This window comes from Notolabrus celidotus, chromosome 19 (genome assembly GCF_009762535.1).
Source record: "Notolabrus celidotus isolate fNotCel1 chromosome 19, fNotCel1.pri, whole genome shotgun sequence".
Lineage (NCBI taxonomy): Eukaryota > Metazoa > Chordata > Actinopteri > Labriformes > Labridae > Notolabrus > Notolabrus celidotus.
Window position 1 is genome coordinate 6,445,930 of NC_048290.1, and position 72,089 is coordinate 6,518,018.

Consider the following 72,089-nt stretch of genomic DNA (forward strand, 5'->3'; position numbering starts at 1 on the left):
TTGAAGCCAACACCTGACACTGGAGTGACTGGAGTCAACACCAGGCATTGTGGTGATGTCAAAACCTGATGTTGGTTCTATGTGGACACCTTATACAACACCTTATACTTTACCGAATTTCCCTCCCTGGGATAAATAATGTATTTCTGATTCTGCTTCTGATACAAGGTTGAAGTAGACATAGGGTTTGACATCAAGATGTGTTGCTGGGATGACATTAAAGCCAGAAATCCATTTGACGTCCGTCAAAACTTGAGTTGATGTCGACAACATGCAACTGGTTGATGTCAAAACCTGACCTAGGCGATGTCAAGACCTGACCTTGAGTTGATGTCAATATCTGACGTTGGGTTGACCAATACTTGGAGCTGGTTTGGTTTAAAGTCACAACCTGATACTGAGCTGACGTGATAACCTGTTGTTGTTGTTGTTGGGGTGGCATCAAAACCTGATGTTTGTTTGATGTCATAATCTGAGGGTGGGTTGTGAGTCATTACTTAATACTGGGTAGACATCAAAACCTGATGATAGGCAGACTTCAACATTTGACAACGGGTTGACATCAAAATCGTTTTTGTCGTTTGGCTGAAGACTAAACCTGACATTGGAGTGACACCAACACCTGATATTGTGGTGAAATCAAAACCTAATGTGAGTTCACGCCAAAACTGGACATTGGATTGAGCTGAGGAGATGTCAACACCTGATATTGGGCTGACGTTAAAACCAGATATTGGTTTGATGTCAAACCTGATGTTGGGTTGATATCAAAACCAAGTGATAGGTTGATGTCAAAACTTAATATTGGACCTCGATTGGACGTCAAAATCTGAAATTAGTTTGACATCAACACATGATGTTTGGTGGACGTCAACGCAGGATGTTGGACATTAAAACCATACATTGTTTTGATGTCAAAACAGATATTTGGGGATATCATGGCTATAAATTTGGTGATGCCATAACCTGGTGCTGGTTGGATTATCTGATGAAGAGGGGATGTTAAACCAAATGTTGGACTGACGTCAAAACCAATGAGGGGATGACGCCATACCATCTATTTTTGTAGAAACAGAGTTTACTAAATTGTAGCAGAGGAAACATTCCTCCACCACTTTGGATGATTATATTTCCCTTTTTAGAGGCATAACTCACATGATCGATCCTGCTGTTGTATTTTAAATCTGTCTCTGCCTCCCTTATTGAAAAGAAGTGTTTGAGATTTTCCAACGAGTAATGGCATTTGTGTCAGAATGACACAAATCAAGCCGAGCTAGTCTTTAACTCCCCGGGGAGCCATGCTGCTGTCAGCTTCAGCTTCAGGATATAGATTCCTGAGTCAGGGGCCTGGAACGACATAATGATATATACACAAAGCAGCTGACAAACACGGAGCGATGGAGAGACAAGGTCATGTTTTCTATCGGGAAATAGGACGTCTCTGTCTCTTTACACAGAGAAAAGTAGTCCTTGATGTGGTCGATTATAGGGATGCTTGGTTCATCTGGGAGACTGTGGCTTTGAGCAGAGCAGAACAACATATATACACTTTATTTTACAGGGATAGTGAGTTATAAGAGTGAGGGTGAAGCTGAGGAAAGCTGGTGGACAGTGAAGCAATACCATAGAAAAAGATTTGATTCCATAAATCAGGAACCACAACAAAGTTAATCTTTCCAGGAACCCAGCTCATCCTTGTTGTTTTCACATTAAAAGTGAAAGCCCTGAAAACTTGGCTTGTATTATAAGCAATATACATTCACGTATACTCTCCAAATACATTAACCAAACATCCAAAAGACAGAGCAGACAGAGAGCATTTTCAATGAAGCTCAATGCATCAGCAGTCAAACGTAATTGTTCCTAAATTTGTCTTTGAGACGACAGCTGGTGTGTCGTTTGGTGCTTCATGAATCTATTCCGGGTTTGTGGCCCGGGGCAGTTATGGAAATTATGGTACATGACGTAGCATTCTTTAGCTTCAATCAAAGGTACTTTACTTTGTTTTCTAACTGTTGCGTCAAAAGGAAACTTCACCAACTGCATGTAAAGGTCTGGATAAGAGTCTCTGCAGTCATAAAATATGAAGTTAGGTAGAAAGTTATGGCTCACAGAGTTACACAAAGAATGATAAATTGCTGAAAAGATGTTACAAACTGCATCTAAAGACAAAGTTTGTCTATTTGAATTTTTGCCTGGATATCTGCTTCTGTCACAAGACTCACTCACATTTCACATTAGACCTGGGGCATTCAATTGGCAACCCTGGGCCAAATTTGACCCGCAGGCAACCTCCAAGTGGGCCCAACCTGACCCCCTATACATGCAGCCAATATATGAAAAAATAACTGAACAGTGTGCATGAAAGTAGCTTGAGAGTGAGCCATCTTGCTTCATACTTCTTTGTCGGGAGTAGCATATGTGCAGTACTGATCAAAAAGGAGGTTTCCAGACAAAGCTTTGTAGTCCAGCTTTCAAAAATGTTGCTGTTCACACTTATATAAACAAAAAAAGGGCAACATACTGATAGTTTGACCCTTCCCATTCTGCAAAGTGTTTATTTTACTTCCAACTACAAATGCAAAACCACCCTGCATTATTTGCATTGAGTGCATTGCAGTACTAGTAGAATTATGCTCTGAAGACTCTCCATACAGAATACATTTGACTTTTGAATTCAAAAAAGAGCAGGTAGAGATTTTTTCATTTCTCGCGCACAGGACACAGTCAGCATAAGGTTAGACGGCTTTGTCCACAGGGGGCGCCAAAATCAACACAAACCGGAAGTCGCCTATAACAGAAACTGTTTAACATGGGTGAGGTTTCCTGGCTGTACACTGATGCATGACAATTAATGTGCATGTCAAACTAAAGCAAGATTACATGAATAAAATAATTGTCCATCTTCTGGACGCATCTGAGAATCATCTGTCTTATTAGTTATCACACACTCCCTCCTTCTGTTCTTCTCTGTCTTCATCTCCTCCCCTCCGAGCTTTCAACATATCCAGTTATTAATCAGGCTGTGCGTTTTCTCCTAGAATAGCAAATTATGAGTTTGTCTTCTTTCCTTTCTCTCAGTACAACAGCTTATTCTTCACCCACCACACAACTGGGAGACGTTCAATTGAATATAAATGGAGTATGAATCTCCTTTCATACTACGCCTGCTTCAGAAGTCATATGTGATGGAAGATTAGAAAGTGAGGTGAACACACCCAGGCTCGTTTGTTTGTTCTGCTATTGTAAAGGAGGCACATTTCCAACCCACATCAGCAGGGATGTAGAAGAGAAGCAGCGGGAAGGAGAGGAGAGGGTGGGGGATGGGCATCTGATCGAAAGCAGGGTGTCTTATCGAGCACATGAAGCTGTTTTATCATCTCTGATCCTCTTCCGACACCTCATATGATGGAGTGTTTGCTTCTTGGGGGAGGTGTGTGTATGCGTGTGTGTATGTGTGTGTGTGTAAAATGACTGCTGGAAGGTTTGGATGATAATGCTGAGCTCATACAAATGTCAATTCCTTTCGTGATCTTTCGTGCCGTGGTTTCTGGGAGGCATTTCTGTCTCATAGCAGTGTGATGATTTGTTTCATATGACTGGAGTTTGTTCACCAGATTTCCTCTGGAAGATAACAGTATGCTAACCTGACGTGCCAGATGGTTGGTTGCAGAGAAGCATGTGAAAACTCAGCCTGGGAAACTGTTTGGAAAAGGGCAGGCACTTTCAAAGAGTTCTTGGCAGGTGAATGGATGAACCATCTGTCCTTTGCTGTCTGTCAGAGGCTCTCTTCAACCAATCAGATCAGCTGACTATATGACATCAGATAACATATTTTCCATGAAGAAAACCCATCAGTCCTGTTCTATGCTGTTTAATAAATTAAAAGTGAATCTAAAACTCACACAAAGGATGCTCTAGCATCATTTATGCCAACCTCTTTGGCAGCTTCCAGTGTTGTTGTGGTGCAAACATGAGTTTCAGTTGTCATCACATTGAAACCACCCGCGTGGCTGCAAGACCCCCTAGCCTTGACAAGAACAGGGGCGAGTCTAGGCTCTTTTTGACTGGGGTGGCCCAACTCCAACTGCGGCATTGACTTAGGCAGGGCTGGCATGTGCACATAAAAGTAACCATATTTGGACAAAAGGATTTAGAAGAATTTGTGCGCCTTTATCTTTAATGACAGGGTGCCATGTCATTTAAAGGCACAGTGAGGAACTTTGATCTTATGTTGATTCTGGTAACCCTTTGGGAAGAAGACTGCATTTCCCATGAGCACCATCACCCATTATTGCAAAGATCTGTCTCTTACCAAAGCATGCACTTAATGTTGAATACAGATATTCTAGTTCAGACTACTTCTTTGTTCAAGGTGACTTTTTGCAGGATGCAGAGTGATGAGGTAATGTTTGATTTGTAGCCACTTAAAATAATTAACTATAATGAAGCGACGACAAAACTTTTTAAACTCTGATTTATTATCGTTAGTGAGCTAACAAAAGGTGATTAGGAGACTATTTCAAAATCAGTTAAAAACTCCTCACAGTGTCTTTAATTTGCTATTTAAATGGTTCCAATCAGGATTGACAAAATGAACAAACAGCTTTATTTAGAGAGGCCTGGAAGCTAGTCACCTAGAGCATGAACTCATCGGGAAACTGTTTATTAAGCTTATAAATCAACTCATTAGAGGGGCCATTTTCTTCTGCATTAGCTCAAGTGCAAACCAAGAGGCTACATCCACTATTTGTATGAAGGCAAAAGGGATTCTGGATGCAATCTAGGTTAAAGTCTTTGACACAATTCAGTTAAAATTGAATTTGAAGTGTAATTGCTCAAACCCCAACTGGAATTCTAGGAGTCTTTTAAGGAGCATATACCTTTAAAATCTAGCTTTGAATTTGAATTGCAATCATTAATAACAGCCTCATTGATTTATAAAGACACCGCCAAAGCAAACCTAACATTTTCTACCATTACACCTTCTTATTATCAACTATTGAAACTCAAGTTGTTTCATTGTAAAGTAGACAAAAGTAAAGCGATGTGTTTGTCAGTAAGGTGAGCACTTATAGCCGTCAGTCATCACAAATGCATCTGCAAAACAGGATGATGGTATGTTTTGGCTCTTTCAACAGCAGATCATTTTGAAAGCCTGCTGGGAGAGATGGAACAAGAAGGAGCAGCCTTGGTGAGCTGTAGATGAAGAGCTGCAGGCGACAGGCTACACACCTCCAGCTTCTCAGCAAGCCAGCCAACCCCTTTCATGGTGCCCTGCTGTTGGCAGACTCAGGCCGTGTGCTGCATGGAAATAAGATCACAGTTGCCCGCAGAATGAGGGGGGAAAAAGGCCAAATGTTGCCTGAATTATTAAATCAACCTTAGTTTGTTTGCACTGCAATGCACGCAAATCTAGTAATTGCTCTTACACTGTTTCTCATACAAAGTAGCTGGTGAAAAAGTATCCTGCTGACAAAAGGGTTCTCAAATAGGCAGACCACGCTCGCTGTAACCAGCAGATCCATGGGCGTCACCATCAGTCTGCACTGAAATCACCACTAGAAGTGCAAAATGCTTTCAGTACATAACAATCAGACAGTTATGTTGTAATAAAAACAATGACTAACAGTGTTATTCAACATGCCTCCAAAATCTCACTATTTTAAATTCAACAAGAACACATTCCTGAAGTAACTGGCTTTATTATGAGTTTCATTTAGTTTGAGCTTAGCAGATGAAGTCAATACTGTCAGATTGAGTTTTAAATTATCAGTAAAGAGTGAAATAATTTTGTCCTTGTTGAGCCGCATTTTGTAATAACGGTGCATTTTGTAATAAACGTCCAAAATGTAATAACTTTTTCATTTCATTTTGTAATAAGCCGCATTTTGTAATAAACTGCCGCATTTTGTAATAAACTGCCCCAACGCATTTTGTAATAAATTTTGCCGCATTATGTAATAAGTTATTACATTTTGAGAAGATTATTACAAAATGCGATGGGGCAGTTTATTACAAAATGCGGCAGTTTATTACAAAATGCGGCAGTTTATTACAAAATGAAATGAAAAAGTTTTTACATTTTGGACGTTTATTACAAAATGCACCGTTATTACAAAATGCGGCTCAACAGTCCTGGAATAGACTGGGGCATTCGACTACAGGTTGAATACAAATTAACTGAACCGGGCAGCCTCAAAGGTGGATAAAAATTGGAACTTTGTTATGTGAATTTTTCAGGCGAATGAGACAGGAACCCTCCAAAGAGGCCAATTATCAGAGCACAAATTGCACATGCCTCTTTTACCTTTGCAGGACAGGAGCTTGCAGTGTACCTTAATTGTAAATGCAATTTGTTCTCTTTGTTAAATTTATCTTTTATGTGCCCAAAACTGCTGGTGTGGAGCTTCAGAGTACTGTTCAGTGATTAAAGTCAAATGCCTACACTGCAGCTTGTTTTGTTCAAGTGTTGTAAGTACTGTACACCGTTTTATTTTACCAAACGTCTCTCAAATCAATTGCAGGCCACTGGCCCTGTTTCTCTTTCAAAAAGCTGAAATGTGTAATTGAAGTCAAGTACTGTCAAAGGACGAGCCTGTTAAACTCACATTTTTAACACAACATGTTTGGGGGCGGCTGTGCCTCAGTGCTAGAGTTTGTCGACTCAATCAGAAGGTCAGGGGTTCGATCCAAGGTCCTGCATGCTTCACATGCTGAAGTGTTGTCAGGGCAAGGCACTTGACCCCAGACCATTTCCCAGTGGCTGTGCAATCGTTATGTGAATGGGATAAGTTAATACCAATGGGTGCTTTACATAGCAGCGTGTGCCATCATTGTGGGTGTGGTGGGAATGGGTGAATGTGACATATAAGGTAAAAGCACCTTGAACGGTCAGAAGATTAGTGAAAGAGCTGCATAAATACAGTCCTTTAAGCTGTAATGAAACAGAGGATCATATCCTATTCTAGCAGTACAATGTGGTTATTGGCTTTTAACAATTCAGCAGATGCCCTAAAGAGTGTCTTTCTGTACATGGTATCTGTGTAGTGTTCTGAAAGCATTAATAAGAAGCACAGTGAGTCATTTTCTTATAAAGTTCAGGCACATAAAAGACCTAAAATGCATCATCTCCCCCCTGTGCATGGAGCACGAATAAGCATTCTAACAAGTAGGTACATTTTCATTACATCTAGGTATCACAAACCTGGGAGTGGTTTTAGATCCAGATTTTAATTTTAATGCTCATTTTAACAAGGTCGTAAGTACTTCATTTTATCATCTTAGAAATATTGCAAAAGTCAGACCTTTTTTAACGCAGAAAGATGCCGAAATTTTAATTCATGCTTTGATTACAAGCCGCATCGATTACTGTAACTCCCTTTTTACGGGCCTGCCCAAAAAATCTCTCAGAAAGCTGCAGCTTGTTCAGAACACTGCAGCTAGGGTTTTAACGAGGAGAAAGAAAACTGACCACATAACTCCTCTTTCAAAAACTCTGCACTGGCTCCCTGTTTCTTTTAGAATTGATTTTAAAGTCCTTTTACTTGTTTTGAAAGCTCTTAACAGCTTTGCTCCTCCATACATTACTGATCTCCTGTCATTTTATGTTCCAGCCCGATCACTGAGGTCCTCCAATGCTTCCCTTTTAAATGTTCCTCGTGTGTCTCACACAGGCACCGGCCAGAGAGCTTTCTGTTTTTATGCCCCTAGGCTGTGGAACTCTTTGCCTCTGGACATCAGAACAGCGAGCTCTCTGTGTGTTTTTAAAAGTAAACTTAAGACTTACCTTTTTAATCTAGCTTTTAATTTGGAGTAATTTATTTTAGCCCTGGACTGCATTATCATTATCATTATTATTATTTAATTATTTATTATTATTTTATTTCTTATTATTATTTTTATCATTATTATCTAAAGCATTGTTTTAACATGTATTTATTTATCTTATTTATTTATTGTGTTCATCTGATCTCGTTAACTCCACCTTATTTCTAACTTTTATTTCCACTCTTAATTATTTTATTAATTTTACTGTGTTGAGTTTCTTTTCTTTTTTAAGTATTTCTTTTTTTTAAAATCATGCCTTCTATAATTTTACCATTGCTGTTGTTTTCTTACTGTCTGTTACTCTGTGAAGCACTTTGGGCTACATGTTTTTATGTATGAAAGGTGCTATATAAATAAAGTTGAGTTGAGTTGAGTTGAGTATGTCTAAAAATACTTTTGATAAATTGTAGCATTAGCAGCATGGAAAAGACATTAAATAAAATAGAATAGAATTGAAAAAAAAACACCCCAAAATAGTGCACTGCCTGCTTTTGTGATGCGTTTGTCAGATTACATCATTATGATAGGCTGCACCTGTATGCTTAGCTCAAACTGGCAACTCAGACTTGAAGTACTTTGGTGACATTTAATTCCTGTTAGACACAAAGTGCGGATTACGTTTAACTTGGTGAGTTTATTAAAGTGATATGTGCCATTTAACTTCACATAGGTGTAGTTACTTTCCATTAAAGCTGCAGCTGCTTAACTACGATGAGCTGAACAGGACAATTTTTTAAAAACATTTTAATTTCAGACCATAACTGCATCGCACATAATAATTTAATGCTGACTGCCTTAATTGTAACCCATATGGAGACAAACAACTTGTTTCTTAATAGCCAAACCCTGTTGCAAACAATGCTGATTGAAAACAATAGTTGTAAATGGGTTTAGTGCCATTTTGTATTTAAACAAATATCAGCTGTTCTTTATTTCTTATTATTGCTGTTTTAGGGCTAGGTGACACCTCTGTCACCAATATTCCTGCATTTTTGTGCTTTAACTCAAACTGCTCTTCACTGTTGCACTTCCATAAAGTACATGGACCTGCCGGAGACAGAGTTTAAAAATATATACGGTACAAATCGATGCAGTAGAGGGTAGAAATCCTGACTTTCCCTTTCTAGTATGAGTCAAGCTCCAAAAAACATGGATTCCTACAATTCCAGTGATGCAACACCATCTTTTATTTGCCTCCCCTGTTACTGTAGGCCCCCATGCTAGCAATGTGAGGGTACAGTTGCTTGGTGTGTAAACATACTGACATGTCTTCTGTTGTTCAAGCCAGCCATCATTCAAGGGATGTAATATTTTTTGAAGTGACGTTGTATGCAGTAGTGTCAAAAGTAAGTGTGTTATCCAGAAGCTAGTCATCTCACCCCCTTTGTTAAGAACCAGCTTCAGTACTGTCACAGGGGTTAGGCTAAACAATGCTGCAGAGGAGGCCATTTGTATCAGTTTGAAATGATTTTGAGCAACAATTACTTTATTCTATGGTCATCCTCTCACTCGCATCCCCTGTGGGTAACACACTTCCTAATTTATTGTTCTTCATTTAGTTAATTTTTGGCCTTTTATGCTGTTATTGAATGAAAAGGACTGTGGATGTCATGAGTTGCTTTGGTTTAGTTTTGTATTTGATTGTTGATTCTGGCTTTGATTTCCTGTTCTGTTTTGTAGATCTTGCTTGTGTTTCATGTCTTGTTTCTCTCCCTTTTCTAATATTAGTCAATATTGGTTTAGTTTTCCAGAGTTGTTATTCAGTTGTTATTACTGTCACGTGTGTTGTATTGTCATTCTTTACCCTGTGTTTTTGTAGTGTTCCCTGTTCTGAGTTTTCCCTCCTCTGTGATTGTGTGCCCCACCCTGATTAGTTTCACCTGTGTCTCCTGTGTTTGATTACCTTCTGTGTATTTAGACTCTGTGTTTCATCCAGTGTTTGTCGGATTGTTACGTCAACTCTTGTGTTTTCTGTTTTTTCCTTCGTTCAGTGTCCCCTGTGATTCCCTAGTGTTTTCTGTTAGACCTTTTTTAGATTTTGCTTTGTAGTAAGTTTTTATTTAACCTCTTGCACTTTGTTTTTACGTGTAATAAATATTTAAGTCTGCATGTGGGTCCTCCTTCCATTGTTTTTACCCAGCATGTCAATGGACTGGTAGAAAGAGTGGAGTTTGGCATATGGCAAAGGGCTGGAGGGTACAACCGCACCTGAGCCACTCACTGCAAGAACTTTAGCCTCTGTACATGAGGTGAACCATGCTAACTGCTTGGCCAAACTGGCGCCCCTAACACTCTTGCTATTGACAAGTTTAAAAAAGGAAGCATACTCTTTAAGCAAAACTCTGGTCTTTTTTATTAGAATTGATGAAAAGTTAAGATTCATCTAAGTGATTATGGTTCATCCTCAGGGGGGACATGGATGTCTGTACTGAATATATAGATAGTTAGTGCATCCAGTAGTTGTTGTTAGTTTCACCTTAAATGACGCAGTGGGCCCTAATGGGTAAGACCATAAAGAAACTTCAGGTTAATATCAAGTTGCCACATTAATGGGATTCATCCTCAGGAGATGTAATAACAATCCATCAAATGAATGCAGAAATATATACCGCTTAAAAACTGACACTGCTACAGCTACAGTATACTTTACCAAAACAAAGCAGCGGCAGATTAGAGTTTCATCATTGATAAGAGTGGAGGTTTCAGGGAAAGCATCTGCCAAGTACATAAATTATAGAGCACTTTGTGTGTCACTGGATGAATGATGTAAACATTATTTTGTCAGACTTTGAGAAAAATAACTCTGATGACATTATCAGAGTTGTTCCAGGGTTTAAGAAAGCTCCCTAAAGAGCCTCAGAAGACACAACATCTTTGTTTTTTCACAGACTGAGAGTCCCGAGTGACATTTAAACTGAAATTCAACTCTGATCAGGCAATTCTGATGTTGCTGAGACTTTTGTGCTTCTCATAAAGTTTGTCTTTGCTGCATGGTTTCCACTGTGACGTTTTCCAGCCTCATTATAAACAATTTAACATTTTCATTACTTTTTCAGTTTATATTGTGATAATATCTAAAAGGATATAGTTGATAGACTGAAAGATATCTAAAGACATGATCAAATTTCCAATAAAATCGATGGATGTGTCGACGGATGTCTAACAAAGATTAACAGGTAGCTGTTAATAAGCAGAAAGAGATATGAAGAAAGATATTTTTTATTGAAATTTAAATTGATTCAATCTAGATGGACCGACAGTACGGGTGCGTATCTCTCCTTTTCAAGACTATCTGATCCAATGTGGTCCTTGATGCCTACAACCCAATTCAGGGATGACTCATTCAAGAACAAGATTTACTGCAATTCAATTTGGTTTATTATAATTCTAATTTATTTAGTTCAAAGCAATGAGTTTTTTTACCTCATATAATAGAGAAAAATAAGGACATTGTGTCTTTTAAAAAGGATGTCCTTGAGTTTACTTTGTCAAGATTCAAAACGACCTTTCCGACTGAACAAACTGGATTAATAATAAATAAACTGAAGTCTTCATCACACACCCAAGCCGGGGTGTCTCACTGTGACAGGTAGCTGAGTGGAGAAGTATAAAAAGCTGTCATAGCCAGCACAGAAGTCTTGGATTTCCTCTACATCTACATTCATTGGCTTTGACAGAATTTATTTCCCTGAAGGTTCCAAAATTAAATCCAATTAAACCATCAAAGTAGATGCAAAAAAAACCCAACTCACTGTAGACAGAAGAGTGATGCTGTTTTGTAAAATATTTAAAAATGGAAACATTTCAAGAGATTTTTCTCCTCAAAGTGTCTCCCCACATATGAGATGAGCATAACATTTAGGCCTCTTGCTCTTCATTTGAAAGCTTGTGTAATCTTCATTCTTAATTTGAGAGACATTTCTGTCACACTGCTGTCTGCTTGTGATTCAGATTTAACATAAGAAGGAACCATGTCACCAGTGTTTTAACCCTCCTGTTATGTTCGTTTCTCTGGAACAGCAATAATGTTCCTGGGTCAATTTGACCTGGGGCATATTCAATTATCCAAAAAGTGTCAGAACCCCAAAAAATCCCAATACAAATTTTTTTAATCTAATTTTTAACCATTTAAATCCAGATTTGGTGTTCTTCAATGAGGATAACTCACGTGTTTTTCATTTAAATTAATGTTAAAACTTTTTTAAATGTACATCAGAAGGCCCTAAATATAAATACAATGGTTTTTTATGACGTAGATTTTTGTTTCTTTTATTTTACCTATAGAATTTTTATTTTTTTATGAAGTGATGTTTATAAATCAACACGACACCTCTTCTGTCACATGCTGCCAAAATTTGTATGCTACATTTAGCTGGTTTGGAAGGTATATATTGCCTAAATTAGACTTTTAAATGGGTCAATTTGACCCGCAACATAACAGAAGGGTTAAGTAACGCTATTTGAACTAGTAGAGTATGTAGTTGCCAAATTCAACAACACTGCTACAATTACAGAAATGTAGAAGGATTAGATGCTCCTTACTTTACGTCTGATAGCCAAAACCTACAGAAGATGAATAGTCTGACTCAATGGTGAGGTTATTAGGATATCTCATGCAGTAAACACACACAGGCTGATGATCACTCAGGCTTGAGCTTTCTGTCTTGAAAATACCAGCATTATTTTTCCCTCCTTGAGGTAAAGGGCAAGAATATAGTGGTGAGTTGTTGTCTTCTTGCAGGAAGGAAAACTTTTTCCACCACCAAGAAAAGTAATGCTAATCTCACCAAGCACCTAACCAAACAACTCACTCATACTAAACAAGTTATCTGAGAGCCTCACACTGCAAACACGTTGACCTGGCAGCAGCTCATGTTAGCTTAACAGACCAAAGAGGTAACATGGCTATCGATGGATTCGTAAGAAGCTTTTACCAATCCAAGGTTTCATGGACTAATGGGCTCTGATCTTAAACGCCAAGATCGGTAACTGACTCGCATCAGTGAATCTTTACACATGTAACTGACAGTAAGATAGAAGGACTCTGATCTAAGACATGAAAATAATCTTGAAGGATTAATACAATTATGGTTACACAGATATCAAGAAAGACTTATATCAAGTTAAATATCTACAGAGAGCTCTGGAAAGAAGATTGTATGTACACATGTCAAAACGTTGGGAGTCGTGTTTGCACGTTACATGATGCAGAACCATATCAGATTCTCACATTGCATGCTGACGTCAGCTAACGCAGTGTAACATGATGATAATTGCCCCAACACCCCATGATTTGGTGTTAATTCTGCCACTCACCTCTCCATCAGAGTGGAACAATGAGCAGCTCAATTTCTAATAGCTGTGAACGATTCACTCCCAACAGAAGAAAGTCTATTTTCGGAATAACAAGGGGGAGGGTGGGGGCCGGGAATCAGAGATTCTTCCCTCAGTTATTGAATAATTTACAGACCTTGCCAGTGTACTCATTAAGGCTCTACAGTAGGCAGACAACGGGGAGGGGGAGGGGGAGGAGAGGGGAAGAGCTGTCAAATGGAGAAGCAGAAGAGAAGAAGGAGCGGCTATTCAGTGAGACGGCCGTGAGAAGAGAAAAGAAGAGGGAGAGGGAATGCAAGGAGGATGTTAAATACATGAGAAGAAAGGGAAGGGGAACAGGAAATACTGGCATATCAAGGGAGATAGAAGGGGAAAAAATAGTTTCTGTCAGTGTCATGATTAAAAGATTTATGGGAGTTGAAGGGGAGGGGGTGCTGACTCTTCCCACAGCCACTCTTCCTTTTGTCTTCTTTGAACTCGGGATGTGTCGACAGGCTAAGGGAGTTTGGTTAAACCCGACTGATCGCGGATATGAGGTGCCGCTTGGTCTTTGAATTAACGGGTCCCAGAGCACGCTCGGAAAGGAGAGGGAGAGGCACAGGGAGGCAGAGAGCGATGGAATGAGGGAGGTGGGGGAGGGAGAGAAGGCACAGGGGGATTGGAGGGTGGATGAGGGAAATGGTGAGAAACACAAGGGTGGAGTCAGATGATGAAGACTGTGATTGTGGCGAGATAGATAGATCACTAGCTTTTTAAAGGATGCAATTCTCTGATGGTAAAAAAGGCATCTTTATCGTTACGCAGATGATATCTTCATATTTATGTTGATTAGATCTAGAAGGACATAAAAAAAAGATCCAAAGATATTTTTGCAATGAAGATGACCACTAGGCACTAAGATTAAGAGACAGTTCACATAATATTGATTGGTTGATATTTAAAATATCTTAATAAATAGATTTCTAGATATCTAAACATGGAGACTGAGAGATCTAGATCCTGAAATAGCAAAACATTCCCTTTAAATCCAGGTACACATCTATCTAGCAATCAAGATATCTACATAGGAGTGAAGGTAATTTACTACAAGACAAGATAGAAAGATGGCAAGAAGACTAGAGCGACAGATTTCCATAAGTCTTAACTGAAAGGTTTCTAGAAGTTTAAAATGAAGGGTTCCAGGAGTCCAGACTAAAAGGTTTCTAGAAGTCCAGATTGATGGGTTTCTAGAAGTCTAGACTTCAATAGTTCTAGAAGTCTGGATTGAAGGGGTATAGAAGTCTAGGTTGAAAGGTTTCTAGAAGTCTAGACTGACAGGTATCTAGAAGTCTGAACTTGAACGGTTCTAGAAGTGTGGATTGAAGGGTTTTGGAAGTCTAGATTTAAATGGTTCTAGAAGTCTTGACTGAAGGGGTTCTAGGAGTTTAGACTTAAATGTTTCTATAGGTCTGGACTGAAAAGGTTCTAGAAGTCTAGACTGACAGGTTTCTAGAAGTCTGAACTTGAATGGTTCTAGAAGTGTGGATTGAAGGCAACTAGAAGTCTAGACTGACAGGTTTCTAGAAGTGTGGATTGGAGGGGTCTAGAAGTCTTGACATAAAGGGTTCTATAGGACTGGCCTGAAAGGGTTTGAGAAGTCTAGGTTGAAAGGTTTCTAGAAGTCTAGACTGGTAGGTTTCTAGAAGTCTGAACTTGAATAGTTCTAGAAGTGTGGATTGAAGGGGTCTAGAATTCTAGATTTAAAGGGCTCTATAGGACAGGACTGAAAGGGTTCTAGAAGTCTAGGTTGAAAGGTTTCTAGAAGTCTAGACTGACAGGTTTTTAGAAGTCTGAAATTGAGTGGTTCTAGAAGTGTGGATTGAAGGGGTCTAGAAGTCTAGATTTAAATGGTTCTAGAAGTCTTGACTGAAGGGGTTCTAGGAGTTTAGACTTAAATGTTTCTATAGGTCTGGACTAAAAAGGGTCTCGAAGTCTAGACTGTTATTTTTCTAATGATCTTGATCCATAGGGGTTTACTAGATCTTAGATTTGTCATATTTTGACACAAGGCATGGGGAAGCAGGAGAAAAGGTAACTCTCAACAAACAACAGCTTAGACACATTTTATCCTGAAATACTTTGCTCCTTACATTTTACATTGATGCACATTGTTAGTAAATGTTGAAACAGGAGGCTGTTTATTTTTAAAATCTAATTTTCTTACATTTGAATTGCATCTTAGATTGAAGAGGCTGTTTGTAAATGCTTATGCTTGTATATGTGTGTGTGTGTGTGTAAAGATAGTGTGTTATTATTTTAATATTTGTTTGCTTGATAATGTTTTTGTGTTACACATATATAACCAGACAAAATTAAAAAATCCTTCTTTGATAGATAGATAGGAAGATACAGTACATAGAGAGTTCTTGGTGAAGGTGAAACTCGAACATCGTGACTCTCAATCTCATGATCCTTTCTTGGCTCTTGCAACATTTACAGGGATTGCAGGCGAGAGCACAACAGAGATATTGGGCTGTTTGTCAGTGTACTGGCTTTTCTGTTAGAGCACTGTCTCCAGCCAAGTTCACATTAAAGTGCAGATGAAATGCCAACACTCTTGGCCCTGATTACCTCTGAGGGTTTACTGTTAATGTTTCTGTTGCTGCTCTACTGTCACACAAGACATTCAGTGTGCCGTAAGAGGATTTTCCAAACCACCCCCTCTTCTTCTTCTTCTTCTTCTACTCCAGCAGCTCTGTAGTCATGCTCTGTTCCACAGCTCAGCACATATACTGTAAAATATGGAGCACCCAGATCATGACAAACCACCATGTATCTGCCTTTCTCCATGTGTATGCCTGAATATTTCATAAATGGCACAGCAGATGTTGTTGTAAAGTGCATCAATATTTCATGCGCTCTCCGTCTCCCTTTTCTGATATTTTGTATTCTGGTGACATTGGCAGTCATGTTGGCCTAACAGCCACTGTATTTGTGTCTATTATGACGCATTAGGTTTGAGCTATGTTTTGTACGCTGGTTAATAATGGAGGAAATGAGTCACAACACTGCTGGAACTATAGCACGGTGATCAGCGACTGTTTGCAGGTGGCTAATTAGCAAAGCTTACTCTTTTTAGGTCCCCTGATCCTTCATTCCAGAGTGTCATAACTCTCACTGCATTCCTTTTAACTACACCCTAACCACACTGATAAATTTCATCAGAAATTACATTTGGAGGTTGCGAGGAAAGAATTAGCATAATACACAAATTGTGGCGCGCTCTTTGAGTCACCTAGATGAATGGATTGAAGTTGGCAGAGCGACCTGCTATGAATGAACATGAGGTATGATTGAAACATATCTCCAAATGTCAAACTATTCACATTTTCTCAGCCTGTCTGGGCATGATTTGTAAACCTTGATTTGTCACTACTATCACACACACCCTTGCATGTTCTTACGCCACACATTGCTTGTTTTGGATTAATACAGATTAAGAAAGAGGGGGGGGGTTAAAAAATCCCAATATAATCTGGATTACTGGCAGCTTCATCCCCCCTTCTGGACACGGCAATTCCCTGGAGAGTCGAAAGCCTCTGTGCAATGGCATTTTCTTTGACCCATTTGCAGCAGTGGTGGTACTGCAGGAGGAAATATGGAATATGAATGAGTGCCTCCTCCCCTAAGAGCTTCCATTAGAGATCACTTAAGGGGCCCTGGTCCATTATTGAGAGGTTGCAGGGGGGTGTGAAGCCGCTCTCTTTGAAGTCTGAAGTGGCGGTGAAGCACGTGCATTAGCTAGAGAACAACATCTCATGATGATTCATGTGCATCAGGAAACATGACTTTACAATAACTGTTGTTTCTAATTAGATATTATCTGTAACTCATATTGACTTTGATACTGAGTGCAGTGCAAAGATGAAAGATAGGGGTGTCTTGCCTGTTTGTCAAGATAGCAATACCAGGGTGGTTAAAATTCAAGTGAGCAAGAAAGCTAGATAAATAACTTGTTTCCAAGAATAGCACAATACCTATAAATCTCACTGACACAGATATCTAGATAGCAGTAAAAAGCTACATTGACAGCTAGCTTCATTATAGTATGATAGATATCAAGAAAGCCAGATTTCAAGTAAGACATCTAGATGAATAGCCAGACACCTAGAAATTGTGACAGATGGGGAGAAAGCAACATGGATAGATATCAGGATAGTTGGATCGATACCTAGAAATCTCAATGACAGAGATATACAGATAGCAGTTAAACTATCAAGACCATTGACTGTAAATATAATGAAAAGCATCGCTCTGCCTTTTCCCATTGTACGGTTTTAAAGCCAAAATATCCCGTTCCAGAAAGCTGACATCTTGTATATTTTCTGCAGCCAGAGTCTGCGCAGTAGGGAATTTGTGTGTTTCCACTGTAACAAGCTTCACCCTACAGCGTACCGTCCCGAGGTACTACGGAGTTTCTCTCTACGGCAGCTGTCAATCAAAACAAACCCAGATGTAAAACCCATTTTTAACCTCTAATAACTAACAAAAATAAACTCTTCAGAAAAGAGTCCTTGAACACAAAACAGTCAGATAATAACTACATATCACCACAGCATACGGATGTGAGTTTGACCGTAGCCCCATTCAATTGAATGGGGGAGACAGAGTTTTTGACCTATACTGCAGCAAGCCACTAGGGGGAGCAGTTTTTGTGGCAGCCTCATTTCGAGCCGAGCGAGATGACGACCATAATCAATGACGTCTATGATCAAGACACTGATAGCTTGATAGATATCAAGACAGCTTGCTAGATAGCTAGTTAGATTGGCAGCAGGGGAGCTAGATAGGTTGTATTGAGTTAGTAAAATGTAGATATGCAGCTTTTAATTCAGCTAGCTAGCTAATAATAGCTAGATTAGAGTTGCCACCAGTCCTGTTTTTCCCAGAATTGTTCTCTTTTTTCACCAGCTGTCCCGTTTTTGGGGGAAAATGCAAAAACCTCATTTGATTTCCTTCGTTCTGTAGTCTAGAAAGGTCCCCCGTGCTTCTGCAGCCATTTAAAATTGTCTCTGTTTTCTTCCTGTCTATGAGTATGTCACACGAGCGCGCCCTAGCTCTCAAAGCGGCTCAAGCAGGGAGGGAAACTTGACCGAAGAGAGACAGCAAGCTGAATTGACAGACGTACTCCACGCTGAGGTGTTCGTTTCACCAACTTTTGGCGTCTCCATTTGAAATGGGAGGAGAGACGACTGTTGAATAAGGAGATGGAGCAAATACATGCAAGCCACCAGCACAAAAGAAACCGATACACTAGTTACAATCCTGGCACTAGACACTGTCCGAGTTTGAATGGGTACGGCCGACCCAGGGAGACAATTTTCCCGCTACATGCATTTTGTGTCCGAAAGGAAAAACGCATTGGAAATCCATTCAAAAACAACAAAGCATCAAGCTGTGGTATCAAACAAACAAAAACAGGCAGCCATTGCAACTTTTATGACCAAAAAAGGTTCACCAGAAGAAGACAAGTGTGTCCAAATTTTATGTTCATTTGGTCAGTCTGAACTGGTAATAGTGGCCGAGCCCCCCGCCCCAAACAATTGGTCCAGTGTCCCTTTTTTTCTCAAATCCAAAGTAGCAACCCTAAGCTAGATAGATAACCAACTAGCAGCTAGCTAGAAGGATAGATGGCTAGACAGATACAAGTCCTACATAGACTGACATCTTAATGACCTTGATAAACAGCAAGACGGATATCAAATAGATGTCAAGGATATCAAGAAGTTAAGGATGGATGTAAGGATATTAGGATGTCAAGATAGCTTGATAGCTTCGATAGATAGATCAAAAACACAGACAAGTTTAATATTCCCTGTGAAAAAGAAGTCAGTGTCTGCCTTACTGATGTGCACATCTCTGCTCTGAGCACATTCTCTGGCCTTCGTCTCTCCCCCCACCACACACACACACACACAAGTCGAACTGGCAGCCATTCCTCATGGGAGGAGCTGTTACATAGCATCTAAGAGGTTATTAAGGCTACTGTGTCTGGGGGAGGATGAGCTGAAGCTGCAAAGACGACCAGAAGGCAGCAGCAAAATGGCCTCTTTTGACAGGGCACTGTTCCTCTTAGAGGACAGCAAATCTAGCGTCAGGTGCGGGGTGGTCCATAATAGTTGTAAGCAATAGTAGTGTGAGATTTGTGTGTGTGTGTGTGTGTGTAAGTGAGATTTGCCTCAGGGGGAAAAGGGAGATTTCTGTTCTGTATTTGATTTCCATGCCTGTGATCATTACATTTTCTTGTTGGTAGGGATCAGCTTAATCCCTCCTCCTGGTGTGCATTTCATTCAGTCACAGTGAATCAAATCCATAAATTTTCCTTTATCTGACAATAGATGGCAGAGGCTATGTCTGAGAACATGTCTGATTACTGCGCTTCTCTCCATCACTGCCAAGTTAGCAGTACATTGTGACAGAAAGCATGAAATAAACCAAGGTGATTTTGCACAGGCTTCGTAGTGAATTAGCTTTGGTGGTACTGTGCTCTCAATGAGGAGGGATTTGAGTTTGAATGCCAATCTTGTGATAAATGTCAAACAAAGACTAATAGAGAAAAAGAAAAGTAATTCAGGAGAGCAGATGCCATATTTTGTCTACAATAGCTAACAGGTGTTATTCATTACACTGACAAAAGGATATTACTGTGCGTACAAGACAGCACTCATTACACTCTGCTCTAGTGCAGTACATTCAGAGGGATTGACACACATTTGCTTTTGAGTGACTGTGAACACAAGCAATAATAATATCTTTTGTTCCACGCTGAGTTTGGATCAGAGAGGAAAATGAATTTACAGTCAAATGAAAGATCAATTCTTAATACCCCTCAATGTCTCCGGTCTCATCACTCCTCCCCTCCAGCAGCTCATGTCCTTGATCTGTAACAAAGCTCACTTCAGCAGCACCTTCTGTGATCATAGCCCTCAGCAAAGTTCTTCAACACAGTCGAGGATTAGTCGTCATGTAATTGGTTTCTATGTCTCTAGTGCCGATAGATCGGTTGTTATTCAATCTCGAGACCCTGACCAACTATCTAGTTTCTGTTCTTCTTATCCCTTTTTAGAAAAGTTTCGCGTCTTACCTTGAAGAAGCTGCCTGAACTTCTGTAAATAAGAATAGTTTCACTTTGTTCAAAGTGTGTGAAAATCATTATCTTTTTCCTTTATTCTAAATATAAAGTAAGACTCAGATTAAGGCTGTACGTCCCAAACCTATACAGAAACCAGAGAGCTGCATCTTTTCGTCTGTATTTCTGCGTGTCTATTTTCATACATAAAGAAAGCACAAATTAGCCTTTAACGTTAGCATAACATTGAATGTCTGCATAGCATGTCTTGATGTCTACATCATTAGACATAGAGTTTCATCTCATTAGCAACACTGCTAGCCTCATGGTGACGACAACAATCCAGGAAGTCACCGCTCCCCGCAGAGAAAGTCCCACGCATAACCCTTGTTTAACATAACTTCTTGTTTTTGGTTGGATTATAAATAATTGGTTAGTCAGTAGGTTTAAAAGTTGCTAGTGGATTTATTTGATCACTTTCAGATTGAAGTATGCTAGCTGTTTGCGCCTGTGTTCTTTTTCTGTGATATGCTAAGCTAATCACCAGCTGGTTCTCGCTTGTACAGATAAAAGGGTAGCATTTATCTTAAATTGGGAGGTAGATACTGTATATTTCAAGAAATGTCAAATTATTCATTTTTTGATAGCTTGGTCAAACTCAGCTTCCTAAAATAACTGGAAAATTATTTTGTAAGTTGACATAAAAAGAAGCTAACAGAAGCTAGCTGTTTTGGGATGACTATACAAGAAACAGCTAAGTAATAAAAATACATTATAAATGCTAATTATGACACAGGATGGTGTCATCATTTCTGAACTTCAAATAGCTTCTGTTCTTTTTGAATAATTTCCCTCCCTCCAAAATGCAAGCTAGCCTCCAACAAGAGCCTCCACACATGGTAAATACATTACAGTCTGATTACTGATGCAAATTATGTAGACTGATACAAGAAGCTACGCCACAATGGGTGGTTGAAGGATGTTGTCAATTTCCATCTCATGTTCACACCCTAGTACAGTGTAAATGAACACATAATGAACAAAGCCTTATGAGAAAATATAGTTTTATAACAAAGCAGAACTATATTTAAACTCAAGCAGTGTGGAGATAATTATGTTGAGTATATTAAATGTAATGAACTTGTGTTTATGTATTATTCAGTATCATGTAGTCGTGATGACAAAGGAATTGGCTTATTAACTGTGAAAAAAAATACATATTATAATGACTGTCAGATGGATTTATTGTTCATCACAAGGTTGCTTTCACACATGTTCAAACATGGACTTAATCTTTAGAAGTGTTTCCAGTATTGATGCCCGATGTGAACGGACCGTGAAAATAACTCACTGCAAATGAACTGTACAAGATGTAGTATTGACTGTAGGTCCTCACATTTACTAATATTTGAAATCAATATTGTGTCAGTTTGTAAGCCACAGTCTGCTTCACAGCAGCAGGGCTGCTGCTTTACTTGAGGATGCAATTATTGGCCACTGAAACAGCGAGTGGGTTGGGGTCAAGGTAAGGGTTAAGAAGATCTCGCTCAGGCAGTAGAACCCTTGCTCTGAAAAGTTTGAATAGCTCTCACTGAGACGAAAGTTTTGGTGGCTGCAGAGGATAGTTCTCGTACTGTTGGCCCAAAGGCAAAACAGGGTAGAGTGGGTCTTCAGCCATGCTAGCAGCTCTCTGAGGCTGTTCCTTTGGTACAGTGGTGCTGACATTGACCCTGATTTAACATTTTGTACATGCATTCCTGCATAATTCTAAATCATTATCCTCAGAAAATAATAAATTAATTAACAACACTTCACAAAGGAAGCCCTTTGAAGCTCTCTCCTATCCTTGAGTCATGTTTTCAGATCACACTGATGTGGCAGTGCAGCATTTCTTTGAATAATACATCTAAAAGGTCAAAATTAAAAAGTACATTTTATTGCATTCATTTCATTCACAAATAGAGACACTGGTAAGACTTGCTAAATGTTGTGTTCTTGGACCTGAACCCTGTTCTTAGTGCCCCTCAATGTCTCCTGTCTCATCACCCTCCCCTCCTGCTGCTGACGTCCTTGATCTGTAACAAAGCTCACTTCAGCAGCACCTTCTGTGATCATAGCCTTCAGCAAAGTTCTTCAACACAGTGGAGGATTAGTCCTGATGTAATTGGTTTCTATGTCTCTAGTGCCGATAGATCTGTAGGTTGTTATTAAATCTCAAGACCCTGGCCAACTTACTTGTGTCTGTTCTCCCCTCTAAGAAAAAGTCTTGCAACCTTGAGATTACTGAAATGCAAATAATGGAATTTTAAACGTGATTAGAAGTGCAATTAATCGTGACTTACTTTTGAAACTCTGCAATATATCACCATTAAATACATTAACTCTTTGACAGCTTTGAAAGAAAAACAAATCTGCACGAGCAAGGAAAGACCATGTTGTGTTTTTAGCTTTAAGTGTTTTTTGCAACGTACTGGAGACAGAAAGTTGTCTTAAGGAAATTGACGGCTGGAAAGCGATTTAATTAGACCACTCACAGTTCCAGTTTGTCTCTCGTCTTATCACAGACAGTATAGAACAAACGTACTAACAAAGCCTGTGGACATGGCAGTGTGACACCTCCAGACGGCTCGGCATAATTGGAGCAAACACATTGTTGAATTGATTCCAGTACAGTCTTTGTTTTGTAACCTTTCATCAGTAGGAGACGTCGTCTCCATCGATATTCTGGGAGAAACCTTTTATAATTGATTATGCTCTGTGATAGTGTTTGTTGATGGCAGGTCTTTGTGCGTTTCAGTGTGTTTGTTTACCCGAAACATTCCTCAGAAACTGTGACACAAATAATTCATACTGTAGATACAGTATAACACATTAAAAAGTTTCCTGCTTTGAGAATATGGGTCAAATGAGACAAACACTCAAAATCTTTTATCACTCTCTTGCCGGCTTTTGTGTACACTTAAAACTGCTGCAATAAATACCACCTCTTTATTCCATGTCATTACAATATTAATTTTTCAAGCTTGTTCTCCCATTAGCTTGAATTGTGAGCAGTTTCTGAAACTTTTAAAATCTCAGTACAAAGGTTTATAATATATGTTTGTATAGTTTATCTATATTGCAACTGTCATCAACAGACTGTATATCTGTCAGTATCTCCATAAACAGCAGGCATGGCTCAGGGATATTTTAGAGCTCCTGTGTGGAGCTTCCAGTTGCGTTGATTTTGGCGCCCCCTGTGGATAAAAGTGGTGTTTCTTATCTCTTTGACAATTGTGTCCTGTGCATGTGCAAGTCTTGTTTTTTACCACATTGCATTAAAGCTTAAATGCATCACTCATCAGAAAACTCTGCAAAGGGTTACTTAAAAATAAAAGGCTGTTTTGGTAGCATGTAGTCAACTCATATGACACCTACCTCCATTAGCAGTTTTAGACATTTCAGCAAACTATTCAAAAATAATGAATCAGGTCCCTGATGATCTTGTTTGCTTTTGAAGCTCATAAAAAGTAATTAATATTATCAGTTTGTTTCTTAAGTAGATAAAAGTTGTCTCTTTCAGTATGTGAGAGGACCGAAATTCAACACACTAGTTAGAAGCAGCTGATCAGGTTGTGATTGGCACATGTGACCCTCTTTACATTTCATGATCACGCTTAAATTCTTCCTGACTTCTGAAGCAGTTGTGCAACAAAAATTGGGTCAGAGTCTGACTCAACTCGCACAGTGTATGCCAAGCTTACTGGGAATGCCATTATATATGGGATTATGGGATTTGTCATGTATTATAGAATTTGATAAAATGAAATATCAATCTGCTGGAAACAGAGAAAATACCAGAGCATCATTAAAGGTGTTAAGTACATCCTCTATGTGTACCAACTTTATTGGCTTTCCATCTAAAGCCTGGTTTATACTTCTGATGTCGTGTGCACTTCATACTTGTGCCTTAAAGTGTTGATGTTGCTCTATAATACTTTGCCCAAATGATAGTTGGCAGTGTGAATTTCACGCTAGCCAATAACCAATTCAGGTCCCACTAGGTTCTCTGTTTGTGCACAGGAAACTATGGTGACTCCGAGTGTGGCATGTATGGTGTGTTCGGCTGATGTACATTGATTCAAGAACCAGGGCTTGTGGTTTACATTGTTTAGATGCATGGTTACATATTTTTAAGATGGGCACACCAGGCTAGGTGTGTGGGCTTCTGCATGGGAACAGGGCAACGCAAACTACAGTATACATTTGAAACATTCTTAGATGAACAGTTAAGGGATCACCAACTTCTTTAGGATCCCTCCTCTTGGAACCAAATTCAAAATTCAATGGCAGGCCATTCAACACTGGTTCATGGATTAAATCCAAACCCCTGATGTCAACCTGCTCCTGTTACAAGATACAAGTGTGCTGTTGGGGGAATAACATTGCCATCAGGGTTCATCCTCTGAGGATGCTGCAGAAGTGGTTGAGATGTTTCAAGCTCTAGAAATGAGGCGCATAGTATAACCTACCATTTCAATAACAATGCAATACTTAATAGCCAAGGTACTAGCATTGCTTTTGGTGGAGGACACTTACAATGTGCATTGCAAGTTTTAGGTAACACAGTATGAAGCCGATTGGAGAAACAAACCCAGTAGCAAAGTATTGGATTGACTTCAGGCACAGTGTTTTCGGTGTATTCTTGCCCTCAGCACATCCCACAATGGAACATGTATGTGCACTGACATACATTCATAATAGATGTTAGCACACAGCTGGGTTTCTTCGTAGCATTTAGAATATAGTGTCAATATTGTGGTTTGTCTCTGAATTGCCCTCCGGCTGGTGTTGTTGACTTCACTGTGCAAGTCTCTCCCCTCAAGCCTCCACGACCCCCTTGAAGTACTTGTGCTCTTAACTGTGTCCACAAGGGCCAAAATGGCATGAAACTACTTTATGCCGCTACTTATTGTGAATTCAAAACAAGCTGTAATAATGAGTAGTCTGGCAACTGAGGAAGGGTATAATGAGCATCAAATCTTCAAAACTGCAGAAACTGGACTCAGCTGTAAATGAGCAGACTGAGCTTCTGTCTGTCTCCACCATGTTTTTAATCTCTGACTTTTATTGTCCTGCTTTTATTTCTCACCCAGTCCCTTCCTCTTCCACTGTCTATGAATTTCCAAATAAGAAAAATCTGATTTATTATTATAGTTTGCAATGCTTATAAACTTGTGTTAATAACTTTAAAGAGTCAGTTTGGCTCAGTGATGATTTTCCTTGAACTGGCCGTGCTTGCATGTCAACAAAATATATTACGGCATCCTATCACTGGAGAGTTTGCCAGCAATGCAATGTCTAGCTTGGTCATTTGTTTTTTGTTCTAGATAAAAAGGAGGAACATTGGTTTTGGGATTAATGGTTTGAATTTGGAGCCTATTTTCTTTGCTGGGTACAAACTGGTAGCTCCATGTAAGATACATGGTAAAACCCAAAGAATATAACTCTTGCTTTTGCCTGAGGATATATTATATTATATTATATTGCATAGTATTATTTAAATGTCTTATATCCATATATATTTATTTACATTGCATATTACACCTTAACTTTTGTCATTTTATATCACCATGTGGCCAAATGTCATAGTCACACCATGTCAACCTATCATTTCTTTACATTGTATTTAAACTGCCTGTTTAATTTTAACTATTAAAACCATGTGTGGCATTTATTTATACCTTTAAATGTGTTTGTTTTTTAATTCTGATTTTTTTGCTATTTTTTTTAAATTATTTATTTGTATTTTTAGAATTATTTGCATTTATTTATTTATTTAATTTTCTTCACTTGTACTCTATTTCTTCTGCCCCTATTCTTGTACCACTACCTGCGACTATATCTGTGTTGCTGCAACAACCAAATTGCCCCCAGTGATCAATGAAATATTATCTTATCTTACCTTTTATCACTGATGTACTGTAATCTTCTATGATTAACACCAGTTTAAAGGCACCATATGGAGTTTTCTTTATAAATAAACTTTTGATTAAACTAGCTTCCCACCAGATTTAGTTCCCTTGAAGGTGTGATAAAGCGTCTCCAAAGGCTTGTCCTGAATATTTTAAAACCTTCATTATTTACTCTTACTCGCCTCTTTTATTGGCGTATTGCTTCCTATAACTGCACATTTACAACAACAGCTCGGAGCTGAAATAGGTTTTACGCCCACCCTGTGTAATGTAAACATAATGGCCACCATGACATCACCCATTGGTTCCTTGTCTGCCTTTATGAAGCTTGATTTCTGTATTTTAGGGCGTTGCGATGTTGTTATTTGGACCCAGAGTTAATTAGGCAACAGAGAGTCACTGGAGGTCAGTGAGGGGTTGACAAATGTCAAATCATCAGAGAGACATACAGGCCAATTCATGAAGAGATTAGCTATATGTGGCTCACTTTCAGAGCCAGACCCAAGTGGTCTTTCCAGGAACTGCACTTTTTGGCACTTCCACCTCAGCTGCAGTTTCCAGTCCCAGAGGTTACTGCTTGGTGAGCCTCCAAGCTTCTGCCTCTTTGTGCTCATAACTGTAAAACACAGTAGAACACAATAAAGGCCCCAGCTCTTAAAAAAGCTCCTCTGCAGAGCAACTCGAGGTCAAAAACTCCACAGGGCGTCTTTAACAGAGCAGGGAAATTGAAAACGGTTGTCAAAACTAATGTGGGCCAATAGATCAGGAGGACAGCGGCTGTGTGTCTTGACTCTTGAATACTGTTAGCAATGCTTCTGCTCTGTAACATTTTCCACACACCTAGTTATGCATATGGAATATACACACTCTGATACAGGTTTGTCTTCCATATCTTCATTCCTTGATTACTGCTTGGCAACATCAACAACATCTAACATAACTCTATCTTTGAATCTAATGCTGTTGCTGTTTCACACATTTCCCATATCTTGATTTATGCTTTGGTAAAACAGTTTTTATGAAACTTCGCAGAGAAAAAAAGAGCCTTTGATGGCAGCAATTCATAGCTGGAGAGCAAAGCAAAGATAATTCGGTTGTGCCCTGCTCTCAGATACAAAAAAAGAGTATATAAAAGAATTTGCAGCATGCATAAAACAAAGACCTTTTCCTTTGTTTGTATGAAGCTGAGCCGATGTTTCATGGGATGCACAGCTGAGCACGAAGACTCAGTCGGCAGGGTTCTCCTCCCGGTGCTCCTCTCAGCCTCCTCGCCTTTCGTCTCTCCTCCCCACCAGACTGACACCTCAAGTGGCACTAATTGGCATGAGCTCTGACAGCTATCCAGTGTGCCTGCGAAACTTTTAATGACACGCCTTACACCCGGCAGCATCCACACTATCCTCCCTGTTACGGGGGAGCCTGTAAAAATACACTCAAGCTGTGTGTGCTCAGCGGCAGTATGTTCCCTCTTGCTCACCCCTTTTCTTATGCTCTCCTCTTTTTTTTTTTCCCCTCTTGCGCAAACACACACAGGCACACCAGCTTTCACTGACACACACTCACTAATGTAATGGTACCCACGGAAGCACAGATGGGTGCTATCTGGCAGAGATGACGCATAGACCTAATCATTTATTTCTCAAACTTCTGGAGTGAGTATGAATTATGCATGCAAAAAGAGGGCAAAAATAAAGCACATGCTTATGAAATGCAATAAAACTCTTATTTCCTGCGCTTGCAATATAATCTGTATTACCTCCTTTTCAGTTTGTGTATGCACCATAAAGCATAATCTGTCTTTATATTCCCTTTAAAGCCTTAATCCATATTTTAAGGGTTTTTTCTTGGGAGGATTTGTGCACAGTTGAAGATAATGCCTAATTTATCTTCTGGAATATTACATTTAAAAGAAGTTTTCCCCCCGTAAATGCAGATTGCATTTATCATTTATCATGTTCTGGCTCACTCAGGCATTCATGTGCATGTTAAGGCGCAGCAACACGAATGCATACTAAGTATAAATGTGTAAATACACGAGCACACAAATGAAAATGCAAAGGAGGCACTTGGCCTAATTATTTCTTGCTCTTTCTTCCTCTGTCAGTTTCTTTCTCGTCGCCTTTAATCTAGTTTTCATACTCCCACATTCTCCATATCACCCTCAAAGTGTTAGCACTCTGCAGCTCTCTCTCTCTGACACTTAAGCCTCTCACTGCTACTCTCACTTTTCTCTCCTCCGTCTCACACACACACAGAGTGAAACAGAAAGCAAAGTTTTTTGAAATAGAGATTAAACCCAGTCAGCAAAAGGCTAAGGATGTTATCTCAAACATTTCCTATTTCCCTCTTCTCCCCACGGGCAACAGCAGAAGATCTGTCTGCTGAGCTCTGTATCCTTTCTCCACACTGGGACTGAGTTTCTATTTACTTATGCTCTGATATAAACCAGGGTACACATCATTCGAGTTCATGAGATGGGGATTGTTGCAGCAGAGAGACAGGAATAACCTCTGTAGGGGAAATGGAGCTCTTTTCCTCTGTTCTAACACGAGGAGGAGGAAAGAGAGGATGATTGAAGAGACATGAGAGGTCTTCAATCCTCCACAGGTGCTTAAATTGCCTCCTTCCTCTCACAGCTTGCCTTGGTTCAATACCCAACAAATAAGAGCAGCTGGAAATTGTGAGGTAATGCCATCTCTCTCTCTCTGGTCTTTACATTAAGCCTGCCCGGTGGTATTACCTCCATGAATTCCCTGAAGACAGGATTGAGAAGTAAAGAGCAGCCTCAGCAGGGTCACCCTGTGGACGCTTTGAATCAGCTGGTGGGGAACATGCTGCATAGCTGTGTGTGAGAGTGAAGGGGTTTGGTGGTGGTGGACTAGTCTTTCAGTATGAGGTACAATAACACTGTAAATATGCTACATCCTGTATTTCAAGTCTGATACTTCAGTGCTGTGAGGCTGAAGCTACTTTGAGTTAAAGGTTGTCATAACCCGACTGGTTGGTCATGACAAAATACGAGTGGAGCACAAGTTTTCAAAGTAAATATACTAAATTACAAAAATGAACCAAAGGATAACAATGAATATGAGGTGTGTGACATCAGTAGTGTGCATGTGGGTGTGTGAACAAGGTGTAGTGAGAGGTGTTGAAGAGTGCACCGACACAAAAGTCTAACAAGCAAGGCAACAGGAAACCAGCTTTAAATCAGGTGAGGAGCACCAGGGCCCAGGTGCTCCAAATCTGAGGAGGTGTGACCAATCAGCACTCCCGACACCTCTAATGTCGCTTTCACACCAAACATGAACGATCATGGTTTAGGGTGAGAATTTTTTGTGTTCACTCGTTCAATTTGCACAAATAACTTGCTCAATTTGCGCGCCAAAATCATGTGTAGGGAGGGGGTGTTCCATTCAAATGCAGCACCAGTCTGTAGTTATCAAACAAGGTTGAGCTCGACTACATTTCATGGGGAAGCTGGTTATGCTAAAGGAAACAGTGCTAACTCGCTAGTACAACCAATAAAACCAGTTTCACAACCAGATAATCCGACCTCCTCACTCACTCTCTTCACAGTGAGCTCCTGTTTATTCCTGATCCCATCTTGTCGTATATATTCCAGATGAATGAATCTCCACTGGTACATAGGTCACATCATAAGTCACCAGAGGATCTGCACACTGATTGGCTATCATAACGTGAAAGATTAGCTGGAGTTCTGATTTTTCAACTCTTGCAAATGTAGCTCTAGCGAAAGTTCAGACAGGAAGACTATAAAAGCAATCACAGCAGTTGTTTAACTCTCCTCTCCCTCGTTCAATAGCTCACCCGCTTCTAGCTGCATGCTCCAGAGCTGTCATTGGTTAATCAGCGGCGGCTGTCATCCAATGGCTCAGTGGCACACCCTTGTCGTCAGCCTATCAACTTTCTGCTGTCTTTTTAAATGTGTCTCTCTCTCCAGCTAGTTCCTTCTTGCATTGATGGTGCGCACCCCTCCACCTCCCCATCTCCACAAAGTTTTCAATTCCTAGAATTCATCAACCACCACCACCACCAGTGTCTGGACTCTAGTGGGATTTCTTCTGCTGCTAAATATACACATCCTACGCTCATGAAATTATCCCCATAGAGTCCTTACGCCAAAGATTTCTGTCAAGTTTCATTATTCATTAAGTTGCAATAAATAACCTTTAATCTTCAAACTGTGTCTCTCCTGGTTGAAATGTATTTGTGCAGATATTTTGTGCCACCCAATTTTGCATCATTTGCACTGCCGGACAAGAACTCACATCTTTACACTGACTTTAGATGTAACTCAATCGCTTGAATTATTTAATTTTTAATGGTGTGATGAACGCCCCATAAGCAAACATATCAGTTAGTAAGGTCACCAGAATAGAAACACGTAAGCAGGGCGGTCACAAGATGCATCTTAATGAATTCAAATATCTTAGAAATATTCAAAAGAAACGTTATTGTCGATCACAAAGTGACAGAGTATTACATTTGGTAGTAAAAGCACATTAACTCTAGTGTCTATCTAGCCTTGTTTAAGATACATGCTGCAGTGGGTACTAAAGAGTTCTTGCAAGTTCTCTAGACCTGGATCTTTTTTGCATGGATCAAAAGCTTTTGTTATGCTGCTATAGGCCTAGACTACCGGGGGAACTGGCGCACTAACACACTGGGATCCTAGCTCACCCCCTTCCCCCCAACCCCTTCATCACTTACTTTAACTCTGCCTGTCCCATTAAATTTACTAACCACAGACCTTTCTGGAGTCCCTGAGCTCCATTGTCTCGTAGATTCCTCTGAGCTGCCGTAGACGTCCTCCTGCTGCGGACCATCTGGACTCCAGCTGATACGGACATGCTGGACTCCAGCGGCAACAGCTTCTACAACTCGTCTCATCACTATCACCTCTCTCTCTTTCTCCCCTCTATCTGTCTTTCCAGACCCAACTCAGTCGAGGCATGATGGCTGTTTAACATGAGTCTGGTTCTGCCTGAGGTTTCTGCCTGTTAAAAGGAAGTCTTTCCTCGCCACTGTAACTAGCTAAATACTGCGATGTGCATTGCTCATGGTGGATTAAGGTGGGGTCAGACTGAGTCTTACCCTGTCTTGAAGTTGGGTCTCTGTTCATAATTTAACATAGAGTGGTCTAGACCTCCTATGTTTGTGAAAGCGTCCTGAGATAACGTTTGTTGTGATTCGGTGCTATACAAATAAAGGTTGATTGATTGATTGATTGATTGATTGATTGATTGATTGATGGATGTTATTTGTTTTTAGCTTTTGTCTGTATCCTTGCAGCAGTAATGTTTCTTTATGGTCTGAGAACCAAAGAGAGACGGTGTTTGAGGACATACACTCGAGGTATATTTCCAAAGCATAGGTGTAGTGTCCTGTTGTAACGTACTGCCCCAGCTGTGGGAGCAGCATGGTGACATCACAGCTGTTGAGATCTCCAAGCAGACAGACCACCTGATTGTTATAGGTATCAGCATGCCTGCAGCCACCAGTACATTATCAGGGTCAGGGACATGGGAAAGAATCACTGTCAACTGTGTGACCTCGTGTGCTGGATAATGAGAACGGAAAGACACAGTCATAAGTTCACAGCACCTTGAACAGACGGTCTCCCGAACCGTGTGATTGGTTGCCCATCTGTCATTCACGGCCATGCAGAGCCCGCCCCCAATTAATTTCCCTTGTTTCCTAGTGTCCTTGTCAGAGAGTATGAATGTAAACCCAGGTAAGCTCACCGTAATGTCCTCAGACAGCTACATTTCAGTGAAACAACACATGCTCAGAGTCATATCTGATCAGTGCAGGGAGTTCATCCATTTCACTCTGCGGTGAGTGCACATTAGACAGGGTAAAAGCCAGTAATGGGAGCTTTCTTCCGTGTCTCCACAGTGCCTCATTCCTCCTCTTGATTCTCTTTTTCTACGAACACGTTTCTTTAGCAAACGCTCCAGGAGTAGATCCAAGAGATGCGATGCTGGTACTTTCCAGGAAGTGTGTCTTTGCTGCAGAAAGTGAGCTTGGGTGTAGGTGAGGCGTTCTAAGCCAATTGTAAAACACATAAAGTCCATTAAAACAGTTCCTGAAGCCTCATGTCTGGACACATAATGACACATTACACAGCACATCAAACTTTGAGTTCTGGCAGAGAACACATGCAATATCTTCCGTCAGTTATTTAGGTAACCTAACATTTTTCAAATAGTTTCCTATTTCAATTTAAATAATTACGGCCGACAGCTCCAAAACTTTGAAAAATTCATTTACAATTTGAGTTAATCGCATTCAGACTTCAGACAGTTGTCCAGAGGACGATCATCAAAACCCTCGACAAGGAGGGTAAGCCACACAGAGGGTCATCGCCGAAAAGGCTGGCTGGATCTATGTAGAGTTCACTGGAAGTGAAATGAGTGGTAGAAAAAGGTGCTCAAGCAACAAGGATGACCACAGCTTTGAGAGGATTCAAGACAAGTTGATTCAAGAACTTGGGAGAGCTTTATATTGAGTGGACTGGGGCTGGTGTCAGTGCATCAAGAGCAACCTAGGTGTTTTAAGTCCAGTGTGAAGTTTCTGTAGTCAGTGATGGTTTGGTGTGCCATGTCACCTGCTGGTTTTATAAAGTCCAAAGTCAACATAGCATCCACCAGGAGATTTCAGAGCACTTCATGCCTCCATTTTCAGAAATACTTTATGGAAATATTGATTCCTGATTCCATTTCCATCAAGACTGCACCTGCCCACAGCGCCAAAATTACTACATGGTTTGCTGACCATGACATTACTGCGCCCAGCCAACTGGCCTTACCTGACCTGAGCCCCATGAAGAATTTGTGGGTTATTTTTCATAACTAAGATGAGACACACCGGGAAAAAAAATCAATTAAAAACCTTTCATTTTGTGATTTCTTAGTCCTGAGCCCTGGAGCCAATGCCTAAAATTTGGATTTGGTTTTCTACAATTCAAATTTATTCTCAATATTTTATTTTGCTGCTTCAATTTTGCTAATGAAATTAAATCTTTCCCCTGTGATTTATTTGGACTCATGCTTGGATTTTACCCTGAAAGTTTCATAACAATCTCTTTAATTTAACTTTGTAACTTTTACTTGAAGTGCAGAATTAAAAAAACCTTCATTTTGTTTTGGTGCATTGCCGACAATGCTTTCAGGAAGTCATGCTTCCATCTCAAACTATCAAATTTGAACATCTGTATCTGTCTGAATGTGTTCCTCTGCTCCTGAGAAAGTGTGATAATGGGACTTGAATGGCACCACAACTGGTGTCTGAATGTGTTTGAATGGGTGAGCTTGACATGTACCGTCAAAGCACTTCTGGTGGTTTGGAAAAGGGATCTCTTTTGTCTGTTTCCGCTCTCCTTGGATGCTAAAAAGTACGAATTGAATTCTTGATAGACACAGGGTTCTCGGGGCCTTTGCATTTGGTTCAAAATGGCTTCAGATAAAGCTGCTGCTGAGCCTGCATGATTCACTCTCTGCCTCTGGTTATCATCGTGGTCCAACCTGCACATCTTTAGCTCCAGCTGAATCCTTCAAGTTTTGAATCAACAGCTGTTACATGTGTAGATTCTGTTTGTGTGAGTGTTTGTGCATGAATTAAAGGGGGTCCAGGGATACAGAGACCTTCATCCCTGCAGCCAACAGTGAAGCCCACAACCTTGGATTCAGATCAAACGCTTTCTGGAGGCAGACTGTGGAAACACGGCGGCAGCCCTGCAGCTCGGGAACACACAAAAAAACAACACGCATGCACGACTGCGAGCATAGCAACATTAAACCTCTGATGAAAGTTAATTTGATGCATCAGAAGATCATTCTCGGATACCCACACAGCGTGCACATTAAAGATCCTTACGAAGACAGACACATACTGTGAGTTTGTATGTATTTAGGAATGACTTGAGCTATGTTTCCTCCATCTGTAAGCTTTTGATCTGCCTCCAAGGTTCCAGCTGGCTTTGAGGATGGAGGTCTCCCTCTTCCTGGCCAACCTTTAAAGCCACATGCTCTGTAATTAACATGAAGCAACTTCTGCATCATTTCGCCCTAAAAAGTAAGGAATAAGCTATGCGACGGCGAAAGCTAGGAGTTGCATTAACATAACATAATTTTCCAGCGTGCTCTGCTCTGCAAAGCAAAAACAACCCCATGTAATGTGTATGTTAACAGCTGTGACCTGAATGTTAAACCTCTTAGATTTAACACCAGCATTATTTGTTAGCCGTGGTTATTGAGCGTTGTCCCTGTGTTCTGTGTCATTATGGCGGGATCAGAATTGCATTTTGTGTTTGAGATGGAACATAATGTGTTTATCTGAGATCGATCGGGAGGCAGAGGTTTAATATGTGGTCCCTGGAGTGTGGAAAAAAAGGAACGCCATCTGAGAGGAATAAAAACAGTGATTTTCTTTTGGAGGGGAGAGAAAGAGAGATGGGCCTGCGAAGGAGCAGCAGTAGAAGAGGAGGTGGGGGGGTAATGGAGAAGAAGGAGATGCTATAGATGTGGAGGTGTTAAGTTTGAATGAATGTTGAGGATTTGACAGCTCATAGAGGACTATTAAAGCGCTGATGGAGATATAATGTGCAAATATCCTGCGCTTCATATCCTCTGATGCTTTTCTTCTTCTGTGATTCAGCTTTTAACACTCACACAACAGCTATCTAGGTCTAATTCCAGACTTATCTGTGATTATGTTACGCCTTTTATATAAAGTGTTCAGATATCGGTGTTATTCACTTTAGAGATGGAACGTAAATTGCATTTAAGAGGCACTTTTCCCAAACAGCAGCTCCAAAGTGCTTCACAGTTAATAATAAATATGCATAACGCTCTGATACTCGCTGAAAGAAGCTCTTTATAAAAAGCAAAACAATTCATAAGAGTACACTGCATGACAAGGGCAGGTGGTAATACGTTTTCATCAAGCAGGAGACAGACGTAAACAGATATAAAAGTGATATAATGTGATCTGTTGGCACTGAAGAAAAAACGTGAGTTCATCAGGGGGATAAAAACAAGGCTCAAAACGAATGATAATAATGTCTCTCTTTGATTGTTGAGTATTTTAGGCAACTGTTTGAACACAAGTATGCCATAATAACTCTCATATTTATCTGTTAAATATGAATCGGATGCCAGGGACACACAGGGAGAGATGATAGATGAGCTTGGGAGACGAAAGCAAATCAAGCAGGGCCTGTTAGATGTCACTTCCATCTGGAGGTGCCAGCCTGTGACTGTTAGCTAGTCCTCAGTAGACCCCTCCATACCAGAAGACCACCTGCTGGCCGAGCAGACAACTCGTGTTAGGAGGCGGCACAGAACACAGCCGGGGTTTCAGACGCCAACTCTACATCTACTCAGTCTGTGTCTTTGAAACTCTATTCAACATTTGTGTCACTGAAGTGGGAAACTGTGTACAAGGACGGAGCAGACAGTACTTAGCCTTCATTCAAAATTAAGCAGGGGGAAAGAGTCGCTTTTATCTACAGCACAGAGCATCCTGTAGTATCCAGGCCATAGGAGCAGCAAATGATGACTCAGTCAACACTGTGGGGGTGGGAAAGAATTACTTAGTCAAACTAATGTTGTGAATTTATGTAGGGTAATCATACTTAGGCCTGGGCCAGGTAATGAGAAAATTGTTTTATACACAAAGTTTACTTCTTCCCTATCTTTTAGCTAGCAGGTATCCTGTTTGTTGCATTCATAGACTGTATAAATAATGGACGTAGTATCCGTGACGTCACCCATATGTTCCTGAACGCTGTTTTGAAGCCAATCGGCGGCAGCAGCCATATTGGTAATGCTGAAATCAACCAAACTTAGTGTGAGGTAAAGAGGCGGGGTTTGAGCCTCCTAGCCAACAGCTATGTGTTCCCGCCTGTCAGTCAACTCAGTCATGTCCTTATTTGGGCAAAACTCGTAATCTTAATATCTTCTGAACCGTCATGTTAGAAAAACAATTCACCCGCCGTACAGTGTATGCCGATAGAGGAATAAGCTACGTAGACCCAAGCCGATTTATGAAGCAGGCTGTAAACACGTTTATTAATGCTGCAAAGATCGTCTTCTTTGAATTGGTGTTTCTGCAGCCAGCCTCAAGTGGATGCTGGATGAACTGCAGTTTATAACACTTCCGCATGGGTTTCATTTTTTGAGACCGGAGGTTGCTGCTTGGTTGCATGACTTTCAAAGCAAGACAGTTAGCAGTTTAGGTCCTCCAAAGAGCACAAAGGGTTACTTTTCTTGACATTTATAGATTCATTTTGACATTTAAAAAATGAAATAAAGCACAGATTGGATACTGGAAAAAAAAAAATGCTGAGTCATACTGCGAGCAACTAGCTTACAGTTCTGCTCGCTACAAGTTGACTAATTCCATATGTTCTTAGGAAAACAAACTTAATTTTAATGTTCCTATGCCAAAAGGTGACACTCACTGACAAACAGTTTCCAAAGTAGCCATGTTGTAAGATAGTTATGCGTCAGGAGAAGCAGTTGAACTTTATACTCCACAAAACCCAGTTAGCTTCTCCAATGCTAATGCGGTGACATAACAGGAAGAGGCAAAGTCATCAAGAAAAACCTGTTTAAAATGTCTTCCAAAGGACAAAACATACGCCTTCCCAGTGTAGTCGAGTTATCAAACCTCAAGTCTGAGACAAGTCTTGAGTCCTCAATATTCAAGTCTGACTCAGCAAAGCAGAATCTGAGTCAAGCCCCCATCAAATCCTCATTATTGGTATTATTATAGTACTGCTATAATTGTAGTATTCATTTATCAACATTAAGTTCTGACTACTTCTGCTGGTGTGTCTAGAGGTTTAAATGAATATGAAGTGACGGCGTTGTGCATTGTTCATTGTTGTAGCATAATCTTGAACAAAACGAAGTCTGGCCTGATGGTCTGAGTCTCATTTATTGATACAGAGCACTCTGCTTTTAAACACTTCACAACAACGTGACAGTCTTGGCTACACGATGCTCTCCTTGGCCACCAGGTCAATATTAGGCAACGTCTTGGTCCATTGGCAACATCCATTGCTTACTGTCCTTATAGAGCCTCCTGTGGCTCCCTTCCCAGTTCCACACACACACACCAAAGTTTCCTCAGAGATTTGTTAATGTTACTAACCAAAAACATGTTTTTCATGTTGGAAAGTCCCAAATCCTTATCTACCCCCAACACGTGTCTGATTCCAGACCCAGCACTAATTTTGAAGTCATGGGAACTTCTAATAGTTCTAATTCTCATAACCTTATAACAGTTGCACAATGTTAACACAGTTGCACAATGCCTGAATGTTCCATCTCATGGCCTTATGCTGCACTGACACCAACAAAAACAATAAAAAGGCCAACACTTAGGACTGGACTTTGATAGACTCTGAGTCCTGGACTTAAGTACTACAACACTGCCCCCAGCATTCAAGAGTTACCTTTTTTCTCTAAAGGTGGAATGCCAGTGAATGCACAAGTAGGTCTAGATTTAATGAGGAGCTGTATGCTGTCAAAATGCTAAGCTAGCTGCTGCATGATGATCAGCATGTCCCTCCAAATTGTTGGGCTTACTGCTTGCTAAAACACCATGTGTAATTTTCTGTTTCAACATGTGTTCAAGTCTGTTATTTCAAATGATTTCTGTAGAATTGTCATTATATTTTGACAAATAACACACTAGTGATTGCATCCAAGACTCAGACAAAAGCTCTACATTTGTAGTGTTCTTTCAGTTTTACAAATTGTCAAGTAGGCATTCACGGGTAAAATCACAAGTGGCAGCCCTCACCTTTCAGTGGCTGGTTATCCAGAGAGAGCAGTGAGAGGAAGACAAAACTTCCAAAACAAGTTCAAATCCAAAGAAGAGAAACAACTCTGACATTTGGATGAAGAAACGGAGCCAAAACTGTCAGCTGGGACACCAGGATTCTGCTAAAGAGAGAAAAAGTGAGACTTTTGAGATAGCTACTTTAAAGGAAGGCAACTTTTCAGAAACCAGTGTCTATACTTTCAAAGAGTCCAACCAAAACGGACCCAAAGCAGCCCTCCATGACACATATGTATTCACTCGCTTATGATGCACACCGGCTGAACTTTGAGGTAATTGACGATGGAGTACAGCACACCATTGTCATTGCAAACTGTATCAAACTACCTTTCTCATCATGCATGTCCTTCTTGTTTGCTTGTGTAAGATGTAGATAAGATTTATTTTCTGTAAAGTTTTTTGTATATCCTTATTTTTCTAAGGTTGTTGAGATAGTAAGCACATTCTACCTTCAATGTAACTGACGGTGAAGACAGCAGACTGATATCATTTGCAACAGCGAAGTAACGTTGGTGTCGGGTTGTGCTAACGTCACATGCGTAGACTGTATTAAAATATGGACATAGGATCCGTGACATCACCCATCTGTTTCGAAAGCGCTGTTTTGAGGCCAATTGGCCAATTGGAAAAAAATTCACCCCATGTACAGTGTGTGCCGATCGAGAAATGAGCTATCCAGACTACACTTGTCTTTTGTACCAGGCTGTAAGCATGTTTATTTCTGCTGTAAAGATTGTCTTTTTTGAATTGGTGTGTATGTGGTTTCCGGTACTTCTGGAGCCAGTCTCAAGCGGATCCTCAATGAACTGCAGTTTTTAGCACTTCCGCATTAGACTTGGATTTTTAGACCGGAGGTTGCCGCTTGGTCACACGGCAGAAGCAGTGCTGATGCTAATGCTTCAACCACATCTTTAAGGTATGTTCAGTAACGTACATTGAGTTACTGGTCAATGCCAAGACAACACAGAGTTAGATTATCAACCAACAGCAAATAAATTACAGTGATACCTTGGCGGCAGCAAGTTCGTGGACTATTTATTTTTTTAGAGTTTGTCTGGGAATTTACAAGCTAGCTTCATTAACTCTGGCTGTTTCCGAAATTGCCTACTATACTAGCAGTACGTACTGATATGTCCAAAATTCAGTATGTAGTAAGTAGTATGTGAACAAGAGCAAAATCTGCAGTAAGCCAAAACTCCCCGGATGTCTACTGATTTGGGAAAATATCTCAGTGTGCATCGGACCAGTCTGCCTCGCGTACTGTTTCCCATAATGCACAGCGCTCGTTCTGCTTTTTCTTTTTCCTCATTTTTTGACGGGAGGAAATCCATTTTTGGGTGCTGTGAAAGTTATCAAATTACATATAAACCACTTCCTAACTTTTGAAATCATGAATGGATGCTAAATAAGCATTTTATTTATCGGCTTCGCCGTTGTTTACTTCCTCTTTCCGAAACCGGAAATCCAGCGAAGTCTGGCTCAGCATGCTGCATGACAGATCGGACAGAACAGTCATACTACATACTAAATTCAAACGCAGTATGTAGTAGGCAATACCTACTGCCTACTACATTAGTAAGTAGTATGTAGCAGGCCGTTTCGGAAACAGCCTCTGACTTTGTGTTGTATGTATGGCTGCACCTACTAGAAAACGCTAGGCTAAGGACTGACTTGATACTAACTGAATACAGTGAAATTTGTCAGGCTTTCTTCCCCTCACTAAAGTTACATCACAAGTGATGTACAGAGTGATGAAGCTGGCACAACTTTTTTGCGGTCTGCATGGATTTCCGTGGTATGGGACGAACACAAGCTGCATGTGAAGTTGAATTTGTGGGACTAGGTGTGGTAAATGTTTTTGTGCTTACTCTGAATACTTCATCTTCAAAGCGGACTAGCCTAGTTTACCAAAGCTAAAGGCGGGTACACGCTACAGGATAATCAGGCAGATTTTTGTCCCGATCTCCCCCTTATGATCAAAGCCAGCAAAGGCCCGATTGTCTGATGTTTGCAAACGACATCGGAATATTGAGCGTGAAGAACCTGATACTCTGCTGAAGAATCGGTTAGTGTGTGGTGTGCTCCGTAGTGCACAGCACACACTATAAGATCAACAGAGAGAGATCTTATGTGATCCGACTTTTGTTGTCATCATATAAGTGTGTGGTCTCTAAACGTGTTAAGGTTTGAAGAATCCTGTAATGTGTGCCAGCCTTAAGACAGATAAGTGAAGGCTGAAACTTCATGCACATTCTGAATGTGGTGTTTTACGAGATTTTGTTACCTGTTTAATATATGCAAGTATTTGTTATGAATGAAATTGTAGTACAGACAAACACGGTTACTTAGGAGCCACAGAAACCTAATATTAATATTATTTTTGAGTCAAGTATTTGATTTTTCTCAAATGATTTCAACACTAGCTAGCTGGCTAAGTTCAAAAACAGAAATGTGTGGAGGCATGAGAGAGATCTAGAGTTCCTTCATGGTGCCTTTGGAGGTATTTGGATTAAATTCAGTGGAAACGATCATTACTCACTGCTTCTGCTTCTTGGTTATTAAGATCATATTTTTATTGTATGGTGCCATAAGTAATGGATTTTAGGTTTGAAGCAACATGGGCAAGACCGGTCATCAGCATATTCAGCAACTCAATTTATTAACTGGATTTCACCTTCTGTTTGTCATTACTGTCACTGCAAACATTAATATTTGATTGACTCAGGATTTATGAACACACACAGACAGGAAAAGCCGTTCTCAGACATGACCCTGACCAGTGTGTATATACACACACCTAAACACACACACACACACACACACACTCAAAGCCTCAATTGGTTATTGATCTCTACCAGATCATTGTCCTTAGGAAGACAACTGCAGATGAAACGACGGCATGTTTTCACAGTCCCACAAACACATGCCGTGTGAGTGTGTAGGCATGCATTCACAAACACATCATTTTCTCAGCAGCGTCTAATCACATTTCATATTTAATCACACGGCAAAGTGTTTTGATTAGAAAATTGGCTGTTTAGACTCCGCGTGAGCAGGAGGGAGAGCGAGGTAGAAGGAAGGATCTGCTGAAGTAAGAGAAATCTGTTCCCAGTAATGCAATTTGCAGCCTTATTTCTCTCCCTTTTCTCCCTCTGTCTCGTGTGCTCGGAGTCTCGTGTGAGCCTTGGCCAAGAGCTGTATCAAGGCTCACGATGCTCACGCTTCCTTCTCCACACTGTGATATTTATATCTACCCAGAGAGGCTTTCCTTTATGGGCCTGGAAATCAAAACTGCTCATGCAACATCCTAAATTATTTCTCTTCTTGGGGGAGCTGAGATCTGCCAAAACTGCTCTTCAAACAAGTTTGGTTGGCCAGTGGAAATGCACAGAAACAATTGAAAATCAGTTCCCCCCCACCCTCCTCTCGGTTTGTGTGTTGGCAGGGTCCATTAGTAAATGTGCAGTTGACCATTAGTTTCCTCTAATTGGAAAATAATGGGTCTTCCTGGAATCTATGCTCAACTTTGTGACCAGTAACTGCCAGTACTCCATGTTATGTATCAGACCGATCTCACTCCCGATGCATAAAAGATGTCAGCTTTGGGAGTGTCCCAAAGCATCAAAATTTGAAGCTGTGCCCTTCTTATTAAATTTCTGTTCTCTCCTATGGTTTGTTGTTTTGATGTGGGACTGAAGTGACGCTACGGCGTGAAAAGGGTGCAAAGTATGGTTAGGGAAGTTGGTGGCGATGGATGAGTCGGAAAGAAGAGGCACTTATAATCACCTTAAAGCCAGGGCTCAATTACTTTGAAAAACAAAATGTCAATGTCGAGTTCTGTTTAGAAGTTAACTACCTTTTAAGTTGTAAAATGTTAGTTACATACAACAATGCATGCTAGGTTAGTACCATAGGTTATATCTATATGTATTTAGGTAGAATTTAAAGCCCAAGATGATCCCCAAATGGGACTAACAGCAAAATTGAATTAAGATTGTAACCACTGTGAGGGAACAGCCTGTCTTTTCAATAGTGAATTCAAAATGAGTGATGTATTTTACTCTTGAAATAAAGCAGGGTGAGAGGCGAGTCTTGAGTCCTCAGTGTTTTGTCAGAAAATAGTGCCTTGGCATGTACCGGACAAAATCAACAAAGACATGACGTGTTCATCTTTGTCCACAGGGGGCACCAAAATCCACCCAAACCAAAACTTTCTCATTGCAGCTTCAAACTTTAATCTTTAACTTATTCTGAAACCTTAACCAGCATGTCCCAAAGTACTCAAAGTATCAGTGAGGAACTTTCAGGTCGCCCGTTTAGTGGCCAAAGTTGAGCAAGTTATCTTTTTGCCGATCTGTTTGTAAATTTTGTTTTCTGACCAAAATATCACATCCTACTTTATTTTGAAAGTCTAACATGATTATCTGTTCTGACACCTTTCCCCTGGCAGCCATTACATGAATTCAAAATAAGAATTTAGAAATAATCAACCATGTTGCTTTTGGTATTATTTTCTTTGTGGAGCATGATTTGTATTGGTTCCAGCCTGTTTCATAATCAGTTACAAAAAAATTCCTTTCTAGGGCTTTTAACCCAAATCTTGATTATCATATTCTCTAGTCAACCCAGAAGACTATGTTTTATGGTTGTTGCATGATCAAAAGACATGTTTATCGGCAAGATTTATCTTGAAAAACTAACCAGATTTTGCTTAAATATAGTTTTCCATGAAAAACTAGTAAATGTTGATATCTTTTTAAGAAGTTAAGTAAGATACTTTTAAAGATTGGAGCAGGTAAGATATGTTACACGATAGCTTTGTTGTTCATGGGACAATGTTAGCATACAAACAAGTACGCTTTCCTAAACCTAAACAAATAGTTTAGTTACCTAATCTTAACTAAACTACAACCCTTTGGAAAAGTTAACTACGTGTCGAAAATCAAGCATTTGAAAAGCTTTTTCTTTACAGAATCAAACGGGATGATTCTTGGTTAATAGTTTCCAGCTTTATTTTTACAAATTCCAAAAGTACGTTGCAGATTAATTTCAGCTGCAGAGCCTTGAGAGAACTAAACTGTTGTGGAGTGTTACCTTGAAAGTTGTGTTCTGAAGCTTGTCTCATCTATTGTACCTGATGAGATGGAAGTAACGTGTTTTCATGCCATGACCCCCTTTTCTTTACTTTGCTCTTGGTGCAGCTCCAGAAAAGGTTTCAGTCATTTCTTTGATGTTTAAAAATTCACACTATTATTGAAGCCCTTCATGTCGCCTATTTTTATCTCATGATAATCTCTGCCGGCCACAAACCACTTCATTACATCAGCCTTTCCCTTTTTGTTCCCTTTTGAAGCGCCGCTTTGATTTATTTGTGTATGCTTGAAATCCTCTTTGTTCTTCTAACATCATTTTTGTGTTTTACATCTCTCTCTTACCAGCTTTCCTATTTTTTTCCCCCCCATTCCCTCTCTCCCTCTGGTTCTCTTGCTCTTTTTACCGCTCTGTCACCATCTGTAAACATCCCGAGCGAGCCCTGATTGAAAGCCCGCGACGAGGCGAGCAACAGTTCATGCATATCGGAGCAACGGAGATGGATGTGAAACATAGGCTTTCATAATGAACGTATAAATCAGGCGCTCGCAGTGGAACCGTATATTTGAATCTATTGGCCCTGTCATTTTATGCATCTTGTTGTTGTTTTACAATTTCCCAACATGTGTTCTGATGTTGTGGAGGTTTTGTTAATCCATCTCAATGTGGAGTTTGTTTCATATGTTTCTGTCCTTGTTAGTAACTTTCTTAACTGTTCAGGGGAGAGATTCATCTCCAAAAGAAGCTCAAAAACAAAACCATAAAGAGTGCATCCATTCATAGCTGCTGTAATATAATTTAGGAGACTATTGATGGAGTCAGGTAGGAGTTTTTTTCCTCTGTCTCACTTGCCAGGAGCATTCTTTTGAAAAGTTATTATAGCTGTTTTCTGATCGATGCAGAGAGCGCCTTAGGCAGTGTAATGATCCAGCTCTATCTTTTCAGGTCCCCCCCCCCCCCCCCCCCACTCCTGATCTGGATTTCGACTCCCCTCGGCCTGCAACCTCTCCTGCGTGTTCGGCAGGTCAGGAGGTTAAGAAAGGCTGTTATCCATAAATCTACAGCGGATTTTAAAGTCAAGAGGCGCTGTTATGATATGAGCGAAGGGACGTGATCGACATAAATCCTGGTGCTCAGGAGATCAGTGTGTGTGTGCGCGTGATTGTAGTTTCCTTTATTCGTATCGGTCCGGGAGAAAAAAAACGCTGATCCGACAAAACCTGTTCACAGCAAGGCCTCAATAGGCTGTAAATCCTACCTTTTACATTTGTGTTTTGTGCTACAGAGATGAAGTGCGTGAGGGATGTGGTGCCAGCTTCAGGGAATCGGAACTGGAACATGTGGAACTCCAGTTCTGACTGACTGAATATCCTCATTTTCAGAGAAGCGCAGACGTCGCGCATCAGCTACCTCTTGTTATTCCCCAAAAGACAAATTCTCCAGACATGTAGGTATGTAGGAAATCAGTCATTCAAAATCTGTAATGTGAGCTCTGCAGCTGGACCTGCAGCACTGCTATCAGCTGACACTTTCACAACTCTGCTGAGTCATCAATCGCTGCTTAGCCTTAAAATACGTCTCCCTAGGTACTAAATCATCAACAGTTTCAGCTTCATGGACCAGTTTGATAACTGATCTGCAAAATCTGGACTAGATTTCAAAGATTGAACACAACAGCAACAACTGCACCATATTCAGAACGATTCTTAAATGAAATCTGTTCGCATGGGATATGAGTTTTCATGTTGGAAGCTCTCTGGAACATGGCAAGAGCTATCCAGGAAATTGCATTGCAGGGGTGACGATGATGATATGATCTTGGGACCACTGAGAACCATGTAGAGACATGAAATAATACACGTGAGGTTAAAAAAGGAGACTTGTTTTCAAGATGATCGCAGTAAAGATGTCTCCACATCTCCTCAGTCTCTGTTGCTTCCTCTGCCATCATGTTGTAAACATTACACTGCGGCTTCCTCACCATGCTTTTGATGTCATGTCCTGCATCCTGAGACTCAACCCCTACCACCATCCCTCCTCTTCCAACAGACCTCATGTAGGGGTTTTTATAACTTCATACTTTATCATTTTAATGTCGCTTTATATTTGTTTTAATATTCTACTGTTTTCATTTTTAACTCTCAAGTTTTATTACCTAACTACAACTTTTTATCACTACTTTTAGTGCTTTTAATTATCTTACACTTTTATATTTACCTTTTTATTGTCTTAACTAGTCATGTTTTATCTTTTTAACTTATTCCTCAACTATTTCCCTTTGTTGTTTATTTATATACATTTAATGGCATTAGTCTCTACTTCTAAATCCATTTCTTTTTTATATTTAGTCATATATTTTATTTTTATTTTTTAAATCACTGTAAAGCACTTTGACTGCATTTGACTTGTATGAAAGGTGCTCTATAAACAAAGCTTGATTGATTGATTGATGATTCATGCTGTGAAGGATGTACAAACATGCAACTTAAGATCTTTCGTGGGGCAGAGCTCCTGAAAATCTCAGGAAAGAAAGATGCTTTCTATTCTTCTTTGGCCCCAGGCTGTACTTTTGTGGTGTTATACTATGTTGCCTACTTTTAAACTAAACAGAACAATAAGCTATGAACAGCATCTGGAGAGTGTACATTAGCATCTTATTTTGATGCTGCATTTGAGAACCTCAGCCAATCTCAGCACTCACACCCCTAACTCCCTCCGTCCTTTACAGACCCTAATGTGGGCGATGATAGCTAAAAATGTTCAGGGCTGCAGAGGACTGATGAGGTATCAGCCTGCTACAGCCACATTACTCCATTATAATTATGATAAATGCCCAATCCAAAGTACCTGCTTGTTTATGCAGCTGATGAATGAGTTGGCCTTAATTACTTATTGAAATGAAGTGTTGTTTTGGCGTGTCTTAATGCTGCAAAGAGCCGCTGCAGACATGAGAAAGCCGATAGCAAAGTTGATGCAATATGGCAGCCGAGATACGAGGCGGAGGGACTGCTTTCCATTTATATCACCTGTCCAAAAACACAATCCATGTTATAAATTTGATAAGTTGCAATTTTCCATATATTTCATTTTCAGGAAAAGGCACCGCATCTCTAACATATTTTTATTGACTGACAGTGTTTGGTGCTCTGATTTCGATTTGTTTCTCCATGAAAGTAAAGAGACAATTCCTGCAGGGCTTGGCTCCTGAGCAGAATGTGTTTACTCTTACTGCCAGAAAGTACAAAGGCCCAATCCAAACTCTTATTACCAACTGGGACCAACTAGATGTAAGGTCAGTTAGAATACATGAAAGTCAAACTGTGTTTTATTGTGTTGCAGAAAGCTATGGTTGGAATCATTGGATGGAAAATGAACAGGTGGATGAAATTCCAAAGAGGTAGAAAGTGGCAGCACATCTGTTTGTTTGGACACTTGGACACTTGAAATTGATTAATTTTAGTTTAAATTCAAAAGGACTCCTCTTCTTATAACATAGCTAAGAAATATCTCTCCGCTCTGCGTGACTGTTCCCTGGTTCCCTGGTTCCCTGGTTCCCCTCATTGGTTCCCTGAGGGGTCTGCAGAGCCCGGGAGTCACGGTAGATCCTTTCCCCAAGCTTCTCTTAAGCTAAAGTAACCATCCTGCTCCTCCACTCCTACACGACAGTCACTTCTTATACTTCTCAAAATCAATAAACAATTACATTTGCATTTCAAGGCTCTGCTAAAAATAAACACCTAGCTTCACAGAGCCAATGAGTTCACTGGAAGTTGGACACAAGAATGGAGGAGAACATGATGAATTTCCAATGGACCAATGGCCAAATAAAGAACATTTGGGCAATGAAATCAGGCAATAAGACTGAATATTTTACCCCTGCAAATATCTGTTGTTTGTAATGTGCTTTGCTTGATTTGTTAGCACTTTTTGCTTCTTGTGGCTAGTCAACTAGCTTACCAGATATGCTAACGGTTTAATCTTAAAGCAAGATTCATTATTCCTGCTTGTTAACTTCTGGGTAAATACTTGATTCTGATTGGTCTAAGATAAGATAAGATAAGATACTCCTTTATTCATCCCACAACGTGGAAATTCATGGAGTTACAGCTGCAAACAAGAAGGTGTACAGTACAAGAATTTCAACACAAATATATATTGGGGAAAAAAATCACCATCAGAGACTAAGCCCTATAACAACAGTGATTTATACTTAACAAAAGTCAGGCTAGGAAAAACCTGATCATCCTATCAAATCAATCCACTGGAAGGAGTTCCAGCATATTTAACCTCTGCCTGTTGACACTGTGACAAAAACATTAGTGTCCATATCAGGCTTGTCTTAAGAGTTGAGAAATAAAGGCAGTTATTGGACACAGATGTGAGAGCATCCTGAGGAGCTACTGGGCCCCAAGCACCTCTGATAGGGAAAAGGGGAGCAACATCCTGTCCTGCAGTCCAGATAACAGCAGCAGAGCTGTTAAGAACATCTCCTATTGCTGATTTCTAGAAGCTTAAACAATAAGCAGTAGTGATAATAGCAACAGTGTTAAAAGTTGTGAGAGTTGCCTCATGTATGTTTAAAGGTGTGTGGACTGCAAGGCTCAGAGAAGAAGGAGAGCTAAATGAGGAGAGAAATGTCAACATGAATATTCCTGCAGAAGGACTGTTCACCTTGTCTAATGTTACCTTCAATGGAAATGAAGGTAACATAAATCATATCAAATAAGCAGGCTTATTTTTACTTAAATTATTAACTTAAATGTTCAATTTAATGCAAATGTGTCCACAAGGAGACTGACCAACCATAGTATAGGAGGGATACTTTATCTTAACAGAACAGATAAGCCCTTTTTTTTTCAGATTAAATCAACATTATGTGTCAGGACACCCGACACTAACCTCGCCTTGTCAGAATACTAATTCTAATTTCTGCACAACCACTCAATCACTATACTTCACACCCAACAAAGTAATTTCTAATGTGTGTAGTGGGTTAAAGCCCACTGAGCCTCAGCCGCACACTGGGAACCCCAAATTGCTCCCTCTGTTGTTCAGAGGTGTGTGAATGTGTACGAATGAGATTAGCTAACACTGATGGTCCCTCACTACATAGCAGCCTCTACCATCAGTGAGTGAATGGGTATGAATGGGTGAATGTGACGAGTAGTGTAAAAGCGCTTTGAGTAGTCAGAAAGACATAAAAGCGCTATATAAGTACATGTCCATTTGCCAATCCATTTACACTGCAAAACCCGACTTTGTTTACATTTTCTGCAGCTAAGTTTCACATTGAGGAATACTGTTAAGCTAGCAGATTAAAAACAACACTATTGTATTAACAGGACACGAGCAGCAGAGGAATAGTAGGTTACACTTTCTCCTAGGGCTGAACGATTTTGGAAAATAATCTAATTGCGATTATTTTCCTTAATATTGCGATTGCGATTTAGTATACGATTATTTTTCCAAGGTCCTCTTCATGTATTTTTCAACAAACACAAGTAATAAATCAATCTGTATTATAATAAACAATATCAGATTTATTAAACACAAACTGTTCTTTCTCATAGGCTAGACTTCTGTTTAGATTAAGGCAAATGAAGCATGAATTAATATGAAAGACGGTTTATGTATCTACTTCAATTACAGTTGTAAACTTACTGAATCCTTTGACTTGCAGTCTTGTAAACGTTCACCACAACTAATTAACAAAATTCTGCCAAACAAGTGTTTTCAGTTTAAAGCATGTTTGGATGTGAACCAGCCGACTGAAGGTGTTGCTCAAAGCGGAGACGCTCAGCTGGGGGCTGCGGCTGAGTGACAGGTCTCTTTTTTCTCCGCTGCCGGACTGATTCTGACCCGGTTGCGCTCCTGACTGACACCTGGCCACGTAAACATGCTTATTTTTCTCAATAAGAACCAGTAGACAGAAAACTGGACACTGTGAGTCTTAAATATGATTCTGTTCAGTTGTCCTGTTGCAGTAAATCCACATGTTGTCTGGGTCTTCACTGATTCTGCATCTGCGGAGATTATTTATAAGCTTGCTCCACGTGTTGATATTCAGCGTGTTGATTACTTTGTACGTCCTGTGGATATGGGACTCCACACCTCACTCTTATATACTCACAATTGTCACTATTTACTCAATCACATTCATTTACTTAATCATATTATATCATATTAATTTTACTCCTATAGCCAAATATACTAATCATCACGAGTGTTTAGATACAAATATAGCGTGTACTGAAACCATGCAGCTTGGCACCACGGAGAACTGAGACCTGTACAGTATTGAGGCCTCGGTCACCCTGAACATCTGAGAGAGTGGAAAAGTACTGAGAACCAAAGAACGCCATGACTGCATGTCTGGATAGCGGAAAACCATAACAACAAGAAGGACCTGAAGGTCGTAGTCACAACGACATATTAAAAGTAAGACGTAATGTAGCCAAAAACAGGAACCAGGGCCTTGGGAGAATTCCATGCATCAGCAGACATAGGTTCAGTATCCCAGAAATTAAGGGGGGCAGGTGGCAGACCACACGTAGCTGATGTGCATTGGTGAATGATGAGAGAACGTTATCCTTGAGGGTAGACAGGAATGTGTGTGCGCTAACTTTCACGTTTCAGGACAACTTCTCAGGCCTGGAGGAGTATGATGGGAGTCAGAACGAGGATGACGTGGACGCGCCTCGGGCCAATGAGGGGGAGACAACGCCCTCAAATCATGCACAATTCAAATTCATCCTATGTGTTAATAAATACTGGGTCAGGGAAAAAGTAGTTGGTTCAGACTTCGCGAACTGAACAGCACTGTTGTTGATCAGGGACACGATAGTCAGACCCAGAGCTCTGTACACTTTGCAATTTCTACTGGTGTTTAGAATAAAGCTGATTTTTGAAACTTCAATACCTCCTCCTATTTTCTTCATCAAACGAACACGCGAGGACCAGGCATTCAGAGAGGTCCTCCAACAGTCCCAATATGATCGGTTCTTCTGCTGAGGCCATTTTTAACAAAACAACAAATCAAAACTTAGTGTGGCTTAAGTTGTTTTCTTCATCCTCCGCTCACACGTGTCTCGTTCTTCTGAGTTTTTTTGCCGTCGGCAAATCAGCTGAAAGGCGCATTACGGCCACCTACTGCATGCATGTCACGTAAGGCTGCGTCTGTGTACATGAAACTTTTTTTTTTTTTTTAATCGCAGCCTTTCCGATTTGATAATTGCATTCTATTACATTGCGATGTCGGTTTGAATTCGATTAATCGTTCAGCCCTACTTTCTCCACAGGGGGCGCCATATTCAACACAAACTGAAAATTCCTTACAGGAGCTTTAAATAAGAGCATTACAACATCTTCTTGTTTCTTATGCTTGTGCTGTTGTACTTTTGGTTTTGGAAGTCTAATAAAAAAAAAGTTACAACTCTAGAAAATCGTTAAATTCACTTCTTCTCCCTTTGAGTCTGACACAAACAAACACAGCTCTTCCTACAGGGAAATATACTGTGAAGCTTTTTCCGATTTTACTAGTTGAGGTTGTTAGTTTTGCCTCATCTTCACTAAGAAAGGGATGAATCTAAGTCTTACCTCTGAACATGTGATAACTCATCATATCAGAGTTGAAAACTTGTAAAACATTCATGTGATTTAGAGACGTTTACTTTTTGGCTGCACAGATGTTAGATTCCTCTTCCTCTGTTTTTCCCAGTCGGCTGCAGAATGCTTATTATGCAGGAGAGGAAAATAGGACTTTCAATTATTTCTACAAAGTGGTCTAAGAGGCATATAAACAAATCAATTTTTTAGAAATTCTATGACTTTAAATTTGTTTTTGGGATATTATGATCATTATCCTCCTGCTCTGTTCTACTGCAGCTGCATTTTAATCCACAGCTCATCATGCTGCGCTGGTGTTTGTTCACTCTCTATTTGACTCTGTTTGGCTTGACTGCACTTTCAAATGTATGCACATGAGGCTGGGGCGAGCTTTTCTTTTTAAATGGAAGACCTCCAACATGAATGATATCAAATAAATGACGCAGTGAAAATACATAATGAATACTCTTATGGTGATTTTGTGAAATGCATACCCTCTCTAAAAATTTCATGAGACAGAATCACTGAAGCCTGGCTCAGGCACTGTTGGCAGCTGTGGGAAATATATCACAAAAGTAAACAGTTGACTACTTTCAGAAATCATAAGTGTGGATATTGAGCCTGACCCGGTGTTGAGATGACTCTAAAAGAGCTGCATCAGCGCTGTCTCAGTGAAAACCCGCTGTTTACGCTCATTTGGATTCTGCCGCTGACCTAATGTCTTCTTCTGACAAGTGTGCTGAATCTTAATCATGCAGGCATAAAAACTTGGATTTCTCATGATGTATAAGACGAGCAGTAGAGGAGAAAGAGTGGTCTGTCTGAAGATGGAGCCCAATTTTTGAATTATTCAAGTATATGGTCTATGAAGTAAGGTCAATACAAATCAAGTCAATAAAAGTGGCCACAAGTAGGCTCAGATTGCTGCAAAAACTAGTTCACAACTTGACAGAAAGAATCCCTATAGACCTTAGACCAGTAACCAGTATCAGACTCCAATAACAGTTCATCATAAAGAACACAGGAGAACTTTGGACCAGTTAGTTGGTTTGTGTTGTTGTGTTGGATTTGAACGAGCCCTGAAGAACACCAAAGTCATACAAGACCAACAAACCAGTACCAGACAAGGCAGCTGTATACAATGAGGTTTAATGTCTGTTTTTGTGGATCTTGTCTGGTTGCTTTGGTTTGAAACTTTCACTGGCCAAAAAAGAAAAATCCTTTCCATTGGACATGCATCGATCAGGCACATTCGTCCTGAAAGATTGCTTTGTATCTTTTACAGCCTGTCTTTGGGCTGCCAGCTAAAGCAATCTACCTTCAAATCAAAAAGGCTTTCCTCCTGATCCTCATTCAGATTTCCCAATTTGAAAACAGGGCCCTGTTTTTAAAATACTGCAGTTACCTTTCAGGAAACTCAGAACCCATTGGCTACTGTCTGATGACGATACATGCCTCTGGAACGATTGGCCAATTTTGTGTACTTTACTGTGTAGTTAGTAGTTCGCTTTCAGTGGAGACTTCTTTTTTTTTTTTGCACTGTATCGTCTACAGTCCAATTACCAACTTCATCTACCATGTGTGAAGGTCAAAAGTGAAGTTTGAAAGTTAAAAAAATGAAGAACTTCTATAAACTTGCAAGATAAAGGGCATGACTTCCTGGTTCATTAGGCTGGAGCAGTGTTGCCAACTTAGTGACTTTGACGCTATATTTAGGGAGTTTTCAGACCCCTCTAGTGACTCTTTTTTTTTAAAATCGACTAGCGACAAATCTAGTGACTTTTTCTGGTGTTAAACAGAGACTTTTGGAGACTGACGTGAAAGCATGTATCATTCTTACTCTACTCAACGAGCAGTGGATGCTACTGTGAGTCCCTCCTAGCTGCATTCAGAGCAGGAGTCGTTCATCCCTCCGCATCCAGACTGCAAATGTATCACGCATGTACGAAGACACCGCTGGCTGATCCAACCTACTGTCTCTTTTTGGTCCATTTAGATTGTTAATGTAGATTGTATACAATAAACATCTTGAAAATGCTATGGTTGAAAAATGTAATGCTTTACTTTGATTTGTTGTAGACTCCTAAGTGTAGTTATAAACATATTTAGAGTGTTTTTTAACCTCTTTTTGTCTCTCCCTCAACGTTACACGTCTCTCCTTCAGCATCCATTACAACTCAAATCATGCAAATTAAATAATGAAGTAATTCTAGCGACTTTTAGAACAGCCAATAGTTCCTTTCCTCACTGAGGAGTTGGCAACACTGGGCTGGAGAGATACTCGCTATAAACTATACATTAGCAAATGCATGATGGCTGCCACGTGTCCACAGCATTGGTTTGATGCATCTTCTGTCCACATTGACGCATGGTGCAGTATGTATATAAACAGCAGGGGCAGTGTAGATGCAGAGCCAATGTGACAGAGTTAGCAGCACAAGCAACATTTACTCACTACTGTCCCACTGGGCATGATTAACTGGCCCCTACATACAAACTGTGTTACCGCCGCTGTTGCTTTTTCTGCCTTCATCTCACATTAACATAAAAATTACCTCCTCGAGTGTTACCATGTGTGTTGTTTACGTCCCCCACACATCATGTAATTATATACAGCCTGAGCTTTATGGCGTTCCCTCTGGAGGTATCCTCATTTAAGTCGAGTGTAGTTACAGTTACGCTCATGATACAGCCAGACGTGTATGGACACAAGGCTACACAGCAAGTAGAGTACATCTCCAGCCTTGTTCATCTGTTTCTGGTGGGTCTCAGTTTCACTGTAAATACTAAGTTAAACAAAGTCTTCACTCTGGCTTACTTTGGCAGTACAAAGCTGAAAATGGGAGCTATTTTCTCGAGATTGACTCGCAATTAGCAGGTCTAAAGTTTGCTAAATAACATCATGATGTAGATTTGTGCAAAGCGAAATGCAATCTTTATCAGTTCTGTCTTCAAGAGGAGAATTAAACAGCTTTAAATAGCTTGATTGTTAAATGGAGGTTGGATCGATTGCTTTGATTTATTCCAAAGAGTCGGCAAATCTAAACACTGATTGGCTTTCGCAACCCTGCAGATAGCAGATTTGTTGCATAAGTTGAAATGTTTGATCTAGACTGGATTGTTAGCTGCGCTTGCATGCAGAGATCTGTTTCCAGAGATCAATAAATCAGCATTAGGTTACAGCAGCTGAGGAGAGTTGGGTCGTCATTACAGTGGATTGCGATCTGCCAGCAAGGATTGTTTTTTCCTGCATATTCCACAGGCTGCAGATGCATGATCGGTCAATACTACTCCAACTACAAATGCACAACAAACGGACACCAGACCACTTCCCATGCTGAAATCCAGATCCAGTAAATAGGGATCACCTTTCAGGAAGTCCCCCAGGTTGCCGTGGGGTAGTTCAAAGTGGATTTACCCCAGCCTTTAGGGCAAAGCAGCAACTTGCTTATGAGTGAGGGCAGAGACAATCGGTAGCACCGATTAGACATTTCCACTTCTTACGAGCGTGCAGAGGAAGCAACAAAAGGGCCCCGCAGTGATTAAACATGGCTGATTGCACACAGACAACTGGCTATTGGAACGGATCGATCAAGTGCAGCTGGAACAAATCATACAGCCAGCCTGTCTCTAATCCTCCTCTGTCTTTCTCCTTCACACTCTCTTTGCACTGCATACATTTTCCACTTTTTTACATTGGCTATCAATTCTCTCCCTTTCTGAAACTGTGTCGTCTTCTTGTCAAGCCATGTTCTGCCTCCTCTGATACACAACACTCACCTGACATTATTTAACACCCTCTCCGTATTAGCATGCTCTTCCCCAGCTCAGGATTAATTCTCATTTCATTTTAATAGGACAGATTAAGTATGAATATATATGGAGGATGAGAGTAGGACAAATTAGTGTGATAATATGCGGTATCACACTCATACAGGGATACTTCCCATAATCGGACTTTGCATGCTAATGCAGCCATTGATGGACGTCCTCGCTAGCCCCACAGATGACCGGAGCGTATTAGACATTTGTCATTCCTTGTGATTTGTTTCTTTACATGACAGCTTCACAGATATTGAGTTGTGAGTTTTCTCATTACACATGCTGCAACCACCTCAGAACCTCCCTTGTCTCTCCCCTCACTCCCCTCCCTGTCTGCAGAAGACGTAATGAATATCCCAAATTGACAGCGTCTGGACAGTAATTAGTGTAGTAGTGTAGCCTCACCCTCTGTGAAGGTTATTTCTGATCGGGGTATGTGTTATGAAAGCACAAAACTCCCCCTGTCTGCACCTCGTGTCAACCTGCCAATTTGTAAGTAATCACGAATTGAGTTGGTATTTCTTTTCCTTCACAGACAAGAAAACGACTTTTTCTTCTGTAGCGTTAATTTATACAGTCAAGTGAAGACTAGCCGAGGGGAGAAATTATTTTGAGGTCACAATTAACAATTTTGGATACGGGAAAAGAGTGTCTGCTTTCGAGTTTGCCTCCAGCGAGTCTTGGATTCCAACCAAAACAATTCTTATCATTTCTTTGTTATTAGTAATTTCATGCTCTTTCTTCATGACTTTTTTTGTGGATTCATTTCGCAGAGGTTGGGCGAGTTAATTAATTTTTTTTTCTGATGTTTTGCTCGTGGTTAATATTCCTTATCAACCAAGTCCCGAACTGATTCCTGTGACATACTTGTTGCAGAGTCTTCCAGAAGTAAGTCAATGAATGTGTGTTTTATTTTGGGGGGAAATATGGAAACGAAGCTTTTTATGTGATGTAATATGGAGTAATGTTGTCAGTACTTTTTTGGAAAGAGGTTTAATTTGTTCCTCCTCCAGAGATAGAGGGGAAGATCAGTGCTAGGTAGTCAATACAGGAAAGATGCCTCAAGTGTTCAACATACAAAAGTACAGGGAAAAAAAATTAGAGATAAGAGGATCCTGCTTAGTCTACAGGGGGTGCCAAAATGGACATAAACCTCTTCTCTTAAAACAAACCCTAAGATGGTTGAGCTTTAGTAAACAAAATAGTCTGTACTTGAGATTTTTGCATTTGTTTTTGTTGTTTTGTGGGGCCTCTAAATGTTAACATTTGAATCATAGACTTGAGTGTCACAAAGCAGAGACCAAACACCATCAACAAAATGCTGTACAAACTGCAAAAAGGGCCTTTAAAGGCATTAAAAGGGAAAGCTCAGCAGAGCGACCGAATGGATGTCGACAGACAAAGAACCAGACTGACAAGGGGAACCTTGAACCAGATGCTGAGGAAGGAGAATGAGGAGAAGATGCAACTCCAACTAGAGCTAGAGGAGTTAAAAACTTGGCTAGCTAAGGAGAGAGCCCAAAAAGAATCAGGCAAGTCAAGGAGCATGATGCCAGTTGATGGAAATGCCAGGCAGGTGGTGGAGAACCTTCAGCATGAGCTCCACAAACAAATGCAGACTCATGCTGATAAAATCTCTCAGGACCCGTCATACATCCAGTCCATGACGGCAGAATATAACACCGTCTGTCAGAGAATGGCGCAGGAGATGTCCGTCCTGCAGCAAAGTGCCGGCCAGAGAGAGAGGATGCTGCTGACGGAGATGGAAAACCTCAACACCCAGCTTAATTTCCAACACGAGGTAATGCCCTGACATCATGACCATTCAATCATACAGTGAGGAACCGGGAAGTCTCAGAAATTTAAACTTTCTCTCATATATTCATTACTTTTTCATTTACTGAAGCACAAACTGTGCAATGAGCTTCTACCATCTGCAGATCACAACAAAACTACAAAAAAAAGATCAAAGTTTTGCAAACAAACTTAGATTTTAAGATGCAAGCTGAGTCCTGCAGCAGTGTCACCGAGTACAAATATACCAGATGCCTGATGTAATATAATGAGACTGTCTACTTGCATAAATTTGTAATAGTGTTTGTTTGTTGATAATGCATGATGTAGGATGCATGGGTGGGCATTCAGACATTCTATTGTTAGGATAGCTTGTTTCTGTGTCTTTGGACAAAACGCTAATGCTCCTACAGTCGCCTGAAGAAGCCCTATTGGTTCTATAAATCATTTTCCTGCATTGCAAACATAACTGAAAAATTCAGACCCTGTGTCTTTGTCGCTGCTGATTATTTCATATTAAGAGACATACTGGGCTCAATGCTATTAGCCTGAGCGCTGTCTCCCACAGTCGTGTCTGAAAAGCCAATTGTCCCAACCGAACCCTGTGTGCCCATTTCACCAGACAGCAGAGGACTCATCTTCGGCAGACAGCAGAGCACCGCTAAATGGCTTAAATTATAGTCAGACAGACAAGAGCATAGAGTTTCAAATGTAATAAAATGTTTCCACTGCTGACTTTTTACCATTCAGCCGTCTTAGCTTCTGTTTCAAGAGACGAGCCAGTTACCATGTGGGCTTAAAAGGCTTTAAATCCCAGCCTGTGTGCAATACTCCGGGTTTTCTTTCTTCCATTACTCGCGAGTGATAAATCAATACTAAAGCAATCAGCAAATAATGCATGGTGTCGCTTCTTCAAAGTGCTTTATTACCTATTACCTCCATCCCGCACATCATTTCATAGGTCGACCGCAAGGTGAAGTTATTTAGTCAGCCACTGACAGATGGAGCAGTGCATTAACAGCTTTGTTCTATTTGGATGTCTTCTGCCAATTAAGGCTGGATTCATTCATTCATCAAACCACGGGTGTTGCAGGTTTGGGGTTAATGACCTTCATTTCACTAAGTTGACGTCTCTATTGAACGGTTGTTTTTCTGATATGACTTGCTTACGCAGTTATTGACTGTTTTCTCATTTACCTCCTCCATCGCTCATAGGATGGGATCTATCGGCATGAAACTCATTGGTGTTAGTCCTTGAAATGAGTTAAGGATTGATAAGATCTGAATATACAATCATTATCCAGAGTCTCATCAATGCATTTCTTCATTATGCATTCATGTATTCTCAGCAAGTCGTAGTATACTCTCCTAATGAGGATTTCTGTTGAAGTGGTCAAATTGGCAAACACGATAATTTCCTTTAGACTGGTTAACTTGAGTCCAAACATTAAATATAGTGTAGGTACAGCATGCTATGTTGCAGTGGACTTCATTCCATGACTTTGACTTCCCAAGAAATCCAATTACATGCCCCTGTGATGTGGACCAAACCAGCTGGGATTGGGCCTTGTGTAGCTTGGGCGACACTTAAGAGGACACAATGTGTGATGCCACCAAAACTGATGGTGTTTGCCAGTGTCAAAATCAATATCTATTTATATTGATCCTATGGTGATCACTATTTTAGATAAGAGTATCTAACTTTTGTTTCTCTCACTTACAAAACAAATGACATTCCAAAAAGCCTCAGATGTTCTTTCCTTTAGTGACGATTGGCAGATGTTTGCTGTGCTAGCTAACTTCAGGAAGGTGGTTAACATGGTAAATGTAAAAATTAGCAAGTTAGCATTGTCAATTTAATAATGCTTGGTGACATTATGACTTACTATTAATATCTAAAATTAGCTGGTTAGCATTGTCAGTTTGAGCACATTAAGTGATAATATGACTGATAGTCAACATTTAGAATCTAGCTTGTCAGTTCTGTCAGTTTGAGCATGTTAGCTAACATTTTGACTAAATTCAGAGCACTGCTGTTTCAGGTTGACAGATCTGATAACATCAGTGTTCCTAGCAATGTAGGCTATATAAGAAACTGTAACATAAAATATTACACCTGTCCTTCGGTTTGAGCCTCTTGGAATTTAATGGCTGAAAAGGTAGGGAAAAGAAGACATTTCCACAAACTAGTTCTCAAAGAGTCATGTAATACTTTCTATCGATCAGCCAGTCCCAGATTTCCACCCAGTCATTCCTCAACCTTTGCAAAGCTACAGATCAATACCTCTGAGGAACCAGATAAAGATTGCCCCAACTATCACATTGCAGAACTGAGCACAATCTGAACATGTTGTGAGGAAATAGCAACAGGGCATTCCCCCATAGCTGAAATAAAGTGAGCAAAAAGAAACCTAATCCTCCACTGAGCCACAGAAAGATAACAGATTTTGAGCAGTCTATGGGAGAAGCTTTGGATCTTGTTTCTAAAAGATATGTCAGCATGTAGCGCAGGCTCCCTGTTTGATTTTATCCACTAATGAGCTTCATTTAAAAGGAAATTGAGCTTTTTATCTTTCCTTCTGTTACATTTTCCATAAGACATTCATTTAAGAAATATGAGCTGCTTTGAGTTGGCAGGAAATCCTTAAACAAAAATGTCTTTAGTACTGGAAACAATAATGACTCTCATTAGATATAAATCTTTTGCAGATGATATGATCCTTTTTCCACTCCATTTGCAAGCAACAATGAGAATTGAATAAAGGCATCTATGTTGATGAAAAAGCAACAACAAAAGCATAATCATTGCATAAGTTATGAAGACGCAGATGCTTTATTTTCCTGTTCCTGAATGCAAATGATATGCAGATGAGACCCAACTCTAAAAGTTGCAACATGCCCCCTCCAAACTAACAAACTTGAGGTATCCGTCAAATGTGCCTTCAAGCCATATGTTCATGTAATTAGACCCTGAGTCTGATTTGTGTTTGGAGGTACTAGCTGGTCCCTCTTCTTCCTTGGCTCGGGGACAGAGCATCAGGTTCACACCGGGTTACTTCCAGCTTTTCTCTGGTCTCCAAAGAGTTCCTCCCTGGGATCTGAACTGCTGAGTGATGAATAAAAGCGCATGCATGGTTCGCAGTCAGTGCTGTTTTCATGGCTCGGATGAAAACGATAAGGTAGAGCAAGCTTTGAGAGAAAATCTCATCATTAGTCCTCTCACAGGCCAGGATTTAATTATCTGCACATCCAAATCGTCCGCTTCCCCCTTCTCAGCAGATTACTCTGCTCCTGAAGGATAATAACCATGATGCCTTTCGCCTCTTTACCCTGCCTCCATGGTAAAACAGCAAAATACTGATGTCCTTTTCCTTTGTGTGTGTATGTGTGCGCTCGTCTTCTTTCATTTCATTTTCCTTGATAGGGGGATGGTCACATCGGTCGAGTGATGAATAGGTGTGTGTGTGCAGGTGGCGTGTCTGCGCTTGCGTGCCTGTTCGAGCGCGTTGGAAAGCCCTAGAAATAGGTTCATGAAAAATTAATCTTCAGACGGCAAATTGACCCAGATGTAGTGGATTCTCATAGTGCCTAACTACATCAAATGGATCTCATGACAAAGACAGAGTGTAACAGTGACAAGAGGAGCTAAACAAGGCCTGCTGATTAAGAGCTAACCAAAAAAAGGACAAAAAAAAACAGAGGGCGGGAGGAGGGAGCTGAAATGGGGAAAAAGAAGGAGAAAGTGAAGACAGAGAGGAGAGCTTATTCCTCCTCAGAGGGCACTTTAATGCAGCCGCCTTATGTCTTAATGGTGATCACACGGACTCTGGTGGGACCTCATTAGCTCAAGGCAAAGGAATACGTTCAACCATCTATTGCCTTGCAGGGAAATACACAAGTTATAGTGTAATAACGCGAGCTGATAGCTTCCACTACAAATCCTGCATCGCTAGAACCAGCAGGCATATCTACCCCTGCAGTCTTCGAAGTATTTATTTGAAGAGTGTCATACAACTTGGGTCTAATTTACTGGTTTGGCAATGGTTTCTTTATTCATGATAATAATATACTACACAGAATACAAACTAGGGTCTGGGAACGAGCCTGTATCCCTAATGATGAGCAGACACGATTCAAATGAAGCCTTTGTGGACCAACAACCAGCAACACATTTCAAAACAGCTGGGACAGGGACAACAAAACACTGAAAAACCTTAAAAAAAAAAAGCTGGAGGAACATCTCCTAACTAATGAGGTTAATTTACAACAGGTCTGTAACATGACTGGGTATAAAAAGGGTGTTTCAGAGAGGCAGAGTGTCTCAGAAGTAAAGATGGGGAGAGGTTTCACCACTTTGGGAAAGTCTGTGTGAAGAAATAGTTCAGCGATTTCAGAATAATGATCTTGAGTTGCAAAGAATTTGGGGATTTCATCATCTAGAAAGAAAGGTACTTTTATTGATCCCAAGGGGGGGAATTCAATTTTTTTCACTCATGCTATTTTTGGACATGCTACACATACAGTTTTTTTGGTATATACATACAAATGCACACACATGCAGTGAACATGCTTAGGGAGAGATGTCAGAGTGAGGATACTGCCGTCAACCAGCGCACCCCAAGCAGTTGGGGGTTCGGTGCCTTGATCAAGGGTACCTCGGTAGTGCCCAGGTAGTGAATCAGCACCTCTCCACCACCAGTCCACTTGCCAAACTCCGTCCATACAGGGACTTGAACCGGCGACCCTTCGGTTCCAAGCCAAGTCCCTATGGACTGAGCCACTGCCGCCCCAGACCGAGATACTGCCACCCCAATATCATTATTGTGGCGAAATCTCTGTGTAAAAGGGACAAGGGACAAAAACCTCAAAGCGCTTTTACACACTACTCGTTGCATTCACCCATTCATACCCATTCACTCACTGATGGTAGAGTCTGCTATTTAGTGAGGAACCATCAGTGTTAGCTAATCTCATTCATACACATTCACACACTGCTGAACAACAGAGGGAGCAATTTGGGGTTCAGTGTCTTGCTCACGGACACTTCGGCATGTGACCGCAGGAGCTGGGATCGCACCGCCAACCTTCCGATTGATAGATGACCGACTCTACCCACTGAGCCACAGCCTGCGGTAAAAGCTAGTTCGCTATCTTGCTAGCTGGTTACTGAGTCTTCTTCAGCTGCTGCTTCATCTTTGTCTTCCTCTCTGTTTTATGGTGGGTAGCAACTAGCATAAATAACTACTACCACCCACCCCACTGTAAAAGTACTTGTCAATACTGGTATGTTGTGACAGCCCTAGGTGTTACCTAATCAAATTACCTGTGAGATAAACATTGAGGTGACTCGATGAACTGATGGATTTCTGACACGTTCATCACTTTTTTCTTCATTGTCTTGCATTTTGAACAGCTACTAAAGGCTGTGTATTAGAAGTTACAGCACATTCAAGTTGTAAAAACAAAGCCAACATGCCTGCATTCTGTCTAATGGCCTACAAGAGAAGACTACCATTTGCAGAATGGTCTCAATCACTTATGTATCATGCCCGCAGCATGACAGCATGGTGTTCATTTTGTGGATTATCCGATTATAAGACACTTAAGAAGGGTGCGCTTTGGGGCGTTGCTACCTGTGGTTGAAAAGTACCAAAGCAGCCAACCAGGATAAAGATGATCCAATCTGTATCCAGTCTTTCATCCAAATATACTCACCCCTGGTCCCAAAACAATGTAATGTGGGGACAGCCGAAGGGACACATTCAGTGCTTCAGAATTGTTCACCAACCAACAGGCTTTGTTGTGTACAGTCTAACACCTTAGTTATCTTGTTTAAATCCATTTGAATTGGATTTTTGAATGATGTGTGCCTCTTTCAAATCTTGAATAAGATTGTGCTGGAATAGAAATAAAACTTTCCTCAGAGGGGACCATATTGTCTGCGTCTCCTCAGCCATCTGCAGGTCCCTGTTGTCTTTCTCATTCCCCTCACTTTTTGATTCCTGTTCAAAGTACACTTGCACCAAGTAACACTGCCTTTCCCTTTTGTGCCAATGCATTTTGAGGATGCAGCCATCTTGTTTGAACAAGACTATCCAAGGGGTTGTTTATTGTGATCACCCATGTTGATTAATTACTGATTTATCAAAGCGCAGTCTCTACCCAAAGGAAACATGGACCAATGGGGGATGAAGCACTTGTACAGTATAGGGATACAGAAAATGTAATGTTTGATAGGAAGGTAAAATATATGCAAGTGAATAACATGGGCCATCAAAAGCTCTTACATACAAGAACACCTACAGGAAACTACAGTTTGACAACCAGGAAGTCTTTCTGTAATCTTGATGGATGATTACAGGAAGAGCTATCATTTTACAGTAAGCAGTATGTTGGCCTTGGGGTTTGTTTGAAAGCCATGTTACTGTCTGACTGCTTGTGTTGGCTGTCTAATTAGCCTTCTTTTTAAAGCGATCCTATCATATTCTTGGCAGTTCACATGAAAAGCACAGAATAGTGCTGTTATTACTGATAGGAATGACTGCCAAAACTACACAGCATGACCCAAGCTGTAATGAATTTATCTATGGAGGTTTGTATTTCTTGAAATTCAGGATGTATTTATTCATTCACACACCTACACACACTGGAAATGAGACAACCATGTCCAATCTCAGCCTCATTGTCAGGAGAGACTGCAGAATCAAAGCCTGTCAGCGCATCCATTGCCTCAATGTGTCTGACATCAGTCATCTGACCCTGTTTTATTAGAAGCGGAGTAACATGATAGCCTGTCTCGCAGAACACACGGCCCTCCATCAGAGAAAACCGTGACGATCAGCGGAGTGACTGACGGTTGGATTGTGGTCGAAATGGAGATCAGTGATAAGCTGAAAGCAAGCTTGGGGCTACGAGCTGAATGGTTATGATTCACTTTATCACCTCAATGGCTATTATTCTCATGCAGAGGGAGTGCTTTTAAAGGGAATATGAATTTGACCTTGACATTTCCTTGCAAATGTTTAGTTTCTGTTCGATTTAATAGCTCACTATAACCCTATATGCAGACACTTGTGTCTGAAACACAATCCAGGTTTGACTTGAAGTTAGGAGTGAGATTTTAGTTTCAAATATCTGCCCAGCGGGTAAGTCATGGCACCTTTAAAGAAGACTTCAGCATTTTAGGAAATAAATTCTTGGCTATGAAGAGGGGGAATACTGATAACACCCTGAGCCTTTCCTGATTTTATGCTAGAGTAAGCGGGTGATTAGCTTAGCATAAAGACTGGAATCATGGGAAGCCCTTCCTCAAGGAACTGTCCAAACATACATTATGTAAATAAGGAAATCTTCAGGTGTCAGCTGGCAGATGTGTTTTAAAGCTTGATGTTCCCTTTGCTCCAAGCTATAATGTTTTAATAATTATATGCTTTCTTTAGAATGATCTTTAGAAGACAGATGTAGGCTAATATTACTATCTCCAAGCAAGCAAACACAGGCGAGCACTCCTGTGTGCGCAATAATGTCTTTTTCATGTTTAAGTCCTCATCCAGGGTGACTCTCTCGTCAGCTTGTTGCAGCTGCGCTAATGTGTCAATAAAAGCAACTTTGACCTGTTTTTGCATGGGATGAAATTTGAATATTACCCCCTTCACTCACATATACACACAAACACACTCACCAACAATCTCTGGACTGAACCACCACTGCACCACTAACTGCACTTTCCATCCTGTACATTCATTCATTCATTTATACCTCACACTGTGAAATGTACATACTGTAGAAATAATGTAAAAAAAAAACACATTTAAATCTTCTTTTATCACTTTGCACTACTGTACTATATAGTCTAATGTATACCAATAATCATAGTCATAGCCTGTTCATAACCTGTACATACCTGTAGCAATAGTCTATAGTCACTCATGTAGATACGTATTATATTATATTTATTCCTCTCATTACTCTGTATATTCTGTATTATTTATTGCCAAATGAGAATAAATTGAATCTAATCTAATCTAATATTGGAATAATAAGTTATAAAATATTCCCTTTATGGACTGATGAGGTTATCAGCCAGATATATATTGTACATCCCTAATTACAATGCTGCACAGCTGTATGGATAGCTAATTTAGAAATATTATCAAATTAAATTAATCATTAGATAAGTTAGATGGTTGTAATTTCATCTCTTTAAGAGTTTTCAGCAACTACAGACAGCAACTACAAACAATACAAATTTGCTGACTCATTGGGTACCAATAGCTAAGTCACACCAACTAGCATTCTACTAACTTCTAGATAGCACTACAGGCTAACATTATTTTTAGCTTGCTACTATAATCATTAGCTAGGCTTCTTTTTTTACAGTGTTGTGTAAAACTATATCTGTGTCCCAATCCAGAGGCTGAAGCCTTCCAAGGACCCAGCCTCCATAGCCTGCATAGACCGGTCAGGCTGTACTGAATTGAAACGATCTGGCTTACAGGTCCCGTTCTCACCCTGGCGTCACATGGCAGTGCCCCCTGTGGCCTAGCAAAGAGTTAGTAGCTGGCTAACTACAAAGCATAGCTAGCTAACTGAAACAACATCACCAACATTCTGTTTTGTTTGAACATTTTGCCATTTTTTTTTTAAATTGGCACGCAAAGAATCATGGGATATGTTGGGCTGTGAAGTAGGATACATTTGGAGGGGCAGCCTTCAACGCCCCATGTGACTGGAATAAATTTGGTCATTAAATGTGGCCTTCAAAGGCTGCTGCCCCTAAATTGGGACATAGCCAACTTATAAATAGTTTTAGCTAGGAGGTGGTTAAAGGCTAATGCAAATGAATGTTAGCTGTAGAGAAACCAAACGAAATATGTTAGTCAGAGCTTAGAATGTTGCCCTATGTCCCTCCAAATGTTCACTTTCACTTCACCAACCAGTCCAGAAACACTGAAATGAAGATAATTGTCAGTTTTGCAGACAATCTGTTCACCTGGAAAACAGCAGTGCAGCTTTAAAAATAGCATTTGAACTCCAGCAGTGTGAATATGGTGAAATGTCTCCTCTCTTTTCTCGCTACGTTAGCTCTCTTTCCTCTTTACCTCTCTCACTTTCTGTTTTCCCAGAGGTTTGGCCTTGTGGGTTCATGCAAGACTCTGTCAATTCCCCAGGGATGCTACTGCTGCGCACACAGATTTGCTGAAGGTTGTCTGAGGGTTGCTTTAGGTGCTGAGACCGGTCTAGGCCAGGAAAAAAAAAAGATACAGATCCACTCATGTACAGCTCTTAGTAATACCACATAAGCTGGCCCCAAGAGACCCACACACAGACAACACAGATGTGGTTTCTCGTGGCCTTCAACGCACCATGTCACCCAATTTCAGCCTTTATCACAGCGTGGTGGAGGAGAGGATCAAAGACAAGACACAGTCGGCTTCCCACAGGCGGATATACACAAACACACACTCGCTCAGTAATCTGATACAGTCCTCTGTTGTGATGTGTTTGGTCGAAGTCATGTAAGGTCAGGCTCGGTTTCCTGATGTGTGATAAAAGGTTCAGTGAACAGCTCAATGTGACCTGCTGTGCTGTGACCATTTACTGACCAACATAACCCATGATTTATCTAAGTGTGCCTTTCAGCGTACTTTATGACACCTGAGTGAAAAACTTGTAAAGCATGACAGATTTGTGTTGTACGTAGAACAAAACCACACACATCCTTTAGAATTATGTGCTGTCAAAACCACATGGTTAACTGGACTGGCCTGTGAGCCTGTAAGCCTCAACTCAGGGCAAAGACACCCATAATACAGAGACTATTACACAGATTTGTGGTGTAGAGGTGTAACTGAAGAAATGTCTGTATTTTTCAGTTCTTGAAGCAAATGGTTTTATGCATGTGCAACATTCATCCATGATCCTGACACTCATTTACAAATCCAAGTATGCTCATTCAGATTGAAATATCATCTAATAATTCTCCACACACACATTTGTAGATATTACTACAATATTAACTTCTATAAATTATTGAAGGCAGAACCTGTCTGACCAAAAGAGTCTAAGAGTCTGTGGGGATTCTTCCTTGATGGATTTCACTTAATTTATTTACTAGACCACCTTCTCTCCTCTGCACAAATACCAAACAGCCTAGAGCTTTTCTTCATCTTGCATTTACGTTCCTGGAATTGTTGATAGAGAGCAAGTCTAACAGCCTATGTTTAATTAAGTCCCAATTGTCCAGGTGGTCGGCTCCCCTCTAAAATACCTCAGCTCTCAGTATCAGGATGATCAGCCTCTTTTTCCTAATACTAATGGGGAGAATATCTAATGCTGTCACCGCAAACGACCAAGATGTTCTTAAATATCTGGAGCATGAAAGAACACAGAGAGGTGTCTTTAGCACTTATCCGAATTAGTAGCAGCTGCTGAGATCACAAGACCGGGGATGATTAGTGTGGTGACTTTACACAGGGGAAATGAAAGAGGCACACCATTTAATTTCGTGGTCTTTCATTGTCTGTACCACCCACTGCTGTGAAAGTAACCACCTAATAAAGGCAATGGCTTGGGCTTCATATGACAGTGACATATAATCAACACATTTAAATACCCACTCTCAATGTTGAAACACTTCATAAGAGTTTAAGTTCTTTCACTATTTATGATGTGATTTCCTTCAGTTAGGGTTAAGTTATAGTCATGATAAAAAAGACTTGGATGGATGGATGAACAAAAATATGGATGAATGGATAGATGAATAAATGGATGGGTGGATGGCTGTTTAATGGTAGGTTGTTAAGTTAGTTGAATGATTGTGCTGGAATAGAAATAAAACTTTCCACAGAGAGGTTCATATTGCCTGCGACTCCTCAGTCATCTGCAGGTCCCTGTTCTCTTTCTCTTTCCCCTCACTTTTTGATTCCTGTTCAAAGTAGACTTGCATCAAGTAACACTGCGGATGGATGGATGGACAGACGGATGGATGGATAATTAGATAAAGGATAATGGGATTAATGGATGTATGGACAGACCAGTGGTTTTGGGTTGGTTAAATTAGTTGGATGGTCCATGATATATGATGGATGGACAGGTGGATGGATGGATGATGAATAGATGGTTCAGGATAGATCATAGATAGAAGGGGATGGTTTGATAGATGGGGATAGATGGATAGTTAATCAGTTGGTTAAGTTGGTTGGTTGGTTGGTTGGATGGATGGATGGATGGATGGATAGATGGATGGATGCATGGATGGATGGATAATTGGATAAATGGATGGATGGATAGTTAATTAGTTGGTTAAGTTGGTTGGACAGACGGATGGATGTATGGTTCACGATATATCATGGATGGACAGATGGATGGATGGATGGATGGATGGATGGATGGATGGATGGATGGATGGATGGATGGATGGATGGATGGATGGATGGATGGATGGATGGATGGATGGATGGATGGATGGATGGATGGATGGATGGATGGATGGATGGATGGTTTGATGGATGGTGATAGATGGCTAGTCAATCAGTTGGTTAAGTTGGTTGGATGGATGGAGGGAGGGAGGGAGGGATGGATGGATGGATGGATGGATGGATGGATGGATGGATGGATGGATGGATGGTTCATGATGGATGGATGGAAGGTTGGATGGTTCATGATGGATGGATGGAAGGGGATGGTTTGATGGATGGGGATAGATGGATAGTCAATCAGTTGGTTAAGCTATTTGGATGGATGGAGTTTTCCCTTATTGCAACATTAAGCAAATGTGTTTGCTAAAGAGAAAGCACTGAAAGTCTGTGACTTCAAACATAAGTTTGCTGGCCTGAAAAGCCAAAACAACAAGCTCATAGACACTAAAATTCTCTCTACAGCTGTAGGCAGACAACATATGCCAAACATATGTTGAAAAGCTGCATTAAGACTTTAGTAGGCCAAAAAAGAGCTTCAGAGAAGCAGACTATTCAACAAGGTGTTATGATGGGTTCAGACCAAATGTGAACAATATTTCTAAACTCACTTCTAACAAAAAACAGCGGATGGGCTGTTATTTTAAATGTATGACATCTACTTGGGAGAGCTCTTTGACCTTTACTCTAACTGAATTCTAAGCTAGTACAACCAGATACATATTCTCAGATAACACAATGTGGTCCTATAGTTCTGCTACCTTTTCCCAGAGGGAGCTTTCTCTGGCGGCAAAGCAAAAACATTAATCACATAAAGACAAACACATAAAAAGGCTTTAATACATAAATGCATCGATTGGCAAGCAGAAAACTAACATATGTTTAACTGTTCTACAACACTACAGCACAACAAAAATGTTAATGTCTAGGCTGAAATGCCACACTTGAAGTAAAAGGTGAAAAGCCTGCTGCATATGGAGAGAGACAAGAGGCCATTAATCAGGAGGATTAAACTGCACTGTTTTGGAGATTATTTGAAAGCTTTTATGTGGATGTCTCTGTTAGGCAGACAACAGGAAGGCTTGTGAGACAGAAAAGAACATTTTCCTTTATGATTTTCTAATCATCATATCTGACTATTGCTGCAGCAATAATATCAGTTTGGCTGTTGGGGAAAATAAGCTGTCAGAATGAAGGACGGTGCTATGAGATAACCAACAAGCATGAGGAAATCAATGTAAAGAGATCAAAGTAGTAGATTTGAACTTGGGATTTTATATCTTATATTTATGTCACATGATTATTACTCGTCTACCGCCGTGACACCTGAACACATTTTCATCCAATAAGAAAACTTAAATAGGAGTGGATGAAAGCTTTTATAAACACACACAAGAATCTTTTGTCAGGAATTTCCTTTTAATAGTGCTTATTTTCAGGTTTCAATGGATGGATGGTAGGGTGATTGGTTGGTTGTTAATTTGTTGGATGGATAGAAGGAGGGATGGAGAGATGGACGGAAGTATGGACTGATGTATGGACGATTGGTTGGTTGATTGGTTAATTGTTAAGTGTGTTGGATGGATGGATGGATGGATGGATGGATGGATGGATGGATGGATGGATGGATGGATGGATGGATGGATGGATGGATGGATGGATGGATGGATGGATGGATGGATGGATAATTTGATAATTGGATAAATGGATAATTGGATAATTGGATAAATGGATAATTGGATAAATGGATGGATAATTGGATGAATGGATGAATGGATAGATGGATGAACAGATGGATGGATAGTTCAGGATAGCTGATGTATGGACGATTGATTGGTTGATTGGTTAATTGTTAAGTGGGATGAATGGATGGATGGATGGATGGATGGATGGATGGATGGACGGATGGACGGATGGACGGATGGATGGATGGATGGATAATTTGATAAATGGATAATTGGATAAATGGATGGATAATTGGATGAATGGATAGATGGATGAACAGAAAGATGGATGGTTCAGGATAGCTGATGGACGGAAGGATGAATGGATGATGGATGGATGGATGGATGGATGGATGGATGGATGGATGGATGGATGGATGGATGGATGGATGGATGGATGGATGGATGGATGGATGGATAGTGATTGATTGATAGATTGGATAGATTGATAGATGATATGGATGGATGGTCAATCACTTGGTTTAGCTTGTTGGATGGATGGAGTTTCACCCTTTGCAACATTAAGTAAATGTTTAAGTTAACTCTTCCCTTAATGAACCAAAACAGTGTTTATTTTTTGGCAGCTCTTTTTTTAAATTGCTGTCATTAGTGCTGTGAATGTGCTATATTTGCATTTGGTTCCATGTTAAATGTAATCTTTGCTTATTAATCTTTCTAACGTTTGTGTAAATGTATAATGTCATCAGCTGTTTTGGCTTCTCTCCTGATAGCAGCACAAATGAGCAAGCTGCCTTCGTCGCTGCCTGAGTGCCAGAGATGAGACTGTTGAGAAGCTGAGCTGAATAGAGAGTAATCACTGCATTGGAAGAGCTTCAAATATCAGCTCTTTGAGCCTACAATCACATCCTCAAAGACATATCTATAGAAACGTGTTTTTCAGTTGTGTCGCGTGCTTTTATTTTCATCATTTACTGTCATTTGGAGGCAGATTTTCTTGAAACACATGACGTGCATCATCCTTTCTTCTCCTAACACTGTAGTGGGAATTTACACCACGGGCCGACTCACACTTCAAAAGATTCAACTGTGAAGAAAATAAAACGGGAATCTGACACTTCGACTGAGAGCTGTGACTGGTGGAGGTGTTTAAAAAGTGAGTTTCACCCTGAGTTGTGAAAATAAGTGTCTATAGATGGATGAGTCACAGCAAAGTAGTCAGACAAAGAAGAAAAGAAAAAGAGCAAACAAAGGGTAAAAGATTTAGAGTGTTTTTCTTGAATTCAGTCAGATTAGCTGGTGAACCAACTCCACAGAGACTCCGACTCTGGCATTTTTGAAATGCAAGATACACACAGGTTGTGGAAATGAGCCCAGATGTGATAACAGCAAACACTTTAAAGGAGAATCAGCCTCAAGTGGTCGTCAAAGGTTGGTTATCATGAGTCACAAGCTTTCATTCTTCACAGACACTTCCTACTTGCTCTGAAATGTTGGATACCCTCCATAACCTCATTACCAGGGGGCATATTGAATCCTCTGAGAGGGAGAGATACGATACACAATCCAATCCAGAAGTGATTTTAATTTGCAATGATGACACAATATGTTGTGATCCAAAGCCGATTCGAAACAGTTCAGCAGCAAATAGGATTTGATATTTTTAAATACAAAACAATGACATCAATTATTTCTGATATTTTTAATTAAAATACTAAATAAGTACCACAGAGTGTAATGTCTTCTACAGCATCATAAAATCATGGGGAATGATCGACTGCATTTATTTTTATAGCCAGACAGCTACTGACTTTGGCTTACCTCTATTAGCAGAGGCCTATACTACAAAGGAGTTTAGCATACCAGGGGTATCTTTTGGTTAGTTTGCTTAACTAACCATGATAGAGGAGATCTAACTAAACAGTCACACAAAGCTGAAACTTGACAAATCAACGTAGGGTTTCTGAGTACACACACAAAAGGAAAGGGGAGGTGTTAGCAGATCTGCCGTAAGTTTGTCATATTTTACAAAGAGCAAACTATGATGGGGCAAACATATAAGGTTAAATTAACATAATAGATAAGTCAAATTACAACAAATCACAAATAGAAATGCACTGCATTAGTGCACAGATTTGTCTTTTACACTCCTGTTTATCCCTTTATTCATTTATCCCATAGATGTATTCTTGCAGTCTAAGAGGTAATATTTCAGCTGTAGTCTTGACCGCATCAAATAGAGCAAGCAGAAACCTTGTATCTCCAAGACCACTACATTCCAGGACGTTAAAAAACACTTAATCACTGCATGAGATTCAAGCATAAGATCTTAGATAGGACAGCTGAAGAGAGAGAGGAAATGTGGGGAGTAGAGAGTGGGGGAAGACGTGCAGGAAATGGTCGACTGGCCGGGAATCAATCCGGCGACCCCTGCGACGAGGACTGTAGCCACTGTATGTGGGGCCCTTAGACCGCTAGGCCAACAGCACCCCTGCATAAGCTTTTTTAAATACTTTATATCTGTTACAGATTAGAAAATCTACTGATACCAAGCGGCAACCTCCAGTCTAAAAATACT